This window comes from Exophiala bonariae (assembly GCF_035927105.1).
Source record: "Exophiala bonariae strain CCFEE 5792 chromosome Unknown scaffold_59, whole genome shotgun sequence".
NCBI classification, from domain to species: Eukaryota; Fungi; Ascomycota; class Eurotiomycetes; order Chaetothyriales; family Herpotrichiellaceae; genus Exophiala; species Exophiala bonariae.
Window position 1 is genome coordinate 1 of NW_027042534.1, and position 59,547 is coordinate 59,547.

At 48.7% G+C, this 59,547-nt stretch overlaps 11 protein-coding genes across 11 annotated transcripts; 6 read left to right on the forward strand and 5 right to left on the reverse strand.

Annotated features, from left to right (window-relative positions):
* Positions 1-2,830: 2,830 nt before the first annotated feature.
* Positions 2,831-4,502, forward strand: LTR84_011449 (uncharacterized protein; the record flags this gene model as incomplete). The annotated part of the gene is made up of 6 exons (XM_064854979.1): positions 2,831-3,165; positions 3,271-3,431; positions 3,493-3,721; positions 3,775-3,861; positions 3,923-4,004; positions 4,062-4,502. 6 exons carry the CDS (start codon positions 2,831-2,833, stop codon positions 4,500-4,502), a joined length of 1,335 nt encoding a protein of 444 aa, XP_064699905.1.
* A 163-nt stretch (positions 4,503-4,665) lies between these two features.
* Positions 4,666-6,626, reverse strand: LTR84_011450 (uncharacterized protein; the record flags this gene model as incomplete). The annotated part of the gene is made up of 4 exons (XM_064854980.1): positions 4,666-5,655; positions 5,703-5,948; positions 5,998-6,565; positions 6,619-6,626. 4 exons carry the CDS (start codon positions 6,624-6,626, stop codon positions 4,666-4,668), a joined length of 1,812 nt encoding a protein of 603 aa, XP_064699906.1.
* A 1,577-nt stretch (positions 6,627-8,203) lies between these two features.
* LTR84_011451 (uncharacterized protein) lies at positions 8,204-8,768 on the forward strand (the record flags this gene model as incomplete). Its single annotated transcript, XM_064854981.1, has 2 exons — positions 8,204-8,418; positions 8,498-8,768. The coding sequence occupies 2 exons, from the start codon at positions 8,204-8,206 to the stop codon at positions 8,766-8,768; spliced, it is 486 nt and encodes a 161-aa protein (XP_064699907.1).
* A 706-nt stretch (positions 8,769-9,474) lies between these two features.
* Positions 9,475-10,574, reverse strand: LTR84_011452 (uncharacterized protein; the record flags this gene model as incomplete). The annotated part of the gene is made up of 2 exons (XM_064854982.1): positions 9,475-10,117; positions 10,171-10,574. 2 exons carry the CDS (start codon positions 10,572-10,574, stop codon positions 9,475-9,477), a joined length of 1,047 nt encoding a protein of 348 aa, XP_064699908.1.
* Positions 10,575-12,578: 2,004 nt separating this feature from the next.
* On the reverse strand, positions 12,579-13,406 carry LTR84_011453 (uncharacterized protein; the record flags this gene model as incomplete). The annotated part of the gene is made up of 1 exon (XM_064854983.1): positions 12,579-13,406. One exon carries the CDS (start codon positions 13,404-13,406, stop codon positions 12,579-12,581), a length of 828 nt encoding a protein of 275 aa, XP_064699909.1.
* A 4,215-nt stretch (positions 13,407-17,621) lies between these two features.
* On the reverse strand, positions 17,622-18,026 carry LTR84_011454 (uncharacterized protein; the record flags this gene model as incomplete). Its single annotated transcript, XM_064854984.1, has 1 exon — positions 17,622-18,026. The coding sequence occupies one exon, from the start codon at positions 18,024-18,026 to the stop codon at positions 17,622-17,624; it is 405 nt and encodes a 134-aa protein (XP_064699910.1).
* A 4,807-nt stretch (positions 18,027-22,833) lies between these two features.
* LTR84_011455 (uncharacterized protein) lies at positions 22,834-23,721 on the forward strand (the record flags this gene model as incomplete). Its single annotated transcript, XM_064854985.1, has 1 exon — positions 22,834-23,721. The coding sequence occupies one exon, from the start codon at positions 22,834-22,836 to the stop codon at positions 23,719-23,721; it is 888 nt and encodes a 295-aa protein (XP_064699911.1).
* A 14,420-nt stretch (positions 23,722-38,141) lies between these two features.
* On the reverse strand, positions 38,142-39,286 carry LTR84_011456 (uncharacterized protein; the record flags this gene model as incomplete). Its single annotated transcript, XM_064854986.1, has 2 exons — positions 38,142-39,220; positions 39,280-39,286. The coding sequence occupies 2 exons, from the start codon at positions 39,284-39,286 to the stop codon at positions 38,142-38,144; spliced, it is 1,086 nt and encodes a 361-aa protein (XP_064699912.1).
* A 7,208-nt stretch (positions 39,287-46,494) lies between these two features.
* LTR84_011457 (uncharacterized protein) lies at positions 46,495-46,986 on the forward strand (the record flags this gene model as incomplete). The annotated part of the gene is made up of 1 exon (XM_064854987.1): positions 46,495-46,986. The coding sequence occupies one exon, from the start codon at positions 46,495-46,497 to the stop codon at positions 46,984-46,986; it is 492 nt and encodes a 163-aa protein (XP_064699913.1).
* Positions 46,987-51,670: 4,684 nt separating this feature from the next.
* LTR84_011458 (uncharacterized protein) lies at positions 51,671-52,195 on the forward strand (the record flags this gene model as incomplete). Its single annotated transcript, XM_064854988.1, has 1 exon — positions 51,671-52,195. The coding sequence occupies one exon, from the start codon at positions 51,671-51,673 to the stop codon at positions 52,193-52,195; it is 525 nt and encodes a 174-aa protein (XP_064699914.1).
* A 1,369-nt stretch (positions 52,196-53,564) lies between these two features.
* LTR84_011459 (uncharacterized protein) lies at positions 53,565-54,140 on the forward strand (the record flags this gene model as incomplete). The annotated part of the gene is made up of 1 exon (XM_064854989.1): positions 53,565-54,140. One exon carries the CDS (start codon positions 53,565-53,567, stop codon positions 54,138-54,140), a length of 576 nt encoding a protein of 191 aa, XP_064699915.1.
* Positions 54,141-59,547: the final 5,407 nt, after the last annotated feature.

The following is a 59,547-nucleotide window of genomic DNA, read 5'->3' on the forward strand; positions in this document are numbered from 1 at the left end:
CCGCCGTGACGTCTCTCTGAATGGTCTGGATGTCTTTTGCCGCGTCCCTGATTTGATGGAGCACCTCCCCCACCGATGGCTGCTGTAACACCTTACCAATCAGCGTGAGGGTTGATTCAAGGTAAGCTTGGACTATGTGCCATGGGATCTGATTGTTCCTGCCTCTTTCCGCCGCCTGCAGTTGATTACATGCTTCTCTGAGGTACGTGGCGTGCTCGTTGATGTGTTCGGGGCCATTGTTTACCTGCGGCCATCTCGGTGCCATTACCACGAAAACACGCGTTTTCGACGCGTCAATCGTGATAATGGCCTTAGATAACGTGGGTTTACTAGGAAAGTTACAAAAAATTACGCGTTTCAAAAATTCGATCTGAGCTGTGGGTGGTGTTTTTTGTGGTTGTCGTGGTTGTGTGGTTGTCCTAACCTACAATCTCCAAGAATTAATTTTCTACCACAAAACAATAGGAAACCATGGATGTGCAACTTGGTGGCTTTAGAACACTATAAGAGCTATGGCAGCAACAAAGCAGGCCGCCGAATTCCAATCCGGTAGGTAGACAGCAGATATTGTGTTTCCAAGAACTGCATTGTTTCGGACCTCTGTGGTAAGTCGTGTAGATTATCACTCGTCGTTGCTTCACCAAAAAAAAACGCTGCGAATCGTCTCCGTGTTGCGCCAGGGAACCGACATCAACTCAGGTTCTTAAGGAAGGTAGTCTCCAACTTATGAGATTATGACTTATTTCTTTTGCTTTATTCTGCACCACAGCGGGCCGTCCTTCTCGCCAATCCCCACTGTCACGGTCTGCAATGTTTCTTCTTTGTCCACAGCTTCTACTTCATAGCATCTCAACAATACCGTCAACACTTTAACTATGTTAATCATAGCGATGTTCCGTCCAATGCATGCACGGTGCCCCATGCCAAATGGCATAAGATAGCTCAGATTTTGTTTGGTGTACTCGGCGTCATCCCAACGCTCCGGCCTGAAAATAGCCTCATCCTCTCCCCATATCTCAGGATTGTGGTGTAGCGAATGGTTAGAGATCGAGCAATTGGTCTGGGGCTTATAGTTAGAACGCCCTAGAGTGGAAGGAATCGCAAGACTTAGAGAAAAGGAAAAACGTGGCAGATAACGCATAGAGGACTGGAACCAGAAGTCCACTTACACCCTTTGGAAGATGCTGACCATCCACTTCCATGCCCTCTTCAGGTACAATGCTGCGTGTCAGTGGCATGGTGAAAACCGGCGACATGCGGAACCCCTCTCTGATAGCGGCCATAGTGTACGGTAGTTTAATCTCCAGGCCAGTGTATGGGTAAGCACCATCTGACAGGAAGGGTATCTCCTTCTCCAATTCATCAGAAACGTTTTTGAGCTTGTCAGTGTTGTGGAGTAGGTGGTAGAAAAGTAGGGTCAAGCTAGCTGCGGTTGTGTGAGACCCAGCAATCAGAAACCCAAATGCTTCCGATCCGACGTCAAGAGCGGTGAGCTTTTCGCCCGTCTCTGGGTCCTGGGCAACGATAAGATTGGACAACAGTGTTCGCTGGTGCCATTCGTCTTTTTCGCTTTTCCTCATGGCATGCTGAGCGTATTTGAGGACACTCTCACGTAGCCTTCGTCGACCTGCGATAAGACCCTGCAGCCATCGGCTAGGAATCACGTTTCCGAGCGTAATGGACCAGGGCAGGTATGTAGGAAGTGAGCCATAAAGAGAGGAGAGCAATATGTGATCATCGATGGGAGGCAGTTCGTTGGAGTCGTCGTGGAGCTGTGAGTTGAAATCCGTGCTGAAGGCCAGCTGTCCGAGGACGTCGTAAGCGTAGAGGGACAAAGCTTTCTTAAGGTCAAGAAATTCTCCTCGAGTCACATACCCATCTAGTTTTCCCCGCAGTACGATGAGGTGACGATCGAATATAGCTTCCATCTTAGTTAAAGAGGCGGCTGAGAAACTGTGAGCCATTTGTCGTCTTCTCACGGCGTGGAGCTAAATATCACAGGGCATTAATGCGAAGTCTCACGAGACCGTGTTCTGACGAGCGACGTACCTCTTCATCTCGAGTACCAAACAAATTTGGCTTCAGAGCTGTAAATCCGTCAAAGAACCGTGCTTTTCTCATTGAGCGGCCGGATTTGTAGATCGGAGCCACAGCCCCAGCACCCCAGAAGCAGAGCTCGTTTGGTGCGATTCGTACAATTGGACCGTACCGCTGATGCAGCTGTAGAATCTCTTTGTCAACATGCAACGATGCAAAGTATCGCAATTTCTGGACATCGGTGATGCGGCATAGGAATGGTCCCGGATACTTCGCCAAGGGATGGAAATAGACCTGGTGTACGATGTACCCCAAAACAACACAAGCTAGGGCAGCCAAGCCTAGCTGCCACGCCGAAAGTCTGGGCAGCTTGTCAATAAGCATGTGGGGCAGATTCAGTTAGATGCAAAATACCATGAACAGACATGGTGAAGCTGGAAGCGCATAAATATAACCATCTTTAAAGAAACGGTACAGTGCGCGATGCGCCGGAGGCTCTGGGGTACTAAGATCTTGTAAATTCCGCCAAAGAATGCAGCGGTGCCTTTCCGTGCGGAACCAGGGCAGGTCGGAATGAGGGATTATCACGAGGTAAGTCTTGCCTGTTCAACAGTCCAAAAATCATCCGAGCCAATCTTCGGAGGAGAAAGATTCCTAATACTCGGCTCTCGATGGCCGACTTTGCCCATATAAGGCGTTCAAGATTACTGTCGTATGCCATGCGGATACTCAAAACAGAAGTCTAAGAATGAGTATAGACATCCTGTACTTGTGCCCCCAAAAGATGAACAACATGGCCACGGCGTGTCTCTTCGACCCATTGCACATTCTCATCGTCGGTGCTGGCACAGGTGGACTAGCTTGTGCCCTAGCATGCCGTCAAGCCAAACCGCCGATACGTGTAACATTGCTCGAGCGTGCCTCCGAACTTCTCCCGATCGGAGCCGGCATCCAAATTCCCCCAAATGCGGCAAGGATCATGGATTCCTTTGGCCTCTCAGAGAAACTCGTCCAGGCAGGTGGGATTATTATGGATGCGCATGTCTTGCGACGGTACGCAAACGGCAGTGTCCTTGTCGACAAATCCTGGGTCCCGCAGATGAGAGACCAGTATGGTGCCGACTGGCTGTAAGTGCTACTCCCATTGCCCGTTGTAAAAGCTTCGGCTTGCACAGCCAGTGGCCCAGACATCAAGAGTTGACAGAGACACCGGGATCTTAGCGTGATTCATAGGGCTGAATATCAACTGATGCTTGTTGATGAGGTGAAGAGGGCAGGCGTTGACATGCGAATGGGAGCCGAGGTGATCAAGGTCAACATTGACTCAAATGAACCCTCTGTCGTGCTCAAGGACGGTAGCATTTTGTTCGCCGACGTTGTCGTCGGTGCGGATGGTAAGCTTCCTGTTTTTCTAGTTTTCCAATTGTTCTTGGGAGTCATACTGACGGGAAAAAGGCTTGTGGTCGACAACCCGAAATTATGTACTTGAGCTTCCCGTAACTCCAAGGGAAACGGGCGATCTAGCTTATAGGGGGACGTTTTCAGCCCAGCAACTGGCCAGTTTAAAGGACGAAAGGATTAGTGAGCTCCTCAGTAGCTCCAGTGTCCAAGTTTGGATGGGCCCGCAGAAACACGTTGTGTTCTATCCAGTGAGAAGTCATACTGAGTTCAATCTCGTGCTATTGTGTGTTGAGACTACAACCCCGCGCACATAGGATACTGATTTGGTCTCTCCAGATGCCCTGACACGGTTCCCAAAGGCAAACGCACAGCAGAAGGCAACTTGAAGGAAATGGAGGAATTATTCGAGGGTTGGGATCCCATGTAGGTGCTTGCCATCATATTACAGTGCGAAATGTTCGTGTTAACGACGCTCCAAACGCAGTCTTCGAAAACTCATATCCGGTCTGAAGACGGCTCTTAAATGGAAGCTACATCATGTTCCACGGCAAGAGACATGGACGAAGGTCGGTTGACTCATTTGCTGTATGTTCCTAGATGGACGCTGAATGACGGCGCAACAGGGTGCATCGGTGCTGATCGGAGACGCATCTCATCCGACATTACCTTATCAAGCCCAGGGAGCGGCAATGGCAATCGAGGATGGCGCAGTCCTGGGTTTACTTCTTAGTCACCTAGATGCACACCGACAAGCTAATAGAGGGGATAAGCACGCTCAGGTTGCAAGTATCTTGAGGCTGTTTGAACGACTTCGAAAGCAGCGGACCGAGATCAACGTTGCTGGAGCAGTCGAAAAGCAGGACTTCTATCATCTTCCAGATGGCGATCTTCAAGTTGAGCGAGACCAAGTCCTCTCTGATATTGCTCAAACCGATTTTAAAGCACAGTGTAAGTGGAGTTGGGGTGACAAGTCGTACAATGATGAGCTTCTTGGGTTTGATGTGTTACATGATGCCGAAGAGGGATTCAAGGCCTGGATAGAACATGAGTGCCCAATGGCCTGACTTTTCGGGTATTAAACTCCCTGTGCATGGTAGGGACGAGACCATGATGCCCGAGAGGCAACATTACAAATTTGACGCATTCAGTTGTTCAGCATAGGGGCTCGCTGTGTCCAAATATACCACGGAGCCTCAGCTGCAACGATCACTGCAGGCAAATTCCTTGTCATTGGTAGCAAAAAAAGTTATCGAATTGGTTTGGTACCATGGGCATATACATGCCGGTCGGACTGAAAGCATCGAAGTTGTTCCCTCCAGCAAGACCAAAGTATCCGAACAGGTCTCCCTCTAAGTCCATACAGTCCCCGACGTGATTCAGTGCAGGACACTGCGATTGAGCGATCACTGGAATACAGTTGTTCGTCTGCGAAATTCCCTCCCCACTCGCAGGCTCAAGCTCAAGTGGGGCGCAACTACCGGCGCACGTCCCGGTAGATGAACCAGCGCTTATGTCCATACTATTTTGGGATTTGCCAGCTCCCAAATCCAATCCTAGGCGCTGTAGCAATCCAGAAGGAGAGTTTAGTAGCTTCCACAATCGCTGGGATGACCGGTTCTTTGCGATCTGTACTAAATCGACCGCGCTTCTGATTCCTTGGCCAACGATCTGGATATCAATAGGTGCAGGCTCAACACTTTGCAAGTGTAAGCCGTCTAGTAAGTGGATGTACAAAAGGAGTAATGTAGATAGTGCTGAGGACAAGAACTGGTTGAGAATTGGCCACTGTTTATCGCACAAGTCGGTCCGCTGGTGAAATTCCACAATCCTGTCGATTGTGTCAATGGCAACCTGGCCGACCTCAGAGACTCTTCTAGGCTTTTCTTGCGCGGATTGAGCAGAAAAGAGCAAAGGCCGAAGTATCAAGATTTTAATCTGGTTGGCACGAAGGTGCAAGATACACCGGAGAGAACAGGTGGCGGAATCTTGCTCACTCATTGAGAGATATTTCCCGTTCGGAGGGACAAGATACTGCTGCGGCTTGAGTTCGTCGGGCAGGCTGTCGATCCATCGGATAACTTGATACGAGAGGAATTGATAATTGGTTTCCTCGAATTGTCTCTTCAATCTTCCACGGGTATCGAGTATTGCAGCCCATGCTTGAGCTCCAAAGTCGACATACGACGCCATTGCTTTGACGTATGGTGGTAAATCGTCCTACTGAGGTCAGCCGATGACAAAGTCAGCAGGTGCCAGTAACTTACGCCTTTTGGGACTTCGAGTTCGATGTCTCGCATCGTGAAAGGGAGTCCAGAGTTAAAGTTCAGCTGCCGATCAATGACGGACAAGGTAAACATCATGATTAGGACCTTCTTTTGCTCGGTGCCATCAGGGAATCGCTGCAAAAGCACGTTTCTCCTGTGCAATCCTGCCTCTATGGCAATTCGAGCCGTAACAGCCACCACCCGAGTCGCCAACCGGAGGTCGTCGGTATACATGTGGAAGAATGCCTAGCAGGCGGTTAGCATCGTCCAGCTAGGCGCGTATTGTCCAACTGACCGTCATAATCAAAAGAATCTGTCCATCGAGACTGAAGGAATGACTTAGGGTTACGTCCGCTATCTGCGGCTTTATGCTCTGGTAGATGGCCGCGGCAGTGGCACAGACGCCTCCCTTTTCTGCCAGAAGCGCGATGGCTATGGCCATCTTCATGTGGGACATGTTGTTCGTTGCTTGTTGAATCACGTTGCCGCCAGCAGCGTACAGAGCGTCGACGCACCCAAGGATCGACTGCATATCCAATATCGGGTGTAGTAGATTGATAACGTCACTGTAAACGCGAGCGAGGCGGATAGCTTCGGATCGCGTTATCACGTCTTGTGAGACTGCGCATTCGTGGTTCAGTTCTTCCTCTGGAGACAAACACACCTCTACCTCATCTTCCGTAAGAACGCCTGTGATTTGATCGCGTTGCTTTGTCACACTGGTAGGGTCACACTGATCCCGCAGCACTAGATCAGCGACCTGAAAGCTGAAGATCGCACTACTGGGGCCCGCAAAGACCGGTGCCTTTCTTTCCTCAGCACCAAGCATAAGTTTCTGTGCATTGTCTTGATGAACTTGGGTGCTGCTTGTTAGATTTTGAGTCGGATAAGCCCGTTGAGGGATACCGCATGTCACTTGCCCATGTTCAAGGGCCGCAATCCGTTCATCAAAGGATGAGATTAATTCCCCCAGCGCATCCAGCCCACTTTTTCACATCAGCAGACTATAAAGCGTTTTAAAGGTATGGTGTACCTGAACTCTACTATGTTCCTCTCCCCAGGATCCCTCGTCACAACTTCAGCCTTACGTGTTCGTGTGACATTATGTCTTTGACGATTTTCTAACCCAGAGTCATAGATGCACTCTGAAGAATATTTCCCACAGGCTGTGCAAGGCGATAGCCCGTCACAGCGTATTTTCCTTCGCTTGCAGGATTGACAAGCCGAACGAACGTAAACAGGCCTTTTCCGTTCTGAGAGGTCTTTAGCACGCGAATTTCGCACACGAACTCGAGGAGCTTCCATAGCACCGAATTCTCGTGATCGTAGCCTGGTGGAAAAGTTGCTTTACGTAGAAGAAAAAGATCGGTCAAAGCTTACAAAGTGGAAGTGTCATGTGCAGAGCAGGACATTTGTAGCTTTATAGGTTAGGGTAACTAGAGAAGAGGGCTTGTGGTGCGGGGGCTTAGCGGCTGGAGAACAATCGCTGAAGGTCGAATTAAACTAAGCCCTGCTCAGGCGATTCCCCGCATGACGTGTGGCACAAGGTAGTGCTCTAAACTTATATGGTTCTTCCACCCCATGCTACAAGAAATCCCTTGGACACTTGCACACCAGTTAACCCGTCACCGTACTGTAACTCTATCTCCATTTCGCCAGCCTTCCTGAGACTGCTGCTGGTACAGCCAAGATATCAAGGGAGGACCAGAGTTTGCGTATCCCAGAGAGGGGAATTACCAAGGCGGGATGATGTATTCCATAGGCTTTCGAGAGATCTAAGAGGTCGATCAAAAAGGGGAGACGGAACCTCCTTCCGAAATCCGCAAGGTGGAGCACGACGGAGGCAGTGGCCCAATTCCGCTTTCCACATCACGGAATTCGAGAAGCTTAATACTATGGAGCTACAGTACTGTGACAATACTCCCAGGTGAGGTTGTATTTGGCCATATCTTCGGATGAGCATGAAGGCCTGGGAACGACAAGCCATGGAGATGGCGATAGTTCAAAAGAGAATCAGCTGCCTCATTAGGCAGTTCACACGGGTTCGACAGCTCATCGTACAAGCGTTTGGCCGTGTCCAACGCAGGCTGAATGAATCCGTTAACGCCGTCCTCCCAGTCAGGTGGAGATGTTTATTGAACGAAGTCGAAAGTGGACCGTCGTTCTATTTGTGTTGGGGCTGTTGAGTCTGCACACGACACTAATCGTTTGATTGTCTTGTACACAAAATGGTATTGTGCACGCGGTTCTGTGCGCACGTTAGTTCGGCACGAGCATACCCGAGTCATGAAACTTGTGATTCTAGACTCCCTAAGTCCGTAGCTAGGCCACATGGGCTCGTTCTTGACTTACAACAACCGGCGGCAATATCACTAACCTGAAGTCAAAGTTCTCTTATCTGTGCTCCAAGTCTATCCCCCGCTCCTCTCTTCTTTACTTCAATATCTCTTGTTGACTATGAAATTGTACAAAACCCAGGTCAGTAACAACTGGGTTTAATCATGTCTGAGTGCTGCAAAAGCGGTTATAAGTGGCATGGTCAGCCTGTTGGCAAAGAATCAACAATCAGTGGCAAGAAGACCTACGTGAATGGCAGCAATGACGATGTGGCGATTTCTCTGGTAGCCGACATATTTGGCTGGACGTTGACAAATGCTACGGTACTGGCTGATCACTTTGCCAAAGACCTCAACGCAACTGTTTATGTGCCCGACTTGTGAGTGACGACGTACATGCTTTCAATCCAATCCTCGGCCAAGGGCAAATGGTGGTGATCTGACTTCAATTCAATACAGTTTTGACGGAGAAGTCATCTCACCCGAGATGTTAGAGGATCCAGAAAAGGCCAAATCATTCACCATCATGGTGTGGTTCGGTCGTCACAACAAAGCAAAACGCGGTCCCGAGATCATCGCTGTCACGGAGGAACTCCACTCCAAGTACGAGAAGGTCGGTGTACTCGGCTTTTGCTACGGCGGTTGGGCAGTCTTCCAGCTTGCAGGCAGGGACAAAAATCTTGTCGACTGTATCAGCACTGCTCACCGGTCCGCACTTGACAGAGCATAAATCTGTGATCTCGCCGTGCCAACGCAGGTACTGGCCCCCGAGCACGATTCCTTGTTCGGACCAGAGTTGAAGACGTTCTGTAACGAAGAAATCCCTAAGCTGGGCATTGATTATGCGTACAAGTATTTTCCTGGTTTGAACCATGGCTTTGCCATGCGAGTTATCTAAAAGCTGCGATCGCGCAAATCTAGACACAATGGACCTTCAAAGCCTTTGGCTAAGTACCGAATGTTCCGGATCATATATGGTGCATGGGCATGTACCCAATTTGAGAAGGACAGCATAATCCCTAGTCCAGTGACTAAATGAGGGGCCAAATTTCAAGATTCAGGTGGCTGTGGACACAAGAGGTCGAGCTTGTGATCTTCTCCACGTAAAGCATCCGACCAATGCTTGATTTTTGACGTCGCGAGGGTTTTTGCTATCAAAAAAAGAGAAGTTTCAAAATCCAATGCACTGAAACAAATTCAACGGACTCAGAGGGAAGACGGCGGTCTGCAGGCATATGGAAGGCGTGCAGCATTTCCTTGACAAAAACATGACTTCATCAGACCACCAACCATGAGAGATATTGGCATGCATATTTGCCAGGGTGCACTATTGGAACCTCCGAACCGGCTCTCCAGATCTAAGGCGTACACTCTTGGGTGCACTTGGACCAAACATGGCTACCGTCTGTCCTAAGTCCTGTTCGGGCAAAAGCGACCTAATAGGTAAACCGAAAAGCAGGATGATCATCACCAAGATTCTCCAGTTCCCCCTTTGACCGATTATATCTGTCATCGCGCCCACCGGCGTCCCTGATGCGGTTCTCCCGACGCAGAATGACCAAAAACACGACAGCACAAGCCGCGCAGAACCAAACAATGCCAAGACCCAGTCCAGAGCCCACTTTATAGGTTGGTGCCTGGTCAGTAAGATAGATATTTGATGCAATAATCCCGGATAAATTGCCAAACCCGACCTGCATAGCCGCACTGATTCCACTCTTGTAATGGCCAGACACGTTGTTGCTTAGCCAAATGACAACCATGGGGTGCGCTATGAAGCCGCCAGCGAGATACAGAAAGACGGCGAAGTATCTCACCCCAGCCGCCACGGACATCATGTTGAGGAGTATGATGTATCCGATGGTAGTGACGCAACATCCTCCCAGAATAAATCCGAAGCGGTGTTTGACCTTGTCGCTGATGACAGCCGCACAGAGTGTACAGATCATGGCGAAGATAAATACAGGAATCGACATAACCTGCGCTCGTATTGCGGTCCAGCCTAATTGCCTTAAAATTGTGGGGATAAAGAATGACCCGGCGTAGGTTGTCGTCACTATTCCCAAATACATGCCGATTCTGAATAGTTTGTGTTAGTAATCAACATAAGTATTAGAAAGGGCCGGTCTCACCCGAGATAGATCTTAACATCACTGAATATCCGTACAGCCGCCTTCTTGCTGAGTTTGTTCATAGTCGTCCCCGAGCGGTCTAACTGAAGCCGCTGCAAGAGCAATTTGCGCTCTTCAGAGTTCAAAAATTTAGCGGTTTCGGGCCAATCGGGAATCAACCAGAAAGAAGCCACTGCAATGACCACTGTAGCAGCCCCTTCAATGATGAAGATCCAACGCCAAGCAGAATAGCCAGCAACGCCGTCCATGTGTGCGATAGCAAAGGCCAAAAGTCCGCTGAATGCTCCGGCAATAATCGAGGACGAGCAATAGGTGGGAAACCGTGTTTGAAGCTCATGGCGTTTGTAGAACATTGACAAGATGTAAATGCAGCCAGGGAGGAAGCCAGCTTCAAAGACACCCATCAAGATTCGGCAAACAATCAGACCACCGAAAGACGCTATCACACCGTGGCAAATCGTTATCATACCCCATGCAGAAACTAGACCTGCCAGGTATATCGATGGTCGGCATCGCCTCAATAGGATGTTGCTGGGAACCTCAAGCAAAATTTAGGGGATGAAGAAGACAAAAAGGGCAATGCTGAAATCTGAACCTGTCATCCCCAGGTCCTTTTCCAGACCTTGAAGTTTGGCGTTTCCAATATTAATCCTATCCTCGATTAGATCTGTGGGCTGATCGAACTCTCCATTCAAGGGAACTTGCCGATCAATGAAGCAACAAAGCTGCAGCATAAAAAGAATCGGCAGCAAGTTCCGATCCACCTTGCGAACTAACTTCTTTTCTAAAGCTCGATCAATGGAATTGTTCACTGTGCCATCCAAAGGCTCAACAAGATCTATAAAGGCGACCACTCCCTTCTCGACTGGGCTCTCTGTAGTGTTGGGCATCGTGTTTGCAATGCAGCTGAATAATATTGAGAATCACTATTCGAGGGTATAATCGAGCTGCAGCTGAGCATTGATCGATCAATGTCCACGCCAATGCCCACATTTTGTATACCTGACCATCCAAAGAACTCGGAACCAGGTCTAGGATTTGTTCCGCTGCCAAGGCTCAAAAGTTACATGACGATGCGGAGAGGTGTTCCTCATAGCCCCTGGTTTCCGGGGTCTGGAGTTGCAGACGGCGACCACTCATTCCGCCTTTGCCAAGTAAGACCCTGTCGATCGATTGTTACCTCTGTCGTGAACGTGGGCCAGTGCATGGTCAGATTAAGTAGATCAATGCTTTCCGCACCGACCTGCATCTAGCGTGATCTGTGCGACATCTCTTAGTGTCCCACAACCCACACGCCTCCTTCTTTGTACCTTGGCAATATCTCTGAGTTGAAGCTACTTTCCGTACAGTGGCGAGTCCAGCCACTTCACGACTTTCACGGCCCATGACAGAAAACCAAAAATAGCCAGAGATGCAGAGCAGAAGATGGAAGACAAGCTTCAGTCAGCCGCTCTGGTAACCATATCAATACGGGATCGACACGCGGTCAATTGTGATTCTGGCGTCGTCGACTTTCAGGTATAGGCGCCTGCGCTTGCTTTATCATTCCGCTTCGGGCTGAGTTCCGCCACCCTCACGGTATCCATGAGATAATCATCGTTGGGAGACCGTCTCAAATGACTTCGTGACTAGGCCATTTGTGGACGGGTGTTGAGATTTTCACTGGCTCGCCATTTACGTGACCGACAATCTAATGCTCATCATTTTAGAATGAAAAAGAAAGACCCTCATGCATCAAAACCTGCCTCCTAACAACTGTCCGTTTAGCAGGAAAGGTTGGAGGTCGATGTTGATGAGCTGAATTGCCCTTCCTGGTTTGAGCCCGCACGTAACCGCAGAGTGTATGAAACTCTGACGCGTACAGTTGTCCATGGTGACTAGCAAGTCAGAGGTGTGATCAGCAGGTTCTTCTCTCCTTCTGCATCATTCACGAAATGCTTGTTGAAAAGCCTGACAAAATTGTGGAGATGTTTTTTTATGCATTATTCTTTGGCGCTTGATGCGGAATGAGGTCGACATTGGCTCACGCATTAACTAGATGACATGGGAAACCACGGTCTCTTCGCTATGGCAATCTGCGTCGCTCGCGTGACATAGTGAGAGTGAAATGTGGTGCGATAATGTCGACATTTGAAACTGCCGGTGAACGTCGACGAAAAGCTTCCAATCCTGAATTTAAAAGTCGTTGGTTCTGGGGTTCAATGACAACCCAAAGATAGCCATCTGCATCTACACCTGATGATGATCTCACCCACACCATTTTTCGACAATTCATAACAGATTTGTCAAGGACACGAGTTCGTGACGCTCTCAGTGTTCATTGGACGATGTGCGATTTAAGATCGGGATTGCTAGGCTAAAGGATACTCACGCACCAATACAAGGCACATACCTATACTTTGTAATATTCACCTAAGCTCATCAACATACCGATTACTACCAGGAATTGTTGGGATGAAAGGTCCAGCAAACACCAGATTCCCCATGCCGGATTCCTGCACTGTTGCAGGATGATCAGCAAACTCGGTGTTCCAAACAGGTCGTGGGTCGCGTTCCAGAAACCACAAAAGCACAACCCGAGATTTTCCAGTAGGATGCTGGGGTGGGAGTCTGGGCGACTTAATAATCTCTGGAAGATGTTCATGTCTAAACACAAGACACATAAGTGCGGAGCTTGTGGAAATAGCTTTGGGGATGAATTTGGTGCGTAACCATTGCAGCAAAGCTGCCCTGTGGTGTTGATGATGGGCGTCTATTATTTCTACAACGACACCGGCAAATGGATAGTCGAGTGCATGAATGTCGCGTGGTCCTTCCGCCGTCGAATCCCGGTAGACCACGCCTTCGTACGGTGTGATCGCTGTGTAGATATGCCGTCTGGGAATTTCTGTGGCATACATTCGTCCTTCTTTACCCAAATGTTCAAGCGTCGTGCTCAATGCCACATTGACACCACGCAACTGGTCATCGTCAAATAAATTGGTGTGCAGGTAGCAGCCGTATCGTGCTAAATCTTCATCGCTCGAATGACGGAGTTCCCGTAGCTCTTTAGTTGCAACCCACCGACGTCCTGCGAATATTCCCGCGAGACACATACCGCCGGCATAAAAGTGATCGTCAGAATACCATCGATTGAACTCCCCTTCATGACCTGGCTCAGGCTCGATCATGCTAACCCAGGCAGCGCCAATATGAACACCTTCATAGCGACGGTCGAAGATGTCGGTGTTGCGCATAGTGGATGCAAATTGTGGCACTGAGGTATCTGTGGTCGAGAGTTGTGTCAGTTCATTAAGAGTCGTAGCAGTTTATATCCAACTCAGACACTAGATGCGCATGTAAGAACCCAATGCAGAAAATTATGTGGAGACCGCCAGCTTGTAAAGGCCGGTAAGTGACCGCGGTTTGATCCGGGTGGTCACTCAACAGAATACCAATGTCATGCAAGGTCCGCATTTACCCATTACATCCGTTGACACAAACCGGGCGTGCATCCGTGCCCACCTCTTAACTTTGGATTGGCCTGTGGAGGAGAATTTGCAGTCACATAAACCCACAGCATCAACGCCGACTCATAAAGCAAAGATTAAGGGTCTTATGAGCGATGAGCCCGGTAGAACAATGCAGACGTTAAAAAAAATAAGCTACTCCCTATCTCCTCATTCACAACGAAAGTGAACGAGTACCTGAGTTGAAAGTTGACCGAAGATGAAACTAGTGAGAAACTCACAGGTTGATTGTGCGTGTTCAATTAATGAAACGACGTGCTTCATGGATTGTGCTTGTGACGAGGAGACCTGTTCCAGACTCTGGCGCGGCTGTGATTGTGTCGGTCTCTGTGATCAAAAGTGCCCCTGCCGGGCGAACTAGGGAAATCCATTTCGTCCCTTGTCAGTCTAGACTCGCCGGCTTGTTCACAAGATCACGGCCTTTCGGTCCAAGATAGGCGATTGGTGATTAGTGAGTTTGAACACGCAAGAGTCTGCAGCTACGGTCGTCTTTCGAAGGCAGCCATCAGGGCCAACTTGGTGAGTCAATGGAGCTGATGACAACCAAAGATTCTGTGCAATCGTCGTCCTGTTAGTAGACCATGGTGCCTCAATTATCAATTGGCCTTTCCTTGAATTTGCATTGGTATACTACTTCTGGTTGACTTGCTTATCCACCTTGATATATGCCATGATCCTCATGCCACACCGCAACCCGCCTGACAGAACTGCTACTGAACTCGCACATTGACGACTTTCATCATAGACTCGTTACTTGAAAGAATATATTGTGATCATCAAACTAGTGCCAAAGTTTAGGGTAGAGAGAAAACTCGATTTCTGCTTCCATCAATTGGCTGAATGTCAGCTGAGCGGCCAATATCTCGAAATCTTCTAGCATTGTATTTTCGCCATCACAGCCCAAGACAATATGAAAGGGTGGCTCCGTTGCATCTGGTGCCTCCAAAGTCACGCTGCCCGGAGCCGGATCGGCGACGGCGCGACAAGTATGCGTTTGGCGCGGTTTGCAGCGTAACAGCGGCAAGTGGTTTGATCTTTGCCGACATGAGTGAGAATCCACCGTCTTACTCCCAACATTGCATCGTTGGTGGGTCCTTCGTCTTTCCTGTCCCACGGTTAGAAGTGTGATATCAATATCTTGTAACTCATGTACCCTCTTCGGATACTTCAACGGCAGTGTTCTCCCGTGTGATTTCAGATGACGTCGTAAGCTGTCGCTGCGGGTAAAGGTTGAACCGCACCCTTGAACGTCACAAGGGAAAGGAAGCATCTTGAGGTGGCTGCGCTCTGTCGCAAAGGTTAATCCCGGAATGAGCCGCGGAGCATGTGACTTCTTACTATGCCTGTTGAGATCTTGCTTCTTGTGATATTCTTTTTGACAGGTAGTACAAGCAAACATCGTTTTCTTCGCTCAATGGTTTAATCTTGAATGTTGCAATCATCAAAATCTCTCCAACGTCACGGCCAAGATAAAACTCTTATAGTGACCGAGAATTCTCTTCTATTCACTCTTGGTTAGTGACCAATGGCGTAAACGGGGTTGAACGGAGACCTCACGTTTTCCCAAGCCGTACATGTCCATCGAGGTCCTGCCCCCAGAGCCATAGGAACAGTGGACCACGCCTCCCGGGGGTTGAGCACTAGAATTCAAACGAACAATGTTTCGCAATGGTACGGGTAGGTAACTCCGACAAGAGCAGGAAAGTCCATGATAAACCAGTCACTGGCGTGCTTTCCACTGTGTTTCAGGCTTGAAAGTCCAGCAATGAAGAGGCTAAGCACGGTTGGAGCTTTCGTGGTGGCAATAGTTCAATAGGCTTCGGTGACAACTGGAGGAGCTTGATGTGAGTTGTGCAGTGTAGTAAGCGATTACTCAATCTCAATGAATTGCTTCAATCGACCCGAATGCTGCCACATCATGCAAGGTAGGATCAGTGCTGGAGGCTTTAGTCTCACACCAAGTCCGATTGTCAAGGGAAGTTTGACTCAGGCTCCGGCAGATCAATCTAGACCGAATAACTCCTGTCCAATCGGGTATTAAGGCGACTACGACGTTACGACCAACATCATGCACATTGACGGGAGCTTTCACTGTTTCGCTCACCGAGAGCGAATTATTTCGCATACAGTGATGCCAGTGAGAACACGAAGAGCCTCGGGCGCAAACCTTTGGTTTTCATTTGACCTTCCCGCCTGTATGCTGGTCGTGCTGGCTATCGTCTTCATCACCAGTATTATTCTTACTCTCAACAGTTCAGTAGGCCCACATGAACAAGACATTTCTGGGATGCAAATCAATCCGACATCGGCAGCAGCGTATTTGTCTCCAACCCCGGGTCAGGCAAGGTATTGCTTGGGGGAGACCAGAACTAGGACCTAAAACCACTGCGAACCATAGGATTAGGCGGAGTCCTTTGGACTGGAGCAGCCACCAATCCCACCTCCATCATCGTCAAATTGCACCTAGAAGTGTGCAAGAAGGGGTCATGAATAGTTTCGTGTCAAGGCCAACTATCTCAAATGAATGGCTATCATCGGCTCTTCTGTCTGTTGATCGTAGTGACCACTACTCCCCAACTATTGGTACCGTTTACCTCAATAACACGAAAGGGCGCTATAAAATCGTCGGCTTCGTCCTTATTTCCTGAAAGCTGCTCCTGGCTTCGTGGTCCCCTGAGTTCTCCCCTCCGAGCAAGTATCTAAATCGTCCATGGGGCGCTCTTTATCGATCCAGTCCCCGGAAGGTGACACACATACAGCCTCTGAGACTAAATTGGTTTTCTCCTGGATCTGCGTGATTATGTCCTCAGAAGAAACACTATATCAATTATCTAACTGTCATTTTTAGGGCTGCACTTCTTTCCAAGCAATAGTTTACTACACCAATACCTCTATCATAGATGATCTTGGACAGATTGACTTTATATGCGAACGGAATCTCTCAAAGGATATTGGTGGAGAAATCATAAGCTGCAATGCTCTCGATGAGCACATATGTGAACTTTCAAACAAACGGCGTGAAATTGTTGATCTATACATACAAACGAGACAAATTAGAGGTGATGGAAGGGAAGAAAACGAGGTGCTTTGATTGCCACAGATATTGGATGGGGAGCCTAAACTTGAGGCAAATAGTGCCTGCATGCCAGAGGTGTCTTGATTCTTGATGCTGCTCGTGGCTGCCACGGTCCATGGATGCCGCCGAATTTCTGCGTTGGGGATGGTAGGCTTCGATGTTTGTTATCTCACCAACTGAACTATTGATTCATGATCGTGTTTTGAATTAATTCAGCAACACCGGCATCTGGACATCCCGGCTCAAGTGACCCAGAACCCCTTTGACAGCGACTAACCCCACCGGTCACCTCTATGCTGAATTCTACGAAGATCACCTCACGGGTCTCGCTTCGTCTCTGTGGTGCAGGCCCGGGAGCGTTGACTCTGGAGGGATTTGAATGAATGGTGGATGCTGAAGAGACTGGCTGCTCGGGTTGTCGGGCGACGTACACTGGATGGCAGTTTGCTCCGGGTGAAAGTAAGGCCAATCTGCGCTGGCATAAGGCGACAGCTGGTAACGAAGATTTTCATTTTGCTGAACTTCATTGTAGGGGGCGTGGTCAGTTTGGAGATATTGGAATTCCCGTTCCATCACTTGGCCAGATGGCGAAGGAGTAAGCATATCCCTTGAATTAGAGAGATCTTCTCGAACGTTCAAGTTGACTGCTTTGTCCGAGAATATATTCCTGTCTAGCTCGAACCTCAACGGAATGCTCGCCAGTGCCATGACTCTCATCACTGGATAAAGGTCTTAACGGCTAAGAAAGCTTTGGTAGAAAAGTGTAATAGAAAGCGAGAAACATGAAACACATGGAATTCTGTTGTGTTTAGAATTACCATTAGATAATTAAGTCCTGCCTTGTGGTGTACAGGTTCTCAGGTATATCAGTTCGGAGGCTGGGCGAACCGTGTTTCGGATATGTGGAGGTGAATGGCGGCCGCTTTCGCGATCAAGTCCAAAATGTACGCGTCTTGTGAACTGGTTGGTGGACACTCGAGGGCTCCTGTCCTGTTCTTGGCGCCCGCAGTCTCATACTCACCGGTTGAGGTGGAGATGGTGGGAACGAATGTCGGAGGAAGACCAAGGCTTAATCCACCACCGCCGTTGCTACTAACGCTGGTAGTGAATGCAAAGCCGGACTCATTGGCAGAGTTGTATGCATCTTCTGTGAGAATATTCCCGGTCGGAAAATCGTCAAGCCAATCATTGAGCCATCGCAGCAATTCCGTGACAGCCATGGCTACGGTCTCAGAGAAGGATGCATGTGTTGGGCTCGGCTGTTTCGACATCGTGCGGCCTTTGTCGCATTCTGGACTTGTCAACTAGCTGTCTTGGTCTCAAACGCAACTTCATCCAAGCGCATAACGCAGGAGTATTGGTTGATTAGTGCTTTGGGATCAACCCACCCGTTCAACGGGTGCCGGGCTAAGGTGCCCTTCCGTTAAGGCCGCTCACGCATTGATAGATAGGCCATAGAGTGGCTGGGAAGAGCTAGTGGCCGCCATCGAGCATGCAGAGCGCGAGAGCGAGGACAGACCATTGATTGAGCGAGAAACCCGGACTGGATACACCAATGATCGACTTTGTAGTTCTGCCACCCTAAGCAAGAAATTTGTAGTGCGTTCGTCGATGTACACCCGTTTTCAAGATTGAGTTGACAGGACCAATAGACGTCTACGGCAACACAAGCACGCTAAGATTAGCCAATGATTTTCTATGACCAACCATGCCGGAGCATTGCTTGTTTCGGTCTTGCTAGTGAGAGCGAAGTTCGAGGTGACAATGCAGAGGGACAAAAGATCAGACCAAGGCACCAGGACGAAAAATAAAGTCTATGTTGATCTCGATCCACACCGTAACCCGCGGCTTTGACTAGATTATGCCTAGAAGTGAGCATGGAAGCCTTCCTAGGTGCTCGTGCAGCTTGCATTCTATGTGATCCAAGTGCTAAGAAGATACAGTATCCATTAGAGTGAAGAGATGATGATAACCATGAGCGCCCGTATGCACCTGAAATGCGAAATCTAGATTCGAGGTTTATTTATCTTGCCTAATTGATAGGTGGCCGCTATCATCATCGAGAGGTAACAATTTGCGAATAGCGGTACCGACAGGGAGGTACAAAGCGTCAAACGCAACTCCTTGGCTCATATTGGCACAGGGTGCATGGCCCTGTGCTTCAAGTCTTAAAATGCCTCACCTACTGAGGGGCTAATCATAGCTTTCTGTACGGTGGCCATTGTGGCGAGCACCCTACTCGAAGCTTAAGACCAAGGTACCGCTATGTGATTGCTGGTCATATCTAGCGTGTGGTCCACGTTCATGACGAACAGCAAGGTGTGTGGACGTTTCGCCTTCGTCATTCGCAGAAAGGACCCTTTCTGTCGCTGGAGCAAAGTCTATCCCCTGACTCCAATGGAGCGTGTCGGAGGTCGGAGACGCGTGTACGACCTAAGCCAGCTTGAATTCACGAAGGTCATAGACTAGGTCGACCCTCTTATCGGAGGAAAAAGCATGAAAATAAAGCCAGAGTATCAGATCCTTGTCGCAGAATGCAAGGATTTTCTGCTGACACCATGACTGAACAACTCTCTCACGTTGCCTTTCCTCGCCCCAGTCGCCCGCTGGATGCTAGAGGTGATCAAGATGACCTATCAGAGACAATTCTGAGCTGTTTGACTGCCGTCTCCACAAGCTTGCCTAGGAAGATCGGAACACGACAAAATGTTGGAACCGCTGGACAGCAGGTCACCATCGCTTTGAGATATCCTCCTCGTGTCCCTAGTCGGCCAAACTGGGGTCTCCACGACTGAATGGGAAGTTTTTGGCTAGTGTGCAGATAGCGCTGCTTTGTTATGCCCTGATATGCTTTCCATATCCAATGATTGGGAAGTAGGTGATGCGGCATGAAACAGAGGCTCACGCTTTAGTGTCCACGACAGCGCCATCACGGAAGAGGCTGCCATCGTTAACTGTGAAGTCGAGTGGACGTATTGCCCGAGTTGCTGCAGTTACTACCGACTGCGCATTGAAAAGCAACTGCCACCTCCAAAGGGCCAGATGCGAACCACCACCAGGGCGGTAGACACTTGAAAGAGGCTTGTTGTTCGCTTGTGCAAGTAGTCTTGAACGAGTAAGGCGAGAAACTCCCTCAAAATCCCCAAAGAGCCTACTTGCCTGTTGCGAAACGTGTAGGGGTCGACGGCTCGAATTGAGGTACTAGGCATAGACGCAGGAGGCAGGTTCTTAGGGTGCCTCGTCGCCTTTGGTCATGTCCCCTACGCCTTTTATCTGGTTCAACGTAAGGTATAAATTTGGTCGAGCCCTCGGATCAGCTTCTGCCCATTTTCTGGTTTAGACCATCGATATGGAACATCCTGAGGATGACGATAACTCGTCTGGAGATCTTGGGACTCCACGGACTCCCTCTAGCTCTGACAGCTTTCTGCCTCTCGGAAATACGGACAGGGTAATAGTTGTTTCACACGAAGCGATCTGGAGGCCAGGCCAGGTCTGCGCGGAGATCGAAGTCCATTCCGAGGACACATACGACGAAGAGATTCTCATTTCTGACCGATCGCACCAAAGGTATACAGTACGACCCAAGGCCCGAGCAAAGTACGTATTTGTATTGGTCGATGGTGTAATCCGTCTCTACGTCACACATCAGGAACACCATTCCGCCATCGCAAGAGACATCGGCCACTCCAATATCAATCCGAATTGGGTGGTCTGCTTGTCGAGAGATTTCGATGATACCGGATAAGAAGAAACCGAAGACGGAGGGTTCAGCTCAAAAGACGTTAATTTTGACCGTGAATTGTCAAACACTTGCCGAAAAGCCTGATCTGCCTCATCTGCCTCATCCAGGAGATCCGACAATTGAAAGGTGGACGGTGATGTCTCATAGCAAAGAATAGGTTTGTGCTGGGGCCACCTGCCTGGCGAACGCATCAGACACGATCACTTGCGAGTGAACGAGTATTACAGTATCACCGCAGAAGACCAGCTGCCTGTAGACGATAGATGAGGTTGTGTCTTATCCTAACATGATGGCGAATAATGGAACCAACTTGCTGTGCGGAGTGAGACGTATCGTTGAGATTCCATATACGATCCGCTTTTTTAAAAGAACTCCATCTGAAAGACTTTATCACAAACAGTTTGCAAATGATCAGCAGGGCTAGTGGTGTCGTACTCGGCACGAGCCCGTCTACTCCACTGCGACGCGACAACACTGCGGCGAAGTAAACTAGTGACATTACGGGGCGTGCTATGCTCTGCAGCCTTTTCAGGGAACCTAGACATTGAAGCTGCACCTATCACGCACAGAGAGCCGCCTGATTGAATTAAGCATCTGGTGATTTGGAGGACGCTAGCGCGCCGTGGAAGATAGACGAATTGTTACTATTATTGGTACCTTCTTCTGTTATCTAAATTGTAAATGTGCAGGTCTCTCGGACTAGCACCTAAACAATATTCGCTTTGACGAAGCTGGGATTATTGACAGGTTATCATTAGCGAGACCTACTTTCTCCGTGGTTTTCAGCAATGCTCTTCGAATAGATATAACCTCAATCTGGTCGCTCCTCTGCGTGTGCTACCCATGCACAACTCGCCATACTCCTCAACTACGCTAAACACGGCCCTAGCTCTGATGGTGCTCTCAAAACCACGAATCGAACTTACATTCAGAATATCCGGCTTCTTCAAAATCAAAGCCCCCAAAGCGCATAGGCTGCGGAACGTTCGCATCCTGCCCGTAGGTGTTCGACAACCAGTGCCATGAACCAAGCTGAACTTGACAAGATGAACGGCGTGCGGTGCTCTCGGTGCGAGAAGAATGGCGAAGAATTTAAGATGCTGTGACAAGGTCGGTTGTCCCAAGATTCTTGTTCAGCTCCGACTGGCCATTGTTCTTGCACTCAGACGCTTCCACTTCACCCGGGCCACCTGATCATTCTGTTAACATGGATGAAGCGTGCTGGCTTCCTCTTGATTCCTTGGCAGCCGTTGTTGCCCCCTTGCTCCACGATGATTGATGCACTACCTTATTCTGAATATAGAGAATTCGCGTGTGTTGCCGACTGCACCTTAGTGCTCAAAGGCCGGATGGTACTAAATTTACCTTTAATCATGGCAGACGAGTTACGCCATGTTTTCTTTGTGCAGATACCCGATTCGAAGAACGAATTTTCCCAAGCCATTTTTAAGTTTGGAGATTTGGTATCCGCTTTAGCAAGAATGACTCGGTCAAAGTCAATCCTTTAAATGGCGTTGTCGCGGTTCTCAGTCGGCGCACCTCATCTGGTGGAGCGAAGACGATATCATGGAGCTGCTCGTTTAGCAGGTACCTGTCTGCGAGATTTCTGCTTGCTAATTGGTCTCCTTGTCGCATATATGTGTCCCTTCAAGACAATTGACCACACTGTTGTGTCATACGAGATATGAGCTGGACCTAGCCCGATCCTGCCCAGGCGAGGCACGTGATATGCATGGTGGTTCAAACAAAGGCGGTGATAAGTGGCAGAACTTCTCCGCCAGAGTGCCTGCGCAAGGCAGTCGGACTTCCAAAATCCAAACATGTGTTATGCTCAAGGCAGGGTTGCATTCGTCTCAAGCTTGATGGTTCAGGTAGTTCTAAAAGCGTCCCGTCTAATCTAACAGCACTGTCATCAAGCACTGGGTGAACATATCCAGGTCGTCATTCCACATCCTCGGTTGGTGTTGTTCTTTCAAAATGGCATCGAGCTTCATGAAGGTCCGCCCACGCACGACCCTCCCTCAGAGTATCTTGCTTTCGGCAGCACTCACAAGATAGCGTCAAAGCAACCCCTTGAAAGCGATGACCAACGATGCAACTGACCGAATGCACTCCATGAATAACTGACAAGCCTGAAAGGAATCGCAATTGTACAGCGCCATGGGGCTGTCGTGGTCAATGGTGCCATACTTGAAAAGAAGTTAATCGTGGAAACACTAGCTGTATACCGGAAAGCGTCCGACACTGGGCCTGCAGTGTTTGGTTGTGTGCAGCCCTGATAAAGGGCAGGGTTTGGGAGCCGGCGGAAGGGAGTTCACACACTCCAGAGTTCAATGCATAATTACGAGCTTTTAGATGATGAGTTTTGTACGCCATCGCGATGTCGAATATCATCACATGCCGACACAGAAAGCCAGGTTCCTACCGTCAAGAGTCACTATGTTGTCGAACGCCCAGAAGATGGAAGCTTTCGCGTTAAAGGACGTGGGAGCGGACTTCTGGCTTGGCACCTGCTGAATCGCGTCGACCGTATCGTTATGTCCGGCCAAGAGTACGCAGCTGGAGTATATGCGTACGTCCGTTTGGCCAATCCGGCTAGGCGTGAGCCAGCCTTATTACTTGAGGTCAGGACATCGGAAACTGCGCGTCAGTTCGCCTTGCTCGCCTGGCTCTATGTGCGGTTTGACGCAGAGAGCTTGTTGGGCACGAGCGACTCTGAATGGAAAAGCTTGGAAGCGATCATGCCCAGCACACACCTGCAGATCGTTGATTGTGACACTTTGGACGGTGTTCTGGAAAAGACCTCCCTGCCGCAATGGACTCATGTCTTGGATGTCAGAGTAGACAGTGCTGCACTGTCGCCTTGCTCTGAACTAAAGGTCAGTTGGCTATGCGCAATGTTCCAGGTAGGACCCGCCGCTCGACTCCAATGGATGGAAGCGGAGCATCGTCGTCGATGGGGGAAACGTCATGTGAAGGAAGTACTGTCCATCCTTGAAATCCCCCAGGCGAGAGCAGAAACACACAAGATGGTGTCGGCGATTGACATTGTCGCCCGTGAAATTGTGAGCCTGCAGCCCGTACGCTCGGTTTACTGTCTTACGGATGATAGGCAAACATCGGATCGTGGCCAAACTTCACGATCGGTACAAGGCATGCAAGCACAGCGGTCACCCTCAGCGAGAGGGCGCGCCGAGCTGCCCGACGTAGTGCTCCGCTGATAGCCTCTGAAACTTATGGTGAGTTCAAGTCCGGATAGTCCAGAGTCCTGACTCGTGCTAGAACTTCCCCTCTAGGCCTGCTACGATTTTGGCCTGTTTGGATGGATCACAGACTGATGTTTGGCAGTCTACGGGCTTCGTTGCAAGCTGGAACGAAGACTACCGAGCAATCGTCGCATTGAGTCAATTGAGCTAGAAAGAGCCATTCGTTTGCTCTCAAGACTCGAGGCTCTGAGGGAGGTTGACCCTCGTGTAGTCCAACGGACACGAATTGGTAAATCATTGAGGTTGTTCGTCGAGCGCGTGGATCCTCACAACGTTGACTGGTCTCGATTCCGTCAGCGTTGTCAGGACTTACTAGGAAAATGGCATAACGCCAGACTACAGCGGAACGCAAATGCTGCTCCTGGCCCTTGGGAAGTTGGGGAGCCGAAAAAGACGTCTTGAAAGCTCGAATCAAACTTCAAGTGGAGGATGACAATACCATATGGGTGACAATCTTTCATTGCCCATCCGAACTTGATTCCCCCTGGTAACCCATGCGGCGGCCAAGGGCCGAGCGTGCGACGCCTCCGCTGCCTTCCACATGGCAAGGAACAAGCGTTGGGCAAAAAGGCGACCCGGAGCTTGGACGGGTCCGAAGTTGGCTACCAAGAGACCAACATCCGCATATAGCAGATCTTCCAGCTATACCATCGCACCCGGGCTCGAGCTCGATTGATCTTTGAGCGTAACTTTCTGATGCAAGCTGAACAACTTCCGCGTATGTCGGCCAGCACCTTGTGTGAAGGAGAAATTCGCCAGTAATACGGGTGGCAGCTTGGCTTAGATGACCGGAATGCATTCTTGCTCGAGGAGGATGAGTGGCGACCGTCAATCATGAGGTTGTAGGATATCATATCCACCAATTCCGTCGGATTTTTTTGTCCTCTTTCAAATGCTGCCTCCCTTAAGAACCTGAATTGATATCGGTTCCCTGGCGCAACACGGAGAAGACTCGCAGCGTTTTGATGAAGCAACAACGAGTGATGATCTACACGACTCACCACAGTGGTCCGAAACAATGCGGTTTGTACATACACAATATCTGCTGTTCAACTGCCGAATTGGGCGGTATGCGTTGTTTCTGCTATAGTTCTTATGGTATTCTAAAGCCACCAAGTTGCATATCCATGGTTTCCTATTGTTTTGTGGTAAGATTAATTCCTGGAGATTGTAGGTTAGTCATCCCGGTGTCGTGCTTACTCCAGCGATATAACGAGCCACACAACCACACAACCACACAACCACGTGAAGCGGGAAGGGACTGGCACTCCTTCATGTACGCACACGATGGAGAACGAATTGGTCTCTCATTCTCCTGCCCGACGTTTACAGTGTCAGAGTATGAAGAATACGCGACGAAGAGGTGGAGCTAATGAGAGGCATATCCATAACCAACATGACGTCAATGCGAACACCCACAACACAGAAGACTTCTCGCCACTCATTAGAAGGAACACATCTTCAAACATATTCATCTCCTCCATCAACGGCGCGTCGACACGTCGAGAATCTCCCTCTGGACCTCACGAAACATCCAACATGCAGCCTCAGTACGCGGGAAGGGAGTGGCGCCCCCTTTCATGTACGCCCACGATGGAGGCGGCAAGTTCGCCAAGCCACGTGTTGTGGCGCTGCCGTGTGCAAAGGGCACATTCAGCCCTGGGATCAAACATTCGACCAATTTTCCCCCAATCACCTCTCACTACCCGGAGACGCTTGAAAATATGACAAGGAGTCAGAGAGTCACGTGGTTTACATTTTTACGGACGTGGCAAAATCAGTAGGTCTTGGCATTACATTTTCGAGATGTTACCTGGGCAAGATACCTCCGAACACAATTGCCGTAGGAATTGAGGCCGCTCAATGCGAAGGCGCCAAGCAATTGATGCATGGTACAGGACTATATAGATCAATCCTCCTGCTGCGAAGTACTGCTTAAAGCATAGGTAATGAGGGAATATCATCAACAGAACTCCCAATGACGAAGATTTCAACCATTGCTAATGCACTTCGAGTTATACCATACATGTCAAGATGCCGGTTCTCCTTTCCGACAGAGCACGTCAGTGGCAATTCTGGAACCAGTCCATTCTTGACGAGAACCCGCACTGTGACCGCTTCCCACCTTGTCACCACTTTACTGGTAACTGGATAAGGGTAATGCCGCTCCTAAGCATTTGCGCCTTTTTGATCTTCATGGTGATGTTAGTCTCTCTCCGCATTATGCTCCATATTTATACTAACATTTCCTTAGAGTGTCGGGCCGACGCACAGGATGCGATTCGCACATCACCAGCGATATATTTCCTGGAACAGATATAGAGTCCAGGAATTTTGTACGAAAGAATCCTATCCAAATACTCGATGAAACTACACCGTTACTCAGAGCCGAGAGTTGGAGACGAAATAGAGAACATTCGCAGAATCCGACACCTGCGACTCTCTCCCCATTGCTTACCTGGTAAGTGATATGTTTTCACCCGCTTAGCACAATCTTACTGACTTTTACAGTGCCATTTGTCTCGACCCCATCAAAGCTCGGCATAAGATACGGGAATTGGCGTGTTTGCATGTATTTCACCATCGCTGTATTGGCTCTTGGTGGGCCAAAGGGCGCCCTATTTGCCCCCTGTGCAGACACGCGATATCGACCACAACGGTCCATGTCTTACCCATGCAACGCGAACAACACTATTGGAACACAGATGGATGTTAATGTGGAAGTTTAGTGACATATGCCGGTACACTATAACAATAGTTGGATGATCCAAAAGCTGGATATGAAGCGCATTGCATGGACTTGACTGCTGTCTGGCTAATCTAGCTCGAAGGTGTTATACTGCTTTGATAAAGCCGGGTCCCAAGACATAATTCAGCAGGAAAAGTCCGCTGAGGGTGATTCATTACACAGGCAGCCTCTATGTCTGCTGAGCGACAAGACTACGGGTTAACTGTATAGTGGAGCAACCAACGAACCCTGGTCAGACTCACAACGCAAGATCAATGACTTGGAACTAGATTTGGAGCGCTGGATAGATATACTTCCTAAGAACTTGCCTATCCAAGGATAAGTATCTATGGATGCTAATCAAAGGATCAGGTGCCGGTTAACCCATGTACGGCCGCAGCGTGCAATCGGCTTGCATTGGCCTTGCCTAAGGATCCAAGCCTGAACGAGATGTACAGATGTGTATCATGGCCGTCAGTAGTACATTTAGTAGCTCAAGCAAATGCCGTATTGTTTCTGGAGCTAGCCATAGACGCAGAACATCTGGAGGATGAGGTAAACGTGCTTGTAGCCAGTATTTGGGAGGCCTTGCAGTATTTACATTGTACGGCAGGAGTGTCACTCTCGACATACCGTGTTTGGAGGGTTCTTAGGGTACTTCTAACTCAGGTATCGAGCCGTCATAATACTTTGGACCCCACCAAACCGCCGAAGGAGGCACCACTCATGTCCGTCCCGTCTGTACAACTGCAGGAGGTCGTTCCTACAGCTGCATTATTCTTATACCAAACGTCAACTCTCAACGCATTCTGTGAATCTTTGTTGGAAATATTATCCGGTAGTTATCACTTCTTGTTGGGACTGTTTTCAGATTAGACCAAAAAAATCAGGTTTCGTATTGTGAAGCACCAATCAAATTACCTCTGAAGATATTTCCGATCCTGTTAATACCAACCTAGCTTAGCGTTGCGTCAAAGGTCAAGGCCATCGCCTAGGGGTCGATAAGTAGCCGTGGCACTGTGCAACGGGAGGCGTCGCATTGACAGGGGGCTGATGGGCACAGGCCTGACCGACGGCGAGGCTGAAATCAGGCGAATAACCACTTGCTTTCCCATGCCCTCTCTAAGATGCGACAGGAGAAACTTCGTGGAATTCCCGCCATGCGCGGTGAGGGTGTAAACTGTCGACGCTGAAAGCCGTAATCTACGCGACGGTGGAAGGTCTTCCGAACAAAACAAGCAACAATCTTCAAGCGCTACGGTACCGTTGTTTGAAACTTCTTTCAGAAGTGGCATGGTCTAGAGTCCCAAGTTTTCGATCGCAGATCACAAGCTGGATCAAATCCCAACCCGCCAATCCCTCACTCTTGTGATGTCTCTTTATCTCCATGGACTCTTCAAGATTCATCGTGCCGATCACAGCACAGCCATTGCTTCGATTCCTCTCCCAAGAGTAATGCCTCGGAAGATCGCCGCTACTTACCATGGTATACCCATAAATCTTTGTTGCGGTGGGTCACTACCTGGGCTGGCCTACTTTGAGGTTGTTGAGCCGCAGGACCCCAAATCTTGGATGGTTGTGGCTGTTAGGTTCTAACAGTGGCATGGCTGGGAGGCGTAATCCACGATCCCTCATCGTGTAGAAACGGGCCGGGCAGATTGGACGAAACTGCTGCAGTGTGAGGCAGAGTAAGACTGATGGAGGATGGGTGATAAATAAGTCGTTGATGAGCAGCCAAGGGCGCACCCTCTCACAAATGCCGTCTTTCTAGCGCGAATTTACGAGATGCAGGGGCGGCCCGATCAAAATGGGGCTTGGCACAATACCTGGGCATTTTTCTCCTACTCATTCCTGCCAATGTCTTGACATTGTGGATGTCGCTCTTTCACCGTTGTTTACAAGGGCAACTCCTTAACCACTAAAAGATTTAACAATTCTCGGATAGGTCAAGGCACTCCTAAGAGCTTTCCCTCTGAAAAATGCATGGTCGTTCAACTACTCAAATCCTCTAGGTCTAGCGCAGTCAGAGCGGTGCCAAATGAAAGATCATCTCTAGAGTCTTGGCAATTCACAGGGGTTTTTGAAGAACGTCGGCGGGTCACCGACAACTATGTTGAAATGTGTGGCTTCCACATGACTCGGGGAAGAGAAAAGAAATGGAGTGTGTGATGTCGTAGTCTGGTTGCCGTTGCACAAAGTTCTTAGCCCAGCGTACTCCGACGCGTCGCCCACCGCGTTCTGCCAGGAGTCGATTTGCCATATCTTCCACACCACGCAGCCGAGGAGAAAATCCTTTGGAATCCAGGTCAAGGATGTGCTTGACAATAGCTAATTCTTCAGAGCACGTCAGAAGTCGACTGTTGGGCGTGGTATCACGTCGTGCAGTTACACCACTACGTCAGTCACGGAGTGTTGTTTCTGCAATATTGTAGATCTGAGCTGCGGCCCGTACAGATAATTTAGGGTCTTTTTGAAGTGCTTGAAGTGCAGTGATAAGTCGAGCTTCTTTAGAAAGGGATTGCATGTTTTTTGGTGGAAGAGCGGGTTGTGGATAAAAGAAGGCGCGAATCATAGGTGGAGTGCGCGGCTCGCTTATCAACCACGTTATCTTAAGTAGTATAATACTAGAACTATATAGCATTAGTTGCCCTTTCGGCTTGGCCGCTGGGCGTAATAAATTTTGTGTGTGTGTGTGTGTGTGTGGACAGCAGATCCGCAGTTATGAAATGAAACCCGCCATTGGTCATTGCGGTCATGAATGATACCAAAGGAGTGGTGGCTGTGTATTGTATTATTACCGTACCTGTAACGTACCTGCAGGCATCATACAGAGTTCTTTTCCACTACTGTGTCTGTTCTGTACGGTACGAGCCCACACCCTTCCACTCCCCCGGTTGCTTATCTCTGTGTATCTCGACTCATCGATCGACGCTAATACGCCACACACTGTGGCGACCCTCAAAAGTTGAGGCCTGCACGCCCAAGTCCCCTTCCATGAGCCCCTGTTTTTATCTTGAGCCCCTGATTTCCCTCCTCTTACTCAAAATCTCCCTTTTAATCGGCCCCCACCCCCTCCTCACACAGTTGAAAAGTATAACTCGCCCAACCTCGCGACGTTTTCAATCCCAGGTATAATCCCAGTTATAAGACGGTGCCCATGCACAATTAGACCGGTCCACACTTTATAGATACAGTACTCTAAGTGATTATTGAATTCCCTTTTATTAGGTAGACCGATAGCATTGTTCATTGACCTCATCGAGCCACTCGCATTTGAAAGAACCCCACCGTGTGTTTGCAGGTTGCTGCCGCGCAGATTCCCAGCCTGATCTGTTAGTGGGCGGTCGAAAAGTCCCTCAGCCTTATCTCCAGCAATCATCAGCCTCGTGCGTCATAGTTATTACCCCAACGCTTACACCACAATATACCAATCACAATGTCACGTCTACCCATCGAAGTCGTCGTCGGCCTCATCTTTGGGACTATCATGCTGATCCTCGGAGTCTTTGGGATATGGCAGGCTCACCGAGCACAACAGAATCAGTACAAACCTCATCCTGCCAACATAAGCATATATAGCTACAACATGCGCCCGATTTTTGTGCTTCACCCTCAGAACTGGAACACATTTTCACCTTTCACATCAAGATATGGTTCGCGAACAGACAACTCGAGAACGACCCGGGCTTACAATTTTGGTCAGCTACATTCTTACCCAATGTTATATCCACCCTTTCAGGAAATAAGACTAACAAGAGCCACCGCGCTGTTGTCGTCGAGTCATCTTACGAACCATGGTTGGGACCAAGTGTGAGACTTCTGTATCGTTTCGAGCCGATGCAACTCGACACAATATGCCACTTAAGTGACAATTTAAAACATGGTGATCGATACCCCACATGCTCCACATCGGCAAAATGGAGTGTCACACTTCCCGGATGAAGAACACCAAAGTCCACTTTACATTGAACAGCATAGCGTATCAGAGGCATGGAGGCAGCTGCTAGAGGTGCTAGAATCCCCAGTCAGACTATGAGCGGCAGAGCAGCAGTACACGTGTTTTCGGGTGCTCTGGTGCGCGTGTGGTACGCGTCGCATGTGTTGCGGCTCTGTTTCCTATCTTCATTTAGGGGCCGTGAACGTGTACCAGATTGCACAAAGTGTGCACCTGTCGTTGATTGTCGAGAGATCATAGGCTCTTGAGTGGTTCATCAACCTTCGCCTCACATCTGTTCTCTGCCGCCCATGACAGCGGTGTCCGTCTAGATATGTCCTTCCGGTCTGGGTTATCATCGATTGCAAGTAACAACTTCACCACTGACTCGTGTCCTCTTCCTGCAGCTAATGATAAGGGTGTCCGCCAGCCGTTGTTCTTGGAAGCCGGGTTGACACCGTCCTTCGCGAGCAGTAGCGATCTGCGGTGGTGCAAGAAGACGGACGCACCGTTCGAGACGATTTCGCGGGGTTATTCTGTGCCGCCAATGGAATTACCGGGGTGAAGAAGGCATTCTGGCTCTCCAAAAGAGATCGCATGGCGGGGTCGATGGTAGTCTACCTGGCCAGCGCGTCCGAAGCCTAGGCGATCCTGGAACAGCGGACAGTTAAGATTGGAGGACAAATTGCGTTCACCAAAGAATTCCACAAGATACCACGACCAATCAGATGTTACAACTGCAACCAATACGAACACTACCAGTCCGGCTGCAAGCACCCCACGACATGTGGAAAGTGTGCACAGAATCACCGGACATACTCTTAAACCACCCGCATCAGGAATCGGCTACATGTCGCAACTAGCCCATCTCGAGTCAGAGAACGCAAGACTGACTGATGCACTCTCTCTCGGCGAGGACAATGTCCGTGCTGAAATCGAGGCACGTCGAACTTAAACAGCGGGAAGAAGACCTAGGTGCTGTCCAAATACAGGGAGTCATGTTGAAGCAAGAAAACATATACTTATCTTCCAAACTTAGGCGGCTTACGCGCAGATCAGGGCGCTCAGATAAAGAAGTAAAGAAGGCATTGACTGTGCTTCATAGAGTGTGGCCTCAGAGTCATGGAGGTGAATGAGAATAACATGTCCAATCACTTGCATACCTGTCGTCAATATCTGGCATCAATCGAACCGGCGGTTTGACCATGGCCCCCAACGTGTTGCCCACAGAGTTTGATAAGTCCGGCACTTTTGGCGCCAAGCGCCCACTTTAGGTTAGCTGGTCTAGGCATCCAGAGGTTAATCTCCATACCTAGAATGCAAGGTGTTCGAGGCCCCTGTATCTCCAGAATCCAATTTCGGCGCTCCCCTACCTGCTGATCGTGGAGCCAAAAGTCAAGAATCGGATTTTGGATCTTTCGTGCAGTGGACTTTGTTTTTACCATCAATATCACCGACAAAACGGCATTAGCATCAACCAATGTACCTACTCGCAACTGGTGTTACAATACCGACTTTGATCATGACGATTCTCGTTCTAAGCTATGAGAATATTACATTTTGGTGACAATGGCACGCACGCAGCGCTGGCAGAAGTCATGGTCACGTCCGAGGGGACGAGGGGCATTAGGATTGGACATGTCGAGTAGCTAAAACGTACCGCCAGCGCATGCGAAGCACGGAAAATCAACAAAACTTACCGAGACAAGGTAGAAGCAGATGTTGCGAACAAGCTGCACCCAATCACAATCAGAACACAAGAAACGTACGGGAGACGCAGTGGACTCTCAGAAATGAGGATGATGAAGAATGGAAAGAGGGAACAAAATTTTGGAGGGGAAGAAATGTTTTTTTGGTGTTCTCAACCCCGCACTATCCCCAATTGAGAACTACTACCACGACACTCGGCAACAACAACATCACTTCAATTGCCACTTGCTTGGCCCTGGCTTTCTCATCCTCGATCCTCAGCGCACCTGAACCATACTACAGACACTTCGAGGCTTCGCCCGATGCCGTTCCATCAGTCGACTGCAAGTTTCGTCGCCCGATTCGAATGCTAGATGATGTTCAAGTGCCTGTCTACCACGTCTCGATGCCAGCTGGCGGCATAGTTTCTGGGATATATCACTGACTGATCTTTCACCCGCTTCCAGACGCTTTCTGGTACATTTAGAATGAAGAGCCATGGGAGCTATTGGTGTCATGTCCTGGTTTCCACAGATTCACATGGGGTGGCCATATAGCTTATCAAACGCGTTTAACCGTCTGATAAATGTTTAGCCATTGTTTAATTTGATGTGCTTGAACTTACCTTCTGCCAAAAGCCTTCTAAACTATCAATACTCTGGCGGCTCAGGCTAAAAAGCCATCCCGTTCGAAGGAGGACAGAGACTGAAGGGACTCTACCCGTTAGACCAAAGAGAAATGTAGAGACTTATTGAATATAAGGCACCATGTATTGTGTAGTTAGGAGAGCTTGCCTCTGCATCCGAGAATACGTCTGGAGATTGTGTCCAGCTATATATATAATGGTCTCCGTCCACTGTTTCGTGGATGCTAATGTTTTGCCGTGCCTGTGATTTCTGTGAGTAACCTACTTTAGAACTGAAAATAACTTGCACAAGAGCTTCGAAACCCATACGATTTAGGTCTTCACGCTTTGTAATTGTCATATCATAATTAGAGTTCAAATACCTTGCCAGAGAAGCAATTCAACTCTTTCAACGCTTCCCACATCGCAGCAACGAGGTTCAAGATAATGATCAACCACATCACGAATGTAGTATTCTAGACTTATCTTTGGGTGGGTAGACGGCTAGTAGATGCGATAAAGAAACATAAACATGTGATGTATAGATATAAACTGTCCAGGCTTACGGGACAGAAAGAGGAGATCACTAGAACTCTCCGTCATGTGGCATAACGCGTAACGGAAAACAAGAAACAGAAGCCCTTACAAGCTCAATGCAAAGTCAACTTCTGGCACAATAAAACATAGCTAGCTTTGTGGGAGCTGTTCGAGTTTTGAGTTTTGAGTTTATTTTATTGCCCCTGTCCCCCTCTGGGCGTGGGACATAGTAGCTGTTATTTCACTTTTGGGCTCCTTGGCCCTCATTTGCTCAATTAACTTTGTTTTGTCGCCCAACAGTACATGGCGCATGCCAAACCAACCCATTCTTGGAGACTAATGTATGAACATGACATAATTGCGCATGTACATCCATGCGCCTGAAAGAAGCGGAAGGAATAAATCCCCGGTCCTTGATTTTGATTCGTGGATATTCAATAGTGGGGCTAGGGGCAGGGCAAAATTTCCACGTAGCACCTTTTCTTGCCTCCCCTACAAGAGGCAACACCGAGTTAAGCTCGTTAATTGGGTTTTGGCAATGTCAGGATATATCTTGCGTTTTCCTTGGTTCCGCTCAGTCAGCCACAACATTAATGACGCAAGCCTGCTAGTACCCTGCGTTATTGTAGTCTACTACTCGGTCGGACTTATCATTGGCTCCGAATGGTAGTGGTGCCCTTTCCAGGCTCGAAACAAATCAAAAGTACAGGAAGAAAATCGTTCTGAAATATCTCTTGACATTTAAGATAATCAATATTGTCGATACATCCAAGACACACTTCAGACAATGCCATTCGAACTATCGCAGCCTAAAACTCGAACAAGCCATGCGTGCGATAGCTGTCGCTCAATATGGGTGAAGTGCTCTGGCGATCCACGGTGTGAGAAATGCGACAGGGACAACGCAGTCTGTATTTACGGAGATAGGAAACGCGAAAAGAAGAAGAGCTTCACTGATGGCGCTTCCGAAGGAAACTAACGAGGCCACAGGGATCTCGCCGAAAGCCGAGCTCGTATTCATTTCTTAGAAAGAAACGTCCATGACCTCAAAGAGATGCTGCGGAAGATTGTGTCTACCACCGCCCTTCGTGGATAGTTAAAGTCCGAGGTGCAAGCTCTAAGGAGGTCAGGTCTCTGTCTATTTCGCTAAGTTGCTTGATCCAGTGACTAATTCGGCATTTATAGTCATTTGACTTGCAAAGAAATGTCGATCAGAGAGCATCACAGACCCCAATCGAAGAAGGTAAGCCTTCATCAAAGCATGCTGAGCACCCAAAGAAGAAAGACACGGATTCCAACCATTCAAGCATCCTCAGTGATTTAGGGCCAGCGGTCTGCAAGGGGAATGGCCACAAGGCAATCGTGGAGGTGCTAACAGCAAAAAGCCCATAGGTTTGTCCGCGAAAGACAAAATTGGGCGGACGCCGCTTACTTGGGCTTATCAAATGGGCCATTCAGACATCACACAGCTTCTAAGCGAAAAATGCCAAGAAAATGGAATAGCAATTCCTGAGGATCTCGATCCTGGGCGAGCACCTACACAGAAGCATAAAAAGCAGTATAATCTGTGATATCTGCCTGTTAAAAATCCCGCTTACTGATATTCATTATCATTGCCTAACGTGCGATCATGGAGACTTCGACGTTTGTAGATATTGTGTGCTCTACGGAGCATTTTGTTGGGACAGCTCCCATCAGTTGATAAAACGCACATTTGAGGACGGTGCCCTCGTGGAATTAAGTGTTCGAGTTGGGAGAGAGTTCACTGCCGCTGTGAGCATTATGAGGCCAATGCGTTCTCATCACGGAGAGGAGGATTCCAAAGTTAAACCTGTTCCTGCTCAAACCAATATCGAGATCTGTCATGAATGGCCACTTTTGGCATTTTCCTTTCATCCAACACTTCTTGGATTGTTCTTTTCAACTTCCATCCCTGAAAGAACAGATTCAGTGGGTAAAGTTCAGTTGTGACAAGCGGTCTTCGAGCTAGCGTAAGCCAATACAACTGTTATGAGGCCTTCGTCTCCTTCTACCTCGATTACCACATCAAGCACCTTGATTGAGGACGTTACCAAGTTGAGGGTCGTCCCGATCACAATCAACATGGTGGGTCCGAACGTGGCGCTCTAAGTTGTCGGTGCGAGGATACTTGTGTTGCAGGTCTGGACAGAACGGGCAGAGATATCCGGGAGAATTATGGACCAGGCGATGTCTAAAGAAGGGCACCGTCAGCTCTGAAACCCACTCTGCGAGTGTAGGAAGTATCGTGTAGTCGAAGGCCGCTGCGAACAGTCACAGGGGTGTGGTCAAGCTATTTGTGGCATGCAACGACATCGAGGTGGATTGGCAAACAGCAGCGTTAACCTAGACTTCTGAGGACACTGTATCGGGTCGGATTCCATTATCAACAGCCGCATCCCGCGGGCACTAGGAGGTGACCATTTGTCCTCCATATATCGCTCTTGTTGTTGCTCCCTCTTGTTTGCACATCTCATTTCTAGCAGTCACCCCGAAGCATAGTATGAAAACGAAAAGTTGGTTTGCACGTTTCTTGGATATCGCTTGGCCGAGATGCTCTGTTGCGGTGAAAAGTAGGCAAGTTGTTCGTGTTTGTCGTCAAGGTATCGCTAATTGGTATGGTCCGATGACACACGAAGCAAGTGTTGATTTTCCTGCCCGACTGCGTATTATTAAAGTGCTTAATCAGATATCATAGATAGAGATGTTTGAGTAGCTACCCATGCCGCGTCCGAAACTTCACAACACGACCGTTCAAGACTTGATGGCAACAACACACAGGGTTGAAAACGAAAGTGAGGACGTCATTATATAGCAATTGGCTCCAAGTATTATTCCTGCTATGAGTATGCTCCAAACTGCACACCACCAAGTAACTTAACAAGGGCAGCCACATTTGTGACATTGTGTGCCTGGAATCACCCAAACTTCTTCGCCGTTCTTCTTGCACCGAGAGCATCGCACACCGCTCATCTGGAAAAATTCAGCTCGGTCCATATCTCTAGGTCGTCGAACACTTACGGGGAGAAGGCGAACGTTCCACAGTCTAGATGCTGTGGGGACTTTGGTTTCGGAGAAGCCTGATATCCCAAATGTGAGTTCGATTCGTGGTTTGGAAGCGCCATCAGGGCTGTGTTCGCGTACTTGAGGAGTGTGGCGAGTTGCGAATTAGTAGTACACACGGAGAGAGCGACCAGGTTGAGGTCATATAGCCTCGTGAGAGCAATTGTCGCTTAGGTGCTAGTCTGGAGACCTCCTTACTTTAGGAAAGTCTCTGCTGTACTTTGGCACGGCGTGTCCACTCCCGAAGGGTGACTGGTTGTCTCATCATTTTGTCATCTTACGACAAGCTTGATGCCGTATTCAACCCGAAGTGGAATGTGACAAACTGAGATAGCATATACGAGATGGTGCAGGTGCACCACGCATCGCGCAGCCTGCAATGCGATCGCCGATGCAATTTTTCTACCGAGATTGTCACCTGACCATTAATTTTGGGTTAGCCACCTTTTCAGCGCACCTCTCTCCTCACATTCCTTGTCCGCGGAGACATTTACTTGATGGCTGCATTATGTCGATTCAGTTGATTTGCTGACTTCGTGTTGAAGCTGTAAATGGCAGGTTGGTGCTGTCGAATAGAGTGTTTCCTTTCTACACCCTACCACCCTTTTCCCTGTTCTCGATGCAACCCCTATGCCCGTCCAGGTTAAATCTTTAAACCATCCTTTCTATTCTCGTCGAATATCATTTCGTAGTTGAACATCCCGCATGACCAAGGCACACACTCACTAGTGATTGGCATTGCAGGACTTCTGTCTAAGACTAACTTCTCTCGATCCTGCGAATTGCTATGGTATATAGTGCTTTGCATCCTCAACATAAGTCTCGCATTGTGACGCTTCCTTGACTTGGGTCCTGATACGGATACTTGGTCTTGCGGAACCCTGAGGTTCCGACCTTGTCTAAGGTATAAAAACTCCCACAACTACTCTCCTTTCGTCCTTCCCCTGTCCAGCCTCGGCTTTTCAACTTCTTTTTAGAAACATGGACTTCTCCCTGGGAGACTTCTGCTTGGTTTGCGACCGCCAGACCGGTGGCTCTGCATTCTGCTCTTCAATATGTCGTGTCAAGCAACTCGACTATTCTACTCCAGCTAAGTCGACAACATCTACGGCATCCTGTGATGACAAGAAAACAGATGCAGTATCGCATCCCCTATCGTTGTCGGACTCGATGTTGGGCTTTTGCCTTCCACCAGCATACGACTTCTCGATACATCGCACCTCTCCGTCTAAACCCATTAGCCTACCCATGACCTCTCCGTCAACCAACTCGAAGCTTTCAAAACAGGTGCAAAATGATCTCAAGAACTACTTCGTCGCCTTTGATCAGACCAGGATACTTCGCCGACGATTGTCGACACCAGAGTAGGCACTGCAATGTGCGCAATTGCAAAGGGCTTTCTAAGTCAACCATAATGAGGTGGACATAACTTACTTTGTGAGAAGGAAATTCAACCTCGTATCCATGGCTCCAGCATTGTCGAATTCGAGGGATGGCCTTGGAAAATAACTAGAGACAACTGGCAGGATGAGACTCTATCATCAATCATTGGGTGGAAATTCGTGTTCGACGGAAGACAACCATACGAGGCTAATAACTCTTATTAGTATCAGCCGACTGGCTTTCGGATTGTTCAAATCAAGATTTGCCGAGGATCAAATGTGGGTGGTTAGCTTGTGCGGACGACAGCATGATATATCCATCCGTAACTAGGTTGTAAAACGCCTCAACTTAGTTGGCACACAAACGTCACAGCGAGAGGAAATTTAACTCCGCGCGAATCACCGCGATTTCCTCATTTCCAGGGTACAGTTACTGGGGGCTGTTATTGATATTTCTGTTACGTTAACGTAACAATACAGACTTCTGCCAAAGGAAAAAAGGTCGGGAAGGATCATATTAGCACATTGAGGTCGATGTATTTTCATGAGCTTGTTGTGCGCCGCTGCTCTCTCCAGTTCAACGACTCTAACTTGTTTGTCACTGCCCAAGCCGAAGCTCTGGAGAGAGGTGGTGCAGTAACGATCGTTACCTGCGGCGAAGGTGCCACCAAGATTTCTTGTCGAAGTTGAGTCAATTTGGGTCTTGTTCCTCCCTTTCAAATAAGCACATAGTTGTTCTAAGATGCTAAACTCCATGACCAACTTGATACTGTAGAGCGCACCCTTATAGGTCGTCTGGATCTGGTATTGATCCGCATATTCGGTTCCGAGTAATGTTATGTCCATGATGATAATCATGGTGTTAACAGCAATGAGGTGGATCATGATCCTGCGCGCCCTCCCACTCCAGTCGTCGACTACGGGTCTGAGCATGTCCCACGACTTATAGATGTATAGGCCAGAGATAATGCACTCCTGTAGCGCAAATTCCGTCACCTGAACCTTCTCGTATATCCTAAACGGCTTCAGGAAAAGCTCGGGATGCGAAGAATTGGCACCAAAAAAGACGACGGTCATGCCAATGTGCAATAGGAAGAAGTCGACTATGATCATGATGAGGACCCATCGAAACGTTTTGATATCTGGTTCGACAAGATGCAGTCGGGAGTACAGCACCATTGATTGGCCTGTGACCATGCAATACCATCCGCCGATAATAAAGACAAGAGCCATCATTTTCGGCCCTCCAAGTGTAAAGAACTTGAGGAGAAATCCAGTAGCATGTATAGGGATACCCCATGAGGCGACGATCAGAGACCAGAAGTAGAGACCTCGACGGTGTTTGAAAGTTAGGAAGATCTTGATATTGATGTAGACGAAATTGTAGAATGATATGGCAAAAAAGCCAGCATAACCATTGCAGCTGCGGAAGACACCGATATAGTGCCAGTTTCGCCAGCCATTTTTGCTACCACTTTCTACAGTCTGTCAATTTGTTAGACAAACGCCAACACGTCCATTTGCTAGGCCGCCTCACCAGTCATTGGGAGACTCTCTGGAGCTGTCGTTTCAGCAGGCGCGGGTTAGGTATTAGAGGTTCGAAAAGGGAAATAGACTCTTGTTTCGAATCCCTGGGCGAAGCTGGTGAGAATTCAGGACGCAGCAGATCTATTGTTTCTTCCAGGATAGATATTTGCCGGCGTAGTTTATCGAAGCGCCGACGAAAAGGTCATGCACTTTTGGATTTGTTGAGGCATGAGGTTGTTATAACACGTGCAAACCCCAGGTTCAAGTTTCCAGCTCATTCCAATAGGTGCCACTTAACGAGGAGAAACTAGAGGGCTCCCAACTAACGACTGAAAGTAAGAAGGCTGTTTGACTATCGGGAGGGACTTCTACCGCAAGTGGGCGCCACATAGCCCTAGCTATTAGGTAACTTTCCATTAATTCACCTAACCACAAAACAAGGACTAAACTAAAACCTACCAAGGTGATGTACGGAAAGTTCCGAATAGGGTGAATTGGATTATAGCAGGGGTTAAAGATTACATTGGGCGGCTTGCATTTCTTGGAGCCTCAAAAGGGAAATTACGCGAGTTCTCGAAACTCGCCAATACATGTCTTTTCACATCTAAAAGGGTGTAGATGACCCATAGTGTCGGGCGTTCTGTCAGTCAGCGCGGTTGCCCAATGTAGACCTTCCCCGTGCCTGCACTAAAAACCTCATAATTGAATGGCGTTGAGTAACTTCGTATATCCCCGTATTAGGCGGGCGTTGACACGCTACAATCGGATTTTGAACATGATAACCGCCCCAAGAAGGCATACGCCGGTCCTGGGCAGCTCGTGTTCTGGGGGATCGAACTCCCCCTATAGCATTGTTACTCCGCTTCTCCCGACCAAGTTACGGTCCACTCTCATTCCCTTGGCACATATTGACCCTTCGTTTTCTGGCTGCGCATGATCTCAACTTCAGTAGTCAGAACTACGGTAACCTCCTTCGCAGGTAGCATGTTCTCAGTACTATTAGCATGTTCTCAGTACTGTTACCATCATCATCAATGAGTGTATTAGGATCTGGGAATGCACGGGCCACAAAGTGGTATGCTTGTCTTATGGCCCGTGCACGCTGACGCACCACTTTGCCACTTTGCCACCAGTTTGATGCACCACCCGCGAAAGTCGGTGTTTGGTCAGCATGAACAGAGTAGAACATCCACAGATTGAGCAGGCTCTGATATCTAAGTATTCTCGCAGCGACCGGCCCTTCATTTTCCGGAGGAGATGGTGTGAGTAGCGCAACGTTTCTATCTGAGGTGGCACCAGCAGGGGCACAAAACAAGATTTCCACGGACAAAACATGGAATATGGTTTTTTATACGGAAGGATAGGATATCCATCCGTAAAGCATATCATGACTTACATGGTGACAGGGGGTGCAGGACCTTCTAAATAAATAGTGGGCTGCAAAATGGGCATTAGTCCGCGGAAATTAAACTCCGCACTACCCAAACGCACCAACAGCCATCCTCATACTTTACTTGCTGGCCAACAGCCTTCACCTGATGTTTGAGCTATCAGAGTTCAGTTAGCTCCCATTCTGAATCTTACATTTTAAGCTTTCCGACCCATTAGTGGCACGTTTTCTTTGTGCTGGGCCGCTGAAGAGAGCGCTGGGAGGTGACATTGGTGTTGAAACCAAGGGTACCGGCCTTACTATGCACCGTCGCACTTAATACATGTCATGGGTGAAGCATGTTTCTCTTTCAGGATCCTTTGTTTCTTTTTCACGGTCTTTTGCACCAGAAGACTCTGCACTTCTTACGATGTTATCCCCGACATCGCTCACGAAGATCGTTCTGCGGGCAGGGAATGGCACTGACTATCCGGCAAGAGGGCGTGAAGTCACTGTGGAACACACAGGTTGGCTCTACGATGCAAATAGCATGGATCCCTACCACAGGGGTAAAGAGTGAGCTTGCAGCATATAATGCTACTGGAGACATACGGAGCAAGGACTAACAAAAGCTAAGATTTGAAAGCACTGCTAAACGAGACGATTTCAAGACGGTCATCGGTGTTGGCAAAGTTATCTTAGGTTGGTTCTGTGGTTTATCGGTTCTTTCACCAGGTATAGCTCAAACCTAAAACACGTCAACAGGATGGGACGAGGCAATTCTCGGGATGTCATTAGGAGAACGAGCGGTATTGCAAATCCCTCAGTAAGTATGAGCTGGGCAATACATCTCGAACATTGGAGTAATCTTATGGAAAATAGGGACAAGGCATACGGTGAATGGTAAGTGTGGGCAGATGTCATTTTAGGCCATATTTGGCTGGTTATCCAGCCAATGTCTTCATGGAAAATGGCACCAACAAGTCTCCATTCTCCTGTTAGAGAGGGTTTTTCCATGCATTTGATTTTACTCCAGCATCTTGAACGGAGCAGCAAAACTAATATTCACTATGATCAGTGGCTTTCCGGGATTTATTCCTCCTAGTGCTGCCTTGGTTTTGTGAGTAACCTCCCCATTTTCCAGATGCCAGTTTTACGCATAGTTTTCGCTGGACTGACTGGGATTTATTAGTATTATTGAACTAAAGGCCATAAACGACACAAATCATTCACGAACTCTCAATTCTGCGGAAACCCGTAGCGAATATGCTAAGACCAACGTGGAACCCTTTTGATCCCGAACATCTATCGTTGATGGATCAGAAGATCAAACCTCTCCTGTAGTTAATCCTATCGCTGGCACCGACAGGGGATCAAAGTTACTCACCCATTTTATTTCGCAAGTAATCGGAAATTTTCAATCGTTACTCTGTTTAGAAATTGGGATAAATTATGCGTCCCACGGAGTACATACATCGACCGCAAAACTTGTCCCCTAATAAGCATATTAGTCGGTGGTCCGTACACAGAATGTTTTGTAACATGTGACCAAAATGTACGAGATTCTGTGCACGGACTGGTCTTCAACAGATCTAGACCCGTCCAGGGCCTGAAGAGATGGTCTCCTTCCACCAAGGGACTTATGATTATTAAAAACCAGCAATGTCAATGATGATATCGAATACCTATCGTCGTTCTTCTGCCAATCCACAAAAATACTCACAGCCACAACTAACGGGCTAAACATTTAAAGCTTCTCCATGTTACAAAATCATCCCCAAAAAGGAGACGATGTATTCTTCGAGTGGAGAGTTTGGTACAAAAACAATAGAATAAGCTGCATCAAGGAGTGGGAGCACGGAAGTGTCAGAAATTCATATGCTAGCTTTGACAGCGGCAAGGAACATGTTACCTTTGACGAAAGCATGAGTATGTGATTAGCAATTCAAGAATTCATTTCACTGACTTTCAGACAGGGTGGGCCAACCATCTTTCGACGATGTCAACTGGAGAGACAAGAAAATTCACGGCAAATTGTGAAGTCCTTGAGCTAGTGCTACTTTTCATTGCACGAAGAGAATAGTGCGAGTAATATGACGGATATGAGAACCTAAAACCTTGGGGATGCAGGTCTGGTAAACAATCAGATTGCGCCAGGTAAGCGGCTCCGAACTAGGACTTCAGTTTGTTATGGAATGCTACATCATCTGCGTCTTCGTCCGCCACGATTGGTGATCAGCCGTTAGCTGAAAGCGCACATCCAATGTTTGTTTGAGCTTTCGGAGGATTGTACTATCACCTGATTCAGGCTGAGATGAAGTTGAAGGCATGAGGGTTCGCGATCTTCAAGAATCAAGGTAACCAATCCATTAAATCGCAAAACAGAACCATGGCTCGGACGTGATATGATCTCGTAAGATCTGAAATACATAGTCGCAGAAATGGCTGCTAGTGCAAGGACGTCGGCCAGATGCATATACCGTAGCAGTCAGATCTTCGCCTATTGTGTTGACTATCAACCATTATGCTTGCTCTTGGTTAGCGTGTTCTCTCCCATTCCGGACTTGAGTAACGAGATCTTCATCATTACGTCCGAGTTTGCTCAACGCCTTGCTAACTTCGTCAATGCAATTAAAGGGTGAACCGATGGTAAAGAATCCACGACCCATAAGTCGGCGCTCGAGTGTGCAGTGTAGTGGAGAACTACGGCGCAAGATGTATGTTGGACTACCTAAAATTTGAATTAAAGAGACACCATTTACTCCTCGTATTGAATTTTCTATTCTAGCTCTAGGAGGGAAAATGGTTATTGGGCTTTTTCATCCGTGGGCCAGCACCATCTCCACAGAAGGCCAGTGCACAAGGACAACATGAGTGGCCGTCATGCAATCATCACTGCCAGCCAGAATCATTTGTGGACCGGTAAAGTGGTTCAGAACGATATGCTTGTTGTAGGGGAGCGGTAAATTTAATACGTACATAGCCCTAACAATTCCTGGCCAGACTTGGAGCGTGGGCTTTGGTGTGGCTTCTTGATAATATGGCTGCGTCGATGAGGGAGCATTGATAAAGTATAGAAATGATACGTAGATTGAAATCACTACCCACATCTATTTGGTCCACAAGCTATCATAACATTCAGCCCCCAACGGATCACCCGTTGGCTCCTGATTCCCTACCAATACTTGGGATATTGGTGGCTGGAATTTGCCTCCGTGCAAACTCACATTTAACGAGCAATCAGACGGACTGCCATTGCAAGGATGTAAAACTCTAGGAGAGACCTTAAATCCAGTAAGCGAGTCTTCAAGACTTTAGCCTTGGCATAAGCCACGAGCATCCGGTCGACTATTGCCTCTCTTTCGTAAATTACTATGGGAGGAAATATGCTTGCCCGTGAATCCTCGACCACGCATTCGCGGCTGCTGTCCAAGGCAGAAAAACGCAAAATATAGCTATTGCATAGGCGTTGGTACAGGCCTGGTGAAGGTTGCTCGAGAAGAGAAGAGAGAGGAGGGAAAACGGTCGGGAAAAATGCAAGGACGACGTTATTCTCCATCCTGTGGAGGACGCTCATGATGATCAGAATGCGACATCACGCCCGTTGCTACAAGCCAGGGCCTCGCCGCGCGTTGAGAAGCTGGCAGTCAAGCTGGAGGATAGTGGCGTTGAGTCCTTCAATGCCTTAAGAGAGCAGGCAACATTACCGATGACAGCGACATCGAAGAACAAGCAATCTTCAAAAATGAGGAGAGGAAACCGACAATAAAGCCAGGGGATGGTGGAGACGGGGACTTGGCGAGCTTAGAAGATCAATGATGCGTCAGTGACGAGGACGAAGTCCAGGCTGAAGTGACTTTTGACGAAAGGACCACCTGATCCTGGCCACATGTCTTCCTGGCCGTGGCTAGGAAAATATGAGTGGCTCAGGTGCAGATACGTCCTCCTTGCCCCATCCGAGGATAGGAAAGGAGGAAAGAATGTTAAGAACGAAAGAAATCCATACCTTGGCACAACACCACCCAATCGAACGGTGCCACCTACCACTTACTGCAAAATCATTCTTTCCCTGAACCACGATTTCATGTGTGAACAACCAAAATCTTGGCATCTTTCACACTAGCAATCTTCCCTTCATATTCTATCTTTGCTAGCAGATGGTGCACGCCAGCAAACATGGTTGGAGCGACGCCAAGCTCATTCTTGTGGACTTTCCCAACGAATTTTGCAAAGGACTTCAAAGTCGGCCATTCCGACATCATGTTCAGGGCTGACACTGTTCTTCCAGTAGTTGCCATTCTCAGACCGACGACTGTGAGGTTGTGAAGCGCAGGTAATCTGGAACGAAGTCTGACCATTCTCTCCGTCCTGCCGCTCTTTTGGGGAGGGTGCTCGCCGGAAGAGATGATTCCGAGGAGACTGGGGTGGTAGTTAACGACTCGACGGAAGTGTAGTGAAATTTCTGAGTAATATTTCCGCCCCTGATGAGCGACGCGGACTGCTGTGCGAGTGAAGGCCGTTGGAATTTCTTGGATGGGCTGACTGGAGTCAAGGGGATAGTGGTGACTGAGGCAGAGCACAAATGTTGACAAGGCGTTCAGTATAGTTCAACTGGCTCGGTGCAATCATGAGCAAGGTCTTTGCGACAACATCTTCGGTGTCGTTGAAAGATACGGAGTTCAAGATTGTCATGAATTCGTGAAATTTGCTCTTGAACGGTACTGTACCTGTAGCTACTTCACCAGCAACCCCCAATGTCCAAATCGAAGAAACTGGCACCCATCAGGGGCATCGCTCTGACCCTGACACGCACCCTCTGTTTGTCGTGCTGTTCCCTACTGAGGACGAGGTGACGTGGCCACAAGATCATGGGTAATTGGCCTGCAGGTTCTGAAACACAGGGCCGGTCGCATGAACGGTCCTGAACATGTTCATGTGGATGGGCATGGTGCGTGCTCTCTACCACGGGAGAGTGCGGAAGAGATTATTTTTCTGGAGATACGACAATACGATGGGCTCACAGATGGTCATCGCGGTGAGCTTCAACTAAGGCTGGCAGGGTCAAAAGGCTCTCCAGACGATTTTCACTTTTGTACCTTCAACGGCGGTTGGCGCCAAGACGACTGGCGCGTGCTAAGTGGTAACATGGAACGCACTAACCAAATCTGGAAATAGACCCCCTGTGATCAGCCCAGAATGCCTCCTGCTCAGGTAAAGTAAGCGCCATTGCTTCAGCGTTTGGAATGCTTTGAATCATGGAAACGGGCTCCTGGAGATCATATGCCTAGTAAATTTGTATGTAAACCAGAACAGTAACCATAGAGTGGAAAGGGGCAGAGATCTCATTCATCATCCCTCCTTAAGTCGCTTAAGTTGCCAAGTATAGACCTGACCAAAGGCAAATGGCTGGTCAAGAACTTACGGGCAAGCATGTTTCCTCTAATAGCAGTTCGGGGAAGCCATGTTAACCTCAGTCGACACCAACGCTTTCCCGTCTCCGCGGAATTCTTAGTGCCTTCACCGACGCCTATTTCCATTGGGTCGATACGTAAAGACGTGGAGACGAGCGCAATAGAGAGCGGGCCGTCCATCCTTTTCGTAATCGGTCCATTGAGCGAGCGAATATCGTCTACATGACCGACTTAGGCCTTGCGATCTACCGCTATCCCGATTGGTGGGGCTCGAGTAGTACTCCTACTCGCGTTGACATACGGGCACGTCCTCCTCAGTTATTAGGCACGTGTAGGTATGCGGGCATCAACGGGCATTTGGGGGTCGGTAGGCGACGCGTCCGCTGTGTGCGAGCGTGCAAGAAGGTCGGCTGACTGTCCTACAGCACAATTCCGGCGCGACGACATGGAGGCACTCGGCTACATGCTAGTGTATTTCATGCGTGGAAAACTCCCTGGGCAAGGTCTCAAGGCGAAGCGGGATACCAAATACCTGCTGGTTTTGGAGAAGAAGCAGGCAACCAGTGCGAGCGAACTCTGTGCTGGTCTTCCTACCGAATTTGTTGATTACTTCACTTACGTGCACGAGTTACGCGATGAGGGGCGGCCAGACTATCAGCGCCTTCGGAAGATGTTCACCAAACTCTTCCGCCGGCAAGGGTTCGAGTATGACAACGTGTTTGACTGGACGATTCGAGAATTCCAGAGGCTAGGGCTTGACGCTGAAGAGCCACCTACATCGAATAGTGTGAATGGGAAGCGAGGAGTGGACACCACGAAGCCATGGGGTGTGAAGTCCAGGCTGCGACCGAGGCGACTCGTAAAAGGAAAAGATGACACTCTCTACCTGGGCCCACATGGAGAGGACCCTAGGCATAACAACGATGCTGTCACTTGAGCCACCTCTTCGGTGTGCATCGTGATGACCGGAGCCAGGGTCCGTGCTTTCTTGCCAAACTGGATGATGGCTGTTATCAGCCACCGAGAGCCAACCATTGCGGACCAGCCAACGCCCCACCGTTGCGAGTAGATATTGCTTCCGAGTCTCAGTAGGGATTTGAGTACGACGATGTCTTTCGCTGGACCATACAAGAATTTGAGAGGTTGGGCTTGAGTCCGAGGCTCAGTAGCCCTTGCAGGCAGACGTGACCGAAGAAGGAGGCGTCGAAGAGGAGCCGATGCGAAGAAACCATAGCGTGATAACGTCTTTGACTAGACGATTGGGATTACAGAGGCTGGAGCCTTGCGCCTAATGGCCTCTTACATCGAAAGGTGTAGACAATGTACCAGGCCTATCTATCGATTTTCAAGGTGGTCGCCATAACGGTCGCCGCACAGGCCACTACTATGACAAGCCTCTCAAAGTGACGCACTCAATGATTTTAAGGATGACGCGGCACAGAACGTACAAGCTTTCTCTAAATGGTGTGCTAGTTGCAACCAATGAACTGCCTCCAACACTTCCTGCCCCGGCGTAGGTACTGCTGCCTGCATGATGGTTGGCTTCCGATGGTCGATGACATTAGCTACGGTCATGATAGTGATGATTGGCATGTCTATTGGTCCATTAGATTTCCATGTTGATAATATCATCTCCTCTTTCGACGCATGGCCTTGGTCCGACATCCCCTCCTCCGTCACCTAAAAGGCTTCGTACCATCTTCTCCTCGTCGTTCGTTCACATCTTTTGATGTAAGCGATTCTTGGGCATCAAGCTCTAGCCCCTGGAATTCTCGAGTCGTCCAGTCAAAGATGTCGCCGTATTGGAACCCTTGTTGGCGATACAGCTTGTTGGACATCTTCCGGAGGTATTGAAAGTCCGGCCGATCTTAGTTGTCACAGGGTGCATCACGATGGGTCTTGACGCGAGGCATTTTCAGGGCATCATGGACAAGACTTTCTAGTTCGCGGAAAGGCTCTTCTCCAGCCGGCCAACTGACTTTCAAGGGCGGTCGCCAGAAAGGTCATCGCAAAGTCAGCAATTGCGAAACCTCTTGACCGGTAAGGCAATAATGGTTTGCATACCAGTGCCACCTTCGGTGCTGATACCAGCCAACGATTTACCTTTGAGCCTGCCTCTCTGGCGGGATCGCTGCCTGCGAAATGGTTGGCTCCCGATGATGGGTAACGGCCAACACCAGTACACGGACCTTACGATACACGCGGGAGGCGTGGTACAGTAATCATCGTTCGCATGTCTACTCTTTCGACGACTTGCCTTAGTCGCATCCTGGGCTCCAGAATCCGATGGGCTGGGTGACTTTCGCTCCTCACGTCTCGGGCGAATGGCCTACCTTGCAGATCTACAATATGTTTTGTCCACTCCAGATACGCACAGGCAGGGTGGCTGTTGAAGTCACCACGTAGAAACCATGTCTTAGTTTCCGACCAGTGGATGTCTGAATTGCATTGCGTCGTTATCGTTAGACAAGGACACCTCCCAGCCACCGATGTGCGAAGTAGTGGCAGTGCACTAGGAGCCGATTAACAGTTTGCGAACCTAAAATTGGTGCGAGTCTTTTTGTTTAAGGCATCAAATTTTCATTTCCTCCATGTTCAAGAGATTGATAAATCTCCTTCACTACCTGGACATCCACTTCTCTTGGTTTACAGTTCAACGCAGTCGTGTTCAATGATAATCTCCATACTATCATCAAGAATCACGATAATTTGATTATGTCTTCTTTAGCCAAAAAGACGGCTCGCATTGTCAGGGTATGTGAAGCGTGCCGAAGGCGCAAGACTCGTTGTGACGGCAAGCTCCCTTGTGAGAGTTGTCAGCGGGATCATCTAACAGTCCCTTGCGACTACACAAAGACCATCGCGAAACGAAGACCTTATAAGATGTGGGTTGCTGTCAGCCCTTTCACGCATTTGCTTACCTCGGGACAGGGCTAGCGAGACCATCGAGAAACATCATACGATTTTGAAAAGCTCTTTCTCAGCACTCACGTTGATAAAGTTCAAGAACTCTCAGACCTATCGCGAGAAGAGCTCCTACAACTGATCAATGGAGATGGCGCGTTTCATAGCACAGATGCTACAGCTCGCATGATTCGGCCATCGTCAGATCCAGTCACGAAAGCTAGCACGATCGGAGAATCTCACCTCTTGCTTAAGGCAGGCAGTGATGTTTACCGTCAAGAAGCTATAATGTCGACCGAGCCCACTGATATTGGGAATGTGGCTTTCCGTCCATCGCAGCATACACGTTATGCAGAATCTTCCACAGTCTCCAACCCACATTCATCACCACTAAATCCGAGATCGATAGCAACCTTTGACGCCTCATTACCTGCTTGTCCCACAGATGAACAGATGGCAAGTCGCAAGGATCAAGAAATTGAACGAATAGTGAAGATCTGTGATTACTTTCTGGCGAGGCCTGATAATTACTTTGACATGTCCTTTAACGAGGAGCTGATATGAACATGGAAGAAGCGCATGGAGTTAACAATTCTCAGCAATGCTGAGCTTGCAATATACTGAGCATCCTACGCGTATATGCGCTCATAAGAGTCACAGCTCAACACCGGGTCCTTCCTGATCGCAGTCGATACCAGCCTTAGTTTGATTGAGGCAACGGCGTGAAGACTCACAAGACATCTGCGTCAAGCACGCTCCACTGGTCGTTCAAGATAGTGATTTGCCCTGAGAAATGGTGGATATTCGTACTCAGGGCACTGTAGAGGTTTACGCCGATGTTTTCGGTCTGTTTAGGTTTGGAAGATTTATTGCCGGTCTTTCGGAAGAGTCTGCGAGCGCCACCGCCATCGTGGCACCTCGGGAAGTAGATTGGGAGATATCGTCGTCAAGGAACACAGTGGCCAATACGGTGGTCTTGTACACATACATTTGGCAAGACACACCAGGGGAACCCTGGATCGACTTTCGAGCACACACGATGGTTGAACAAGCCTCCAAGAAACTAGTCTATCCAAAGGGGCCGGTCTCGAAGGAGAGGAAGTGCGCATTTTGGTGCAAGTTGCCGGTGACAGTGCCTGAGTGCCTGTACTTCTCCGTAATTTGTCGACCTCATCTCACGGAGTCTTGGCATCTGCGGTCGCCTTTTGGCGAAGGTAGAAAATCTAAAATGGGAGGGGATAGATACCCAAAGACCCTGACAACTGTTGAAGAGACCACAGGTTTCTGTGGTCAACGCCCTGGATTTCGATCGGCTTCTGCTACCTTCTATCACGTTTGCTGCTGCGCTTCTCGAATTCTGTGGTCAGCATAACACCACATTGCAGCACGCCCGTCCAATATACCACAAGTAGTGGCCTTTGTTGCTGAAAGGAACCATAGAGGGTAGTCGACCCAGTTGGACAACAGATCCGCACCTTCTCGTGGTGTTTGGTGTGCATAGAGCACTTCTTTCGACAGCAAGACGAAGGCAACTAAAATTCGGTGGATACGGTACTGCTTCCATCGCTGTGAAGTCCCAACCAGAAAGTACAGGTATGGTAGCCCTCCCCCCAAACAAGTGTCATCTACACTGCTCTGCGCTGCGTGTTAGGTTTCGATCACATGAGTGGCTGTACAATATCTATTCCGGAAGCTTCTGACTTATATTCAGGGCGAATGAGTCAATCAACACACCAAGATCATATCTGAAACATAGTGCGAAACAGCAAACCCGCGGCAATCAATAGCAAAACCCAAAGTGGACGGCTGCAGATACGAGCACACCAATGGACGGATATTGACGACACGTGTCGCGGATCTTTCCAACCATGGAAAATCAGAAGAAAACGTCTAAAACGTGATCTGAAACATCATTCATGCGGCCCCAACGGTGACCGCCGCTGCGATGCTACGAGGAGTGGGGGAAGCTGAGAGGACTCTTCCCAGCATGAAGTGCCTCGACGGAATCCGTGCTTATCGAGGCGCATTGGTGAGTATGATGAATTCCCAGGGTCAAACGACTCCCACGTTGATATCAACACCCCTTCTTCCCCTTCTGCATCCTAAACTACGCGGCGCGGGCCGGAATGCCTCCTTTGTCGATCGATCACGGCAGCAATGATTCAGCATCTGGAATACTTTGAAATCATGGAAAAGGGGCTTCTGGAGGTCATTTGACTAGCAATTTTGTATGTGTATAAACCAGAACCGTAGCCATAAAGTAGAAGGAGACAGCCAAATCCTCACTGACTCGCCTAAGTTGCCTTGTATAGATTTGTCCGTACGACTGTGCGACCCAAACATGTCCGACATATGGCGTGGCTGTACCCACACTGACATTCTCTCATTGAGTAGTTCTGGTGCATTAACCGGACACGCGGCGGTCCCAGAGGAAACGATGGTAGAGGTCATGACGAGCAGGGGCAAAATCCACGAAAACCAGTTGCAGGGCGCCATGACAGACGGTCGGTGGGCAAGAGTACTGGATGTAATGACACTGGGATATGCAGAACATCGCCCGTTCTCTTGTCTCAGTCAGAACCATATTATAGTTTCCATTACTGTTTGTACTGGACTGCACTCTATCCTGTATTTATGTGCAGCCTATTGCTTTAATCTTGGCCATTCCTACTCCTGAAAATCCCTTCAATTCCTCCGAAACTGATCAGATAGAAGTCATGCAGCATGGAGACGGGGTGAAACCACCAAAGGATGCGTCTCAGGAGCGGAAAATTCCCAAATTCCTTCGGACAAATGCCAAGACTTTGCCCCCTAAATTGCCGCTGAAAGTTCACTCGAGTAGGGTTGGCGAGTCACTTAACACAATCCCACAGTCGAATTCATCAGTGTGGACCAAATATCTGCAAAAGGACGAGATTGAGTTGAACGGGCTGGTGAGCGTTGCCCAAGAAAATCGCCGTTTAGATACCTGTGTTCTAGTTCGACAAATGAGCAATGAAAGTCTCTACCATAAATTGAGGATCCTGGCTCAGTTCCGCAGACAGCGCTATTTCCCCAAAACAATTGAGATCTTCTTCTCAGGTTCCATGGTGGATGTTGTGTGTGAGTATGTGGATCTAAATCTCCTACACATCTCTGAGAGCTTGAGAATTCCCACGGAGAAGGAGCTCGCTGCGATCGGAGGACAGGAAAGTCGCCTATACATGCCAATGCCCTTCCACGTACTGACAAAACGCAGTTGATGCAAGCGCTCAGTTTTCTCGAAGCTCACCACTTGGCACATGGAAATTTAAACCTGGTGAACATTTGGGTCAGCCGAGCGGGAAAGTTTATGATCGGTGTGTTTCTTTCTTCAGGCATTTTCCCCAACAACTCAAATTTAGTATAGCCGAGCCTGAACTTTGCCGAAGGAGTGGTGACGACGCCAGAATCAACTGTCTTCGTGACGTGAAGGACGTCGGAAACATTCTTATGACGTTGGCGACAAAAAGCAATGACTCTGAACGAAGGTTGGGTATCGAACGCTATTCATCACACCTGGTGGACTTTCTCAGACGAACATCGAGAGAGTCAGTGAGGTGTCTCGAACATGTTTGTCTTTTGCCCCTCCCCATGTAACCTTTCAGAAAAAATCGACTGAGGCATCGCAGCACCCCTTTCTGAACTGCCAATGGCGGCAGAGCGAATTGATATCACTTGTGTCGCTGGCTGGGAAGCCATCAAACCTTCGTGCCGATGGATAAGAAGAGCACGATTCATACTCTCGCTGTCAACGGTGTCTGTTGAGAAAAATTATCCACAGAATCACGGAAGAGGACGAGTTTGCCAGCCAAAGATTTCCACATTGAGGAGCTTGCATGGCTTCAGAGCAAAGACGCCACCTGGTAGGTATGCGTTGCTGGGAATGTGTTCCCTATGGCCGAAGCAGCGGAATCAGTAATCCGTAGTGCGCTCTTGATTGGGCTGTGCAGACTTCTGTTAGAACAACCCAAGCCCCACCCCAGTCATGATTCCAGTCCGCACGGAAGTGATAACTGCTGTATAACTATAACGCCTTTTAAGGTGCCCGTCTTGGCAATCCATCGTGTTTGTTGTAATAATACCGCTTTCCGTACGTCGCTTCCTGGTTTCTGTGGAACTGTGCCCACCATTCTTCATGAATTTATTTTTAGTGGTATTATATTACAGTAATGAGCGGTAGTTTACCATCCCTTTCTACGGAAGTCTTGCTCCGTCCTTCGCGGTGTGCGTCACTGTTCTTCGTGGAATTCTACAATGAATGTGAAGGTATTGTCTAGCGACATGTCTAATACAAATCCGAAACATTTTCGGAAAGCTATTCATGCGACCCCAATAAGCGACCGCCGCCCCGAAACCACGAGAAACTCTTAGGGTGGCCGCCTTTGCCGCTGAACCCCTAAGTAAAATCCTTCGGAAGGATCCAAGGCGGCGATTAGCATTCAGGGGTCAAGCAGGGCCCCCTTGGTGATGTTGCCATTTCTCCCTCCGCTACTACTGTATATCGTCCTCTAACCAGATGTCATCCCAAGTATAATATTGTAACCTCTCACTCCATCCTTTACCACCTGTCTCTCAATCCCGGTCTCAATCATGTCTTCCGATCTTGATCGCAACCTTCGAATACCTCCCAAAGACCAAAATCGTGACTCCAAGCTTCATCTGGAAACAATATGGAGCGATCTCAGGTCTCGAACACAAGAACGTACAAATTCCCCTGACGAGGCGGGAAAAGATGCCCAGCAGAGCTTAGCAATGGAGGACACATCAGCTGTCAGAAATTATGTCAAAGAGTATACTCCGTTCGCGAAGCTGCGACATGGTCAGAATCAACAAATCAACAGAATCAAGCACGAGTCCCCTTGGAAGGTTTACAAGAGCGGATACGATCTCAAGCTGGACCAGTTTGTTACGGTCGCAGTTCGCAAAGCCCCTGGGGCCGGCAAGGTTGCCATCAGGGAATTCGTCCGCCAAGATGGGGATCGAAGAATTGAGATGTTGTGGAGCGTCCATCACGAGAGATTTGTCAACCTGTTGGAGATTTTTGAGGTTGGTGAGACATATTACGCCGTTTTCGAGCACATTTTCGTCACCCTCGTCCAGGTGGTGAATTGCCCAGCCTATCCGACCGAACGACAACTCGCAGCCATTATTGGCCAGGTGAACTAAACTCCATGACCATCCTTATATCCGCCGCTAATGGAACTAGATTGTTGAAGGCCTCAGCTATCTATCCTCGAAAGGATTGCGGCATGGGTCGTTGAAATGCTCCAACGTACTCCTGAAGCCAAACGGCGAAATCAAACTAGGTCAGTCACAATCGACCTGCGTTTTTCAGATTGCTGAAAGCGTGATAGCTAACCAAGAGTGTTGCTACAATGCAAACGGAAGGGATCACTCAGATGTGAGGGCGCTAGGCGGCATTGCAATGCAGTTGATGCAGAAGTATGCAAAGGATGATGGTACTATTGGCATTGATAATCTGAATCGATGGTCAGAGAGTTCTGAGCCGGTAAAATTTTTGCTAATGACTAACACTACAATGTCTATTCAAGAGTTGATGCAGGTAAGCACCACCAAGGTTGGAAGACAACAGCTGACACGTCCAGCACGCATTCCTCAAGCTTCCATGGCGCAAAGAAGAGCTGGAATTGCTACATGAGTTGGCGTCGTTTTGCCGGCGGGCATATAAATATCATGAGTAAGGGAAGAAGGTGTGAGGAGCCGAGGATCATTCTGTCCCTCGATTATCTGCAGCCACAGGACTGCGTGGGAAATGCTATGGTACCACTGATATATTGGGAGATGACGCTCGAACTTCCATTGCGCCCTTGGATCTCCTCTAAAGTCACCTGTTTGCTTTTTTTATCTCCCGGGTGCATCCCCTTGCTCAGACTTGTTTCACATGGATATCAGTCAGGTATATGCGATCATCGTCTTCGGTATTGCGCTATGCTTTCTCCTCAGGAATATCCTTTCCACACAGCAATTTATGACTGATATCACTCTTCAAACATCGAAACGCCTAACTTATAGTTACATCCTCAACCGTCATGCACTGATAGGTCCCTGGAGCGTAGCCACTGCCATGATCCAGGTGGTGTACCTGACGGTGAATGTGTTTTGCCTTTGCTTTGAGGTCGACGACTTGTCCCATGCAGGTCGGCGCGCTGGGATGTTATCCTTGATCAATATAGGTCCGCTTTTGGGGGTTTTCCATCTCGATTTTCTCGCGACCTTACTGGGGCTTCCTTTGAAAACAGTCAAACGTGTACATCGTCTGGCTAGTGTCGCCGCTTTTGCACTTGCTGTGTTTCATGTCGTTATTTTGGCGGCGACGGAGAAATCAGCGTTCCAGACCAAGTCCTTCCATCCTTTTGTTATCATTGTGAGGTCTTCATCTTTTCACATGTTATTCACGCTAACTTCTTGAGGCGGGTTCGGCATTGGGCTGGCTGGCGGTTTTGTCGCGGCGTATTTTCCGGAAGCCCTCGTACGAAATCTTCCTTCGAACTCACCAAGCCCTGGCTCTTCTTTGTGCTTATTCGATATGGCAACATTTACCTGCGGAACAGATGTTCCCTCGCGTTTATCTGTACGGATTTGCGGGTGTGTTTGGCACGACATTTGCACTCGAAGGAATTATTGTTTTCATTCGAAGTGGATGCTTCCGTCACGGCCGCTCACGAGCTATCATCACTGGTTCATGCGGAATGGTTAAACTGAGATTGCATCTTTCTCGGCCCTTGAAGATTGGACCAGGTCAACACATCAATTTGTGGATGCCTTCAGTGAGCTTTTGGTCTTTTCTACAAAGTCACCCATTCGTAGTGACCTCCTGGGCAGCCACGCCACAAACCACCCTTGACATCTTCATACAACCGCGCCAGGGCTTTACGAGAAACCTCCTCCACCTCGCCCACCAGGGTACGCAGGCCCACAACAAGTGGGTTATGTTTAGTGGTCCACATGGCCAAATCATTCCGACTGGCAAGTATGAAAATGTCGTGATGATTGCAGACGGTGCCGGCATAGCTGCCCAACTACCACACTTGAAGAGGCTGATCCATGGCTATCACGCTCGCCAAGTTTTCACCCGCAGAATCCACTTGATTTGGCAGATAAGTGACATCAGTGCGGCCAATCAAATGCTTGGATTTGATCCATTCTAACCAACTCAGATGTTGGCATCGCAGCACAGCCATTTTTGAATGAGGCGCTAGATCAGGACAAGCTCGAGAGCGGTGGTGTATGTTGTTTCGCTGTTCGCTGGCAGTCACTGACCAGGAGCCAGATTCTCCAAATCTCGATCTATGTGAACCTCAATGATGTTTCAATGGTATCGTTTGGGAGACGGAGCACCGTTTATCCGGGATTGGCGGATTTCGAAAGTCTGATAGAGAAAGACCTAATGTTTAGTAGACAGCTCAGCGAGCTGGGGCCGGAACGGAAGGTCCTGGGCTCCTTGGCCACACGCCAAAGGCATTCGGTGAAGGATCATGAGATTGGATCCGCCGAGCACAGACCCCCGCACACGTTGAACGCAGGTCATGCTCGACAGAGTGCTTCCTCCGCATATTCTACTGACGAGCACAGGCACGAAATAAGCCACCACTTGGGCGATAGAAGCGGACTAGACCGATTTTTCCCGGAGGGTGACAGCATGGAATATGTAACACAACCATTGCAGGAGAGGGTTCTTGTTCTAGGTGAGTATCTCAGCCGCGTCTAATTGGTGGAGCTGATCCAATGACTAGTATCGGGGTTTACAGAGACTCGCGATAAAATTCGAACGATGGCACAAAGGCGTCTGGAGCTGAATGTGGAGCTTGCAGAGATGGAATTTCAGCCTTTTAAAATGTAGAGATGAGAAAATGACGCAGACGTGCGACGCGAAACTTGGCGAGGCTGCATTTGCAGGGGTAGGGGTATCAGGATGACGTCATTGGAATGACCTTTGCAGTCCTTATCACTCAATAATGCAAGCTCAACTTATAGATCACACCATTAATGGCCATTACTTTGTACCAAGGACAGCATTTTTGCAAAGTAGGGCTAGGGTCATAGGTCATAGGTCATTCATGAGCGAAGGGCAAAACTTAGACGAAGGTTGAGTTGGGAACATCTGCGGCGAAATATAAAAATTTCAGTCCGCAGGTAACACGCCCTATCTTCCAATTAGAGAAGCAAAAAGGCCTCAGACATTTATCCGTAAAGTTTCCGCATGTCACACACCTCAAGTTCTTGTGGTTTCCATTTTATGTATTTTGTCCCGCACTTACATACCAGTGGTATCCATGCGCTATTCCCATTCAACACCTTCCAAAGACCTTTCCCTGTATTTATCACAGCAGAACCCTTCGGCGGCAGGCCATCGCTATCGATCGCTGGATATTGGGTTGTCGATATTTAACTTTTCCCTCAGTTTTCTTTTCTTATCTAAGCTGGACGCCGCGGCGAATTTCACCTAATGAGACAGCGTCGAGCACGGTTGGAAGGTGTGAAACTCGAAGAAGAGCGACGGACTAGATTTCGCGGTGCTGCGCGTATATCCCTCGACCTGTTACAGTTCCCTATGGATGAAGCCTTGAAGATTGACTTGAGCAACGTGAACCGCCTTAAAGAAGCGTATCGACATGAAGGTTGCCTACCGGAACCGGTTAGAAACCATGTCCTTGCTCTCATTGATCAATCTGATCTCGACGCCGCATTAGACTTGTCTGGGATTTCTGCAGCTGCTCTAATGATGCCTAGGTCAGTTGACTATCCGGAATTACGATTTCGCACTGGAGTTCGACTCAGATGCCTCCATGGCAAACACCGAATCCAAGCTGGTCGTGAATTCCTCTCCCCTCGAGATAAGTGGTGGGTCGTCGATCTCTACCTGTCGGGTGAGTGGGTGTGTCCATTGCAACTGAGCTTCTCTTACGTACACACATTAGACTCATCTTCGAACGTCCAGCGAAGTCTCATCGAGGAGTATTCAAACGAGAAGATTGCCTCAGACGGGGAGATTTACCGCAATATCCGTCAATACCATTTTCAACGCAATTTCATTTTTGAATCGCGATGGTGGGCTCGCCTCCGAGGCTGCCGTGCGAGGAACTTGAAAAGTCTTCTGAAACACGCCGAACTCACTGCCGCTTTTGACGCGCTACTCGACGTGCCAGGTTTGTGGAAGGGTATGCAATTAACAACCATCCACAAAGTGTTGGCACTGAAGTCTGACGACGTAGGTCGACCGTGGACAATCCCTTTAAGCATGCTGACAAGACACAGGAGGTTCTGCACTACCTCGAGCACGTCCGGGGATTTTGGTGTGATCTAGTGGATGGTGATGTTAGTGTGATGCAGGAAATCGACGATAGGACCGTTCAGGCATTGGAGCTCAAAGCTCCTGGGGCTTCCACAGGCGATGCAGACGACATTCGACACCAACTTGATGCAGGGAATATCTTCAGTGCCTGCAGTGAAGAGGTTCGAAGGGAGATCCTTCGCCGGCTCTCTCAATTTGATTCCCTCATCCCATCTCTCTACACCTTCTTTAGGAATTTCCCTTATTGGGAGGCATGCGTGGAGAGTGTGAAACATTTGACGACCCTGTCACGCCGAGACACGATCCTGACAGCCTTTGAAAGACATTTCACCGGTGTCAACCAGCGGGATGGCCAGATTGTGATACAGGTCAACGAGTCGAATTTTGCAGCCACTCCCGGATCGTCAGATGACCAAGTCGAGCTCGGATATCGCCAAATTTTGGCCTTTGCCATGAGACACTTTTTGAATATTCCGCGGGAGCCACTCGACGATGATGTCACAGTGAGACCACGGGTGAAGGCAGATAAGGCAATTCTCCGTCAGTTTGCTGAGTTGGCCATTCGACTTGGATTCGAATCTCCTGAAATTCACCGGTTACATGGATATCTGGATAATATGGGACAACAAGCCTTAACCGCACCAATCAGGCCGCCTTTGGTCACATCAGGGCCTGGGGAGAAGCTGAAACGGCGGTGTGGACTGCCGGTCTGGGAAACTTTTCAGGAGGATCGTGATTTCTTGTTCCTCCACTTCCTCCATGATGACCATATTGAACAAGGCGAAGGCATCACGTCGTTTTTTGTGCTTAGAGCAACGTATTTCGCCTTTCTGGGTCAACCAGACAAGAAGACAGCTTTACAGCCGGGGGCGTTGGTTTCATTGAGCCCAATTCAACAAGGCAATTTCCACATGCAGGATAGCAGTGAAGATTCCGGTGAAGGAGAATCAGAGCAATTAGAGCAGGAGCAACAGGAACGGCAGGAGTGGCAGGAGCAAGAACGGCTGCAGCTATTGCGGGAAGAGCGACAGGCACAACAGCGAAAGGAGCGGGAAGACAGACAAGCCAGGGAAGAACGAGAACGACAAGAACGACAAGAACAAGAACGACAAGAACGAGAACGACAAGAACAAGAACGACAGGAACAAGAACGACAGGAACGAGAACGACAAGAACAAGAACGACAAGAACACGAACGACAAGAACACGAACGACAAGAACACGAACGACAAGAACACGAACGACAAGAACACGAACGAC